Raw genomic sequence first — 72089 nt, forward strand, 5'->3', positions numbered from 1 at the left:
ATTTTACTACAAAATAAAAAATATAGATATTTACTTATGTTTACACCACTGAGTGGTCATCAAATTCTGTATATAAAGTTATAACTTCTAAGGCTGTTCCTAATTTTTTTCACCAACTTAGTAGAGATTTGTGAATTAGGTTTGTCCACGGGCCAGGCCTAAAATTCTTCTCCTATTAGGCTGATAGTTCAGCGGTTGACTGAGACTGGATCCACCCAACCGAGTTTGTAACTGTGTGTTTGGGTCTACTAAATGAACGAAAAGGAGTATTAGAAGGATGTATATTGAGAGAGAAAAATGATGAAGAGAGAATGAAAGATATCTCTTTATTGATTGAAAAACAAGATTACAACTCGGTTATTTATATCAGCGGGAAAATAACAAAACAGTAACAAGTAGTTACAAGTAAGAGAGTGAGCTAACTGTTTTGTAACAAACATCCTAGACAGAATTAACAACTGACTTCAAAGAAGTTGAGCCTTGTACTCCTCCCCTCAAGATGGACCACATATGTTGAGCAAGCCCATCTTGCCAATTAGTTGATGAAACTGAGTTGGAAATAATGCTTTAGCAAACACATCCACTAATTGGTGTTGTGCTGAGATGTGGAATATCTTGATCACTCCTAACTAAACTTTCTCCCTTACCAAATGGCAATCAAATCGTTAATAGAGGTTGTTAGTTAGTTAAAAATTGTTATTTTTACTGTCCCAATTCAGCTTTGTAACAGTTTTCTGTTGTATCAATTTTGGTAAATCTTGGTTGTTATGAAAGCTTATCTCTTGTACTGAATCATCTATAAATAACAAATCCTTTTCTGAGCTTTGCAACTTTTGCAAAGGCTCTCTTTCCTCTCATTTTTGCTCTATTCTACTCCTTTGTATAGATAAGTTCAAACACATTTTCATGGTATCAGGTCCATTGACGTGAGTCGATCATGGATCATGTTGTTGATGATTCCAATCCTACCAATTCTACTACTCGTAACGATCAGACCCCTCCAATCATTCCTCCTCCACCCAATCCGCCATTGGCAACTTCTGCAAGTTCTTCTGCTGTAACGCTTGCTCCCACCAACCCTTTTGCGAATTCGTTAAGCTCATCTCTCACGGTGAAATTAGATCGTCTGAATTTCTTGGTCTGGAAATCGCAAGCCTTGCCCACAGTGACCGGACATGGTTTAGATGATGTTCTTCTCACTATTATTCCTCCTCTGCACTTGAATGTTGATGGTTCAGCAAACCCATAATACAATTCTTGGGTTCGCAAAGATCAGCTCTTGCTCAGCTAGCTTCACTCGTCTATGCCAGAGGCTGTTCTCAATGTTCTTGCACAATACACCACTTCGAATTCTGCCTGGAAAGCTTTGGAGCAGAGATTCTCTAGTCAATCGAAGGCATGAATACTTCAAATCAAATCTCAGCTCTCTATTATTCAGAAGGGTAACCTCTCAATCTCTGACTATTTCGATAAAGTAAAACTCTTACCTAATTCTTTATCGACTGCTGGATATCCATTAGAAGAGCATGATCTTATAATGCATCTCATGAATGGGTTAGGCCCTGAATTTGACCCTATAGTTGTTCATGTCACCAATAGAGTTGATGACCTTTCTTTTGAGTCTATTCAGTCTTTGTTACTGTCTCGTGAAACAAGACTAGGAAGACACTATTATTTGGGTGAACTCAATAACAAAATGGTTGCTAATTTGACTCTTGGACCCCAACGGTATGGAAAATCTTCTGGAGGATACTGTGGTCAAGGTCCCTATGGTCATGGTGCTCCTATGCACTCTAATTCTTGCAGGGGCAATTAGAGATTCTATAGTCGTGGCAACAATATTCCTAGACTTATGTGTCAAGTCTGTCATAAGGTCGACCACACTGGTGCAATTTTCCATTATAGGTTTGACGAAACCTTCATTACCCCAAAGATTTGTGATAGTCCCTCCCGTGCATACTTGACTAAGATTGATGAACATTTTTCTCCTCAAGCATACAACACTACTACCCTTCTTGATTTTGGTGATGACACGGAGTGGTATGCTGATACGAGTGCAACAAACCATGTAGCCCTCAGCATGGAACATCTTGAAACTGAAAGTCCTTATACTGGCTCAGATTCTCTTACTGTAGGCAATGGTAAGCGACTTCTCATAACTCATATTGGTAACACTACCCTGCCCTCTTCTTCAAATTCTTAAAGTTAAATTATGTCTTGAAAGTTCCTCAAATTAAAAAGAACTTAGTTGGTGTTTCAAAGCTTACTAAGGATAATAATGTTTTCATGGAATTTCATTCAACTTATTGCTTTGTTAAGGACAAATTTTCAGGGAAAGTGTTGCTCAAAGGGAGAATTAAGGATGGCTTGTACATGCTCTCGCAAAAGTCTCTCTCCAATTATGAGGTCCCTCTACAGTGCAATCTTGCTACAACTTGCTCTAAATGTTCTTGTGTAGACTCTATCTGTAATGACCCAACTAATTCTAAATTTTGGACCATTAAAACCACTATACATAGACATTATTTTTAAGAAAACATTCATACGAAACATTCATAAATTTATTAAAAACTAAAAAGTAAATGTTGAAATTCATAAATTCGGGGTATGGAATCCCATTATTTGAAAAATAAAACATAACTTTAACTTAATTAAAATTGTTTACAAAACCAAGTGGGAAAATACATAGAAACATAATTAAAAAGACTGAAAATAACGTCGTCCTCGAATCGTTCATGCAATCCACCGAATCCATTCTTCCTCAATACACAACCCCAAGCTGCCAAGAACCCTTCCGCTGCCATAACTATTTTCCTGCATACATAAAAATAAAGGAATGAGCCTAATGCCAAGCAAGAAAAATCTACTAAAAACATAAAACATACACATAAACTATATCATGAACATATACTATAAACATATGTCATATACTACTACAATGGACATTATACTACTTGAGGCTTGTAAACTAAACAAGTCATATGTCCAATAGATTGGTGGGGCTTGCTAGCCAAGCAAGTCATATGCCCATAATTTATTGGGGCTTGTTAGCTATACAAGTCATATGCCCAAGGTCTATAAACATACTATTCATAATGTAACATAAGATAACATAACATAAGATAGCATAACATATCATATAAACGTATAAATTCTATCATATTTTCCTTACCAATACCGAGATATGAGAACAAGGACGGGATTTGGAACACTCCTAAAACCAACAATAAGAATGTGAGTATTTCTAAAGAAAGAGATGATAAAGAAATGAACTAAACCACCAAAATGAAACTTACCGAAAAGAAACTTTAAGTTCAAAGAACTTAAATACCTAACCAAGAATTGAAAACAATGAGTTAGGATCTGAATGAAAACTAAAGAAAACTAAAGGAAACTAAAGAAACATACAGAAATGAACTTAAGATTATGAATACCTTTAGATGTACTAGCACCGAACTATACCTCTATATAGAAAAACACACTATTTATCTTACTTCCCAAGTGTTTATAAAGCTTAAGATGATAAAGCTTAAACCCCAACCCAAGTGTTTAACACTCTATAGTAATCCTAGCAGCTTGAAGGCTCTGAACAAAGCTTGAAGAATGAGATAAATGGCTCGGTACTAGGTCTTATTTATAGAGTTCAAAGTGTGGAAAGATCTTCTTTTAGCTTGAATAAAATAATGAATATTAATTGAAAAATATTTGAATATTCGTTCAACAGAGGCTTAAGACTCGGTCAAAACATTTAGAGGCTAGTCAAGAGGTTAAGTGTTGAATTGAGCTCGGTTTCAAAAACATTTGAAAATATAACCCTAGAGCCAATATATCGCCCATCGTAGGTGATATATCACCTGGGCTTATATCCCGAGGGTTCGTCGATGCATTTGTGCGAAGTTCACATGTTTTTTCGTATTCCCCGTGTGGTGATATATCAGCGCCTAAGCTGCGATATATAGGCATACGTGAATATTTTAAACACGTAATTGCACCTAGGCGCCTAGGCTGCGATATATCGGCATACGTGAATATTTTAAACACGTAATTGCACATTATCAGCTTAATTTGAAATGATAAAACAGGTTTGACTGAGTAATACGAGATTCCAGCAGGTTCTGGAAGGGTCTAGAGCTTCTAGAAACCTCTATTTTTGAATTATCCACTTAAAAATGCTTAATTCCTCACATCAACAAGATTGTGACAAATGTCATGCTCTTAATGGTCTTGGAAGGTTCTATATTTTTCTAGAACTTTCTTTCTATTTAAACAATAGTTAAATCTTTAAATACACCTGCACACGACAAATGTCATGTTCTTATTAACTCTATCTAAATCTTATAGTATAATAAATAACATCTTTATAATCAGCTATATTAATCAAACCTTATGTTATAATTAATATTCTTAAACTATAGGTTAAACTTATAAAATCTATAAGTGTTGCTACGAGTGTTCAACTAAGTCCCGGCTTGAACCAAAATCCACAGTAACTATCATACTATAACTACTACTAGCTGCTGCTGCTGCTGCAGTGTAGCTAAGTATTTCATCAGCTTTTACTTGTAATGATTCTATCAATAACTCTTGTAACAACAATGTTGATTTGTTTCCTACCGATTGTAATAATGCGAACAATAATAAAGGCTTATTTTCATTCCTGTCTATCTTAGCTCTTACTTTCAATTCTTCTTCATCTAGTGTAAATGATTGGCACTACACCAAATACCCATTTCCATAACACATGAATATAATAGAAATGAAAAAGTATTATGGTGAATGTTATGTATGTAGCAAAATAAAAAGGCGATAATATTTTGGCATCCCGCCACTCAGACATTTTTTTTCAGAAAAAATCACACCAATTTCGGACTCACCATTTTCTTCTTCGGCTAAGTAAAGTCCGAACTCTATCTTCGGTTTCACCATTCCTGCTTCAAATCTGAGCTCACATCTCCTCCATCCCTCAAATCTCAGCCTCCATCCCTCATATCTCCTCCATCTCTCTCTCGTCTTTCTCTATCTCTCTGTCAGTAGGGTTCCATTCGTTGGGTTGTTTCAATCCTCTTCGGTCTTGGCAAGCCAGGTAAGGATATATAGTTTTAGGTGTTATTGATCTGGGTCATTGGTTTTTTATGCTAATCGAGCTTAATTTGGGAATAAATCTAATGGGTTGTTTGATTTTCTGTTTCCCTCTACCTCCGGCCTCCCCCGACCTCTGCTCTCACACTCTCTCTCCATATTTCTCGGCAACGGACAGTCCAGTAAATCCTACCAGTACATGGGGTCCACTTATTTTCATTTTTGTTGTCTCTGCAACAAAAGAGGCATGGGATGATTACCACAGATTTCTTTCAGAGAAGAAAGCGAATGAGAAAGAAGTTTGGGTTATGAGGCAGGGCATAAAGAAACATGTATACACATTTCTTTTCTTTACTCCTCTTTGGTTGCATTTCTTTTATTGTGACAAACTGACTGGTCGTATTCACTTGTAGGTTCAAGCACAAGATATTCATGTGGGTAATATAGTATGGCTCCGAGAGAATGATGAAGTGCCATGTGATCTGGTTTTGATTGGGACATCTGATCCGCAAGGAATGTGCTATGTTGAGGTAAATATAAAATCCTTGACAAGTAACTGACCAAGTTTGGTGCAATAAGCAACACTCAGCCTTTATTCGTCATAGATAGTGAGGCTGCTTAAGTGTACCGATAAAATTTGGAATCCAACCAAAGTCTCTAGTAAGCCTAAGAAAGTTATTTTTGCAAAAAGGACCTTAGCTAGGTTATTGGTACCTAAACCTCTGCACTTTCGGGGTTTCTTTTCTCTGACATTGTTTGGTGTTGCTTGCATGCTTAGAAGATTATTCATTTCTAAAGAAGCAAAAACTTTATAGTACATTAAATTTCCATTCATAATCATGCTTATATCGTAGAATTATTGCAATGGCAGTGTTTCTTTTTCTGTAATCCTGTAACTATTTTCCTTTTGACCTTTACAATTTCTTAAACATGTCAAGAACTTGATAATGTAACTTCCTCCAGACTTCTGCTCTAGATGGTGAAACGGATCTAAAGACCAGGTTTATTCCCTCAGCTTGCATGGGGATTGATCTAGAACTCTTGCACAAAATCAAGGTAAGCTTTCCATGAAGATTTCTATCGGGTTTTATTTCACTTTAATAAGTGATGATGCATTTCTCTCTCTCTTCAGGGTGTGATTGAGTGCCCTGTTCCTGACAAGGACATTAGAAGATTTGATGCAAATTTACGGTTGTTTCCTCCTTTTATTGAGAACGATATGTGCCCATTAACCATTAAAAACACAATTCTTCAGTCATGTTACTTGCGGAATACCGAATGGGCATGTGGAGTAGCTGTTTATACAGGCAAGTTTGTTTATTCTAGTTGTCAAGGCCATATTTTAATGCATACCTCTCTGTTCATGCATGCATATATTTGTTTTGTTTTGAAGCAATAAGAAAAGGGAAGTTCTCATAAATGGTAAATGACCTTATGCAGTATATGAAAAAAATTATGAATAAAGTATGAAAATTTGTACTTTAATCATGACATCTGCTGGTGAAGTCGACAACTTTCATATTAATTATCAACATCAATATGCCAAGGGAAATATCTTAGTACCTCCCAAACTTGCTACTGTATCTTAAGAAATAATAATTGATAAAACTTGTATTTCTGATTGATGGGAATAGCACAAATTTAAGTGAATCATGCTTCTTCTTCTTCTCTCTCTCTTTCTCTATCTATATATATATATATATATATATGTCTCTCTTTAAAGGCTGTCATGTGGTTGATGGCTTCAGTGCCTACAAATTTTGTACCTTCTCTGCAATCTGACCAATTTTAGTTATGGAAGTTTCCAGAGGATTGATGTTGTAATGTTAGAATATCATAATATACGTGTATCTTAATGTTATCTCAACGAGTTTTCATAGTGAATTATTCTTATTTTTATCAGGCAATGAAACCAAGTTGGGTATGAGTAGGTGCATACCTAAACCAAAGCTTACAGCTATGGATGCTATGATTGACAAGTTGACTGGAGCTATATTTGTTTTTCAAATTGTCGTTGTTATGGTTCATTTAACCTCTTCCTTGATGCAACATCTGATCGTTGGTAACCTGAAAATTCTATTATAGAGAAGTCAAAGTCAAGGCCATTGTTGGCATTGCAGTTTTATATACTAATAGAAACTATTTTTACTTTTTTTTTTATTACAGCTCATAGTTGCAGCAGGGATGGGTCCGATTCTTGCTATAAAGTTCTTCCGGTACACGTACAGACCAAGTAAAATCAATACGCTTCAGCAGGCTGAACGTTTGGGTGGATTTATCCTGTCACTGGGCAACATCAAGCCCCAAGCAAGATCAATAGAGAAAGATGTTACTCCTTTGTGTTAGGAGTGTGTCCTAAAAGCATGAAAAGACATTTGTTTTTTCTGTGAATAAATAAATATATTGGTTTATTATTATTGTCATATTTAGATTGTCAAATTATTGTTTGAATAATTTTGTAAATATCATAAAAACTCCATATTCATCATTGAGGATGTGATCTTGTATTAGTACGAGAGAATTAAGATCACATGAATGAATAAAAATAGTCAACAACAACAAATTAAAGTTATGGAATTATTTAATTGGAGTTGTAAGTACGGTTTATTGAGTATCATAATGATACAAATAATCTAGATTCGGATTATTGATGTGGAAAGACATCTCAGTAAAGGTGCTTTATATAATATGATTATATATGACATGGACCGACGTGAATTAAAGACTTTATCCAAAAAACCATTTAACAATAAAGACTTGTAATTCATATCATAACTGATGATCATTTATAGATCAACCTAAATCCTGAGTGTTCATGAACTCCTGTTCATATTTATTAAATCTTTTGATTCACTCGTTAAGGTCTCTTCAAAGAATGAGGCTAATGACTTTTGTTTTGGAGATTTAATATCATGGATGGCTGGGAACATGTATCAACAATACGGAATCTAATCTTTCCTAACGGATCGTATATTAGTTCCCTTAAAGGTTAATTCTGGAACTGAATGATTTTGAGCTCAAATCTATAATTAGATTATAGATTAATTATTCACTAGTGAATTAATGGTACTTAAGGAATAAGAAGTAAACTAGAAAGGTTAAATGGTAATTCTTCCATTCTAATTTATGAACTAATTAATTAGAGGGTTGAACTATTGTAAGATGGTTATATCAATGGACGACTTAAGAAAAAGATTTCTGTAAGAGTATATCTATAACATAAAGAGTGCAATTCTGAATTTATAGTGGAGTAATATCATAATTAATAAATTAACTATTATAATTAAAGAGTTTAATTATTTAGTTTCAATTTATTGGAGCTTAATGTTATAGGTTCATGGTCCCCAAAATGGCTCAAACAATCACAGTCAAAGGCAAATACAAAAATGGGCAAAAATGACTTATGTGATAAGTAAAATATTTTTCTATGTATCAAACATAATTATTGTTTAATTATGTGTAATTAATTAATTAAGAATTAATTAATTATTTGATTTAACAAAAATATAATTAATTTTGAATTAATTTATTTTTGGGATTTTTGGTATTTAAATAATAATAAAATTGGGAAAAATCACATGCCTGCACATACATGTGGTACACGTGTGGCACAGTGCACAAACACTATGCTACACGCATAAGAGATAGACTTGGTCTCTTGATTCCACAATTTTAGTTATTTAAATATTAAATAAATAATGAGATATTTTGATTTGATTTAAATATTATTATTTAAACAAAAATCTGATAACTGATCAGTTATTTTGAATTTGTTTAAAATAACAAATATTTTAATATATTGGATATTATTAAATATTGGATATCAGTTTTCACAGAACGTAAGTTTTCAGGGATAGAAAAATATCTAGGATTCTCTCAGAGAAAAAGATCAGTGACAAAAACAAAGGTCATTGTTCTTCACAAAACCTAGGTCCAAACTTTATCAGATCTCATGTGTTGAGAATATCTGATAAATAGTTATTGCCTATTATTTGTATAGCGAGCCCACACTCGTTCTTTGGGTGACTGAGAACATTTTGGAAGATCTTGGTGTGAGATCTCAAGGATTCAGCCATACGAAAAGATAGCAGCAAGGAAGGACCTGAGGTAATGTTTCTATTCTTGTCCTTGATTCAATATATATATGAGTGTGAAGAAGTAGATCTAGAAATCTTATGGGATTAATCTGACAATTTGATTGTTGTTCCGTTGCGCATAATCTCTGATTTGATCAATAAAAACCAACACTTTGTCCATAAGCAGCTTGGGGATTTAAATTTGCGATTTTGTGAGGCCTTAACAGATGCGAGTTTAGTTGAATTAGCTCTTGGTTGTGGGAATTCATTGAAAGCTCTTGGTATTGCTGCTTGTGCTAAGATAACTGATGTCTTACTGGAAGCAGTGGGCGTACATTGCAAGTCTCTTGAGACCCTTTCTTTAGATTCTGAGTTCACACTCGTTTTGCTGTATTGTTTGCTCTTGGCATGGAGAAAGGCAGTCAGAATGTAAGGTTTTTATAATTACAACAATTCTAGTTATTATAATTTGATCTTTTTCTCTTGTTTTGTGAATTTTTTCATTTGATTCATTCTGATTATTTGAATATTTTCTCTTGTTTCATTTATGCCAATGATGCTTTCCCCAACTCAAGGGGTTCCTTCACAAAATCCAGAGTGGAATGGGTATCAGGTACTTTCATACTAAGAAACTTATTTGTTACTTTTTGAAGTACCGAGATTTAATTAACTTTTATTTCTTTGATGCTACTAGTGAGTATTTTAAGGATGAATTTAAAGCATGTACACTCTTATTTTATTTTTATCTCACTTTCTTTTTATTGAATTCTATTACTAAAATCCATGTATTATTGTCATATAGAGATTTCATCTCTTCATCCATGGCTGTAAGCCAATTTTTTCTGTCCTTACAAGCAATAGCACCTTGCTTAGATTTATTCTCATTCACTTTCATTTCTGAATTTAACTGTTTGTTTTGTGGAAAATTCATATGCTTAGATTTGGCACCTTGGGAGAGTCCAAGCTGTCAATTATGGTGACTATTTTGGCCTAATTTAACTCCCAGTAGGATGATCGGCTTGTAATTTTTTCTGTTAAATTCGGTTTTGCAGGCTGTAATTGAGGCCAATATCATTCACCCGCTTGTACATCTTCTCCAACATTCAGAGTTCGATATAAAAAAGGAGGCTGCATGGGCCATCTCTAATGCCACTTCCGGTGGCTCTCATGAACAAATCCAGTATATACTTGTGCTTCCTTTCTTGTTTACACATGCACTTTTGTTACAACAAAAAAGAAAAGAGAAAATATATAAAATTTGAGTTGACTCGTGTAATTTAATATATATATATATATAGATATAAGAACTTCTGGTCCTGATGCACTTCTGTTGTAGAAAGATTCATCTAATATATAGCTATTATAGTTGTAATGCATTTGGCATGAAATTTCACTAACATGGACATTGACTTGGCCTCTGAAGGCATGAAGAACTTGAGGCCTGAAGACCTGAAGAATGCAGCAGAACAGTTGAAGCATACCCGTCCAGAGGAGATGGCTGAGATTGGAGAGAAGATGGCTAACTCAACGCCTAAAGAGATAGTAGCTATGTGTACACGTCTTGATGCCCAGATCACTTATAAATTGAATGGAGCTCAGATGCTAAAGAAACATGTTTGTTTCTTCTTATCTTTTGCTTTTGCATTTTGAGAAATTTTTATTGTTAACATTGAGATTCTTAATTTTTTTGGCTGAGTAAGCATTGCATTAAGTTGGCCACCTACACGATGAAAGATAGTATCCCTAAGCTTAAGTTGAAATGAAGAATGAGTAAACTGACGATTTGATTATCAATCTCTGTTTTTCCACATTAAGACTAATTTATATGTTTCTTAAAAGTTTGACAAACTCAAAGAAACTACATACTGATGAAAGGGCCACATGTTTCATTAAAGGACCCTTAAAATATTATCTTTATTTATACCTTTGCTTGAGAGACATTATATTAAGAAAAAGATGGTGAAAAAGGTGTGCTAAAAAAAGAGCAAAATACTTTTTTTCTTCTTTTTTAAGCTCTAAAATCTTGAAGATTTTTTTTTTAACTAGATCATTTTGTCTACAATGTTTTTAAACAACTGCTGTTAATTTTAGAAATCTTAATTATATCACTTGATCTGCAATGTTCTTGCTAGTAGAGAAATAACTGCTTTTAATCTTAGAAAATATTAACTGTATCACTTGATCTGCAATGTTTATGCTTTTAGAGGGGAAAAAAATCAAATACTGTCTTTAGAAAACTCTTACCCGTAATTCAATTTAATTTATCATTTTTTATTGATTAAGGACTGATTAGAACATCAATGATCAGCCATTCGATTATATAGTGGAACATATATTTCATAAAGTGTTTGTAGATTCCCCTAGTCTATCTTCATTGTTTTCATTCACACTTGTTTTGCATATAATTTGGCAGGAAAATGAGCTTCATAGCCATGGAAAGTACAATGATGCCTTGCAGAAGTACTGTCTTGTGAGTATATTTACTGTTACTTTGGCCTACTTGAAGAGAACTTTCTCTACTTTCAGTGTGAACTTTTGGTTTTTGAGTATGATTAGTAATTTTCATCTTTCAAATCTTAGGCAAAAAAGAACCTAAAAGGCATTCCATCATTGAAAGGTCAATCACTACAGTTGGCATGCTCACTAAACTTGATGTCATGTTACTTGAAAACAAAGCAGTTTGATGAATGCATAAAAGAAGGTTCTGAGGTATTGAGTTGTTTTCCTTTTGCTTTCTATTATACTATATATAAGTTAACTGTGATTAATAATCAAGACATTTATAATAATAACACCAAAGCTAGAGGATTATTTGTCTCTGTATGCCCTGATTTTCCAACGGGCTATTAGCGAGCTGAGGTACGGCCTAAATTATATCAGCCACGTGGATCCCCCATGACCGGAGTTGTTGTCGTCAGATCCTACCTCGTTAGCTCGGGGTATCCAAAGGTTCGCCAAGGTTACTTAAGGATTGAGTCAAGACTATGAAGGCCACAGGTCGAGGAGGCATCCAGCTCGTGGTACGAGCTGGAGTTGGAAGCTATGACCTTTTATAAAGTCAACCACGCAAGGTAAACGTGCATATATCAGACATCACATGTCTGATATATCCCTGACTTCTCGGACACGCAACATGAACGTGCGTATTCAGGCACCCACGACTGGGTTGGGCCGTGCGGCCCATTATCCCCCTTACCTAATAATTAGACCACACTTCATGTGTCAGGTTTTAGGAATTAATCATGAATGTCACAGAAGTGACATGATAGGTAAGAAGGTCACGGGATGACCCCCCCCCCCCCTTACCAACTCCCAGGTGCCCCCTCCTATAAATATGGAGACCCTAGGAGTTGCAAAGGGTTGGATTCTATTGTGCAAGGAAATACCCTGTAAAAGAATACCAAGCATATAGCAATAATATTGGCTGGTGGAGTAGAAGGATTTTAACCTTTGAACCACCTAAAAAACGTATTTGTGTCACCAGTCCATTTAAAAGATCATTCCTCTATTTCGGTTCATTATTAAGCACTAATCCCTTCCTCTTATCTTCTTAATTACTTGCTGGCGAAGAACCGCGTCAACAGTCTCTAATATTGCTTTTGTATTTTCTCATTTTCAATCTATCAGTTCTGATCTTATAATAAAAAAATTGTTTCAGAAAATAATGCTTTTATGTTCAGAAGGTATATGCAGATATTAACAATTCATTAATGCTCTTTTTCTTTTTTAAGGTACTGTATCAACTTGCATATATTATGATTCTTGAACCATTTTTTCCCTACATTAAGTCAATGTTTTAGATTGATGGTCATGGAGATTAATTGTCATTGGAAGCCTACTTTTTTATGTTAAATTTCTAAAAAATTTACTATGAAATGTATTGTTATGAACTTATGGCATATACTATGGTGGAAGTTCAGTACATTTCGAAGAGCTGTAACTAGTAGCCCATAATCTAGCTAAATGGGCAGGAAGAACAGGTGCCATGGAGAGCTGAACAATGAACATATCCCTACATGCCTATTCCAAGACCACAAGGAGTTTGAGCAAGGTCAGTCTATGCCATTATCCATTTACATCTGGTGTGCTAGGGTCTTAAGTCTTTGTATTGTTGTTTATTTCTCTATTCTGTTAGCCTTTATATTATGTTAGTTTACTTTGTTTTTAGTGTAATTCCCAGGTTTAGGTCCTGGTGTAGTTTGTCTATTCTAGTTCTTGTTGGCTGGTTCAGCTATCTCTGTTGTGTTATTAATCTATTTGGTTGCTATGTTTGACACAAGTTATAACAAAAAAAAAAAAAGATATCTAAACTCTACTATTTATCATGTGATTCTATTTTTTTTCTCTTGTATCTCAGATACGAGAATTGTTAATTGAGTTGTGATGAGTAGACTTTGTTTAATTGGGGTTTCTCATTGGCATTGGCTGTTGAAATTTCCATGATGAAATTATATAAATGATACATGAAAAGGGTTTTGAGTGTTACATTTTTATTATTATGTTTTTCTTAAACTTGCTAGTTGAATCTATGTATAGGGCATGATACTAAGGTAAGGACTGAGGTTTATATATGGTATACAATGTTTCTCACTCTATAATAGTATTGCACTAGTTTTATCATTCTAAAAAATGGCTTGAAAAAATAAAAACCACAAGTCACATGACATAAAAACAACATATATGACTGGGCCGTAGTGGTCATGAATTATCCTCTTGCATTTTTTAGATTTTTGTTTGTATGTTGATTAATGAGTTGCTCTGTTTCGAATGGGATCATAAACACAGCACACACAGATATAATTATTATATATATATCTAAAAATATGTATTTTTTTTCATTTTGAGTAATGAATTACTCTATTTCTCGTTCTTGTGAAATGGGTTTCAGTGGTTTTCAAATACTTTTGCACATGTAGTTAGTTAGCTCTAACTATAATATAGGATCAGCTATAGTTAGTAGATTAGTGTGGTTAGTTTCCTGTTAATCACTTCTTGGTTTCCAGCTCCTTTTTCCCTCTCTTTGTATCTTTGTACTATTCAACTATAAATAATAAAGTCCCATATCTCTGGTACATTTACAGAGATCATTTTATCCAATTCATTTTCTATTAAGTACTCTTATGTGTGTGTGATGGCAGCGATCACACAGGGGATATATTGACAGAATTTATTTTTAGTTTTATTGCAGTAATTGGGCTAAACCTTATATTAAAGATGCTAAAGAAGTTTCCAGGTGCATTTTTATTTTATTGTTTTTCTTTATGATTTTGTTGTATAAGAAGTCAAAGTGTGATTCTGTTTTTATTCTTTAACTTTTTTGGGGATATATTGACAGAATTTAGAGTTCTAGAATCAATTCTTCCTCGCATACTTTTGATCATTGAGAATGATATATTTGTTATCTTGATACATTTCACAAGCCTTGTTTTAAGTTGCATGTTTTGTTGCTTCAGTCGTTGTTTTGTATGGTAGTACATCTTGCTATACCCTGCTGTTTCGTCAAGTTTTGGAGTTATTACAAATTTAATTTAAACTTTATATGCTTACAGGTGGAAACTAGCTTAAGTCTTATGTTCTTAATAATAAAAGGGCTTTTTTTTTTACAATGTGCAGGTATATTGAGATGATTTCTTTGGAGCAATTCTTGACAACACTTGTAGTTGAGGCCTTTAGAATGGAAGAATGTATTTCACTAATTTTTGTATACATTTCTTATTTTGTATTTAGTGATAAAGGAATCTAAATTTGGCATAAATTATGTTGTAATATGATTTCTTAAGCCTAGACTAGTAGACTAAATATTGTAATTACATTTGAGTAATTAATAAAAATCTATTTATGTTACCTTATTTGACTTCAACTTTCATATTTGTTTTCCTAGTTTTGTGTAAGTAAAAAAAGATTATGTTTCTCTAAGCTAATATAACACATGTGTTATACTAAAGTGTAGTATAACACAAAAAATGTGTTATACTAAAGTGTAGTATAACACAAAAAAAGTGTTATACTAAAGTGTAGTATAACACAAAAAAAATGTTATACTAAAGTGTAGTATAACACAAAAAAAAGTGTTATATAATCGACTATAAATAACATAATTCAACACTTATCTATATATTAAAATAACACAGAAATTGTATTATTGTTGACAGTACAATAACACATCTGTATAACACTGATAAAGTGTTATGTAAAGTACCCTGACCTACGATAACATAGTCGGTCTTAACACATCAGAAAGTGTTGTCGTATGTTTTGATAACACATTGTCGATGTTATTAAAAGCATTTTTTCTTGTAGTGTGGCATTGTAAATTCGGCCATCCAGCCCCTCGTGTACTTAGTCAACAACTGCACCATGTTAAATACTAAGGGAGCATTAAAGACTTGAGCTTTTGTGAGGCATGTCAAAAAGGGAAAAGCCATAAGCAACCTTATTCTCTCTCAACTACTAGATCATCTAAACCACTTGAATTAGTTCATACAGATTTATGGGGACCATCTCATGTAGCTTCTCATGAGGGTTTTCGATATTATATTCATTTTTTGGATGACCATACCTGATATACCTAGATATTTCCTTTAACACTCAAGTCACAAGCTTTTTCCACCTTCTTATAGTTTAAAAAGCTTGCTGAAAACAGTTTGGATTGCCCATAAAAACTGTTCAGTCAGATTGGGGAGGATAGTTTAGACCATTCTCTCAATTTTTGGCTGCTAAAGGTATTCATTTCCAACATCCATGTCCTCGTGATCATGAACAAAATGGACGGACAGAGAGGAAGCATAGGCATATTACTGAAATGGGACTTACATTGCTTGCTCAATCGGGTCTTGCATTATCTTATTGGTGGCTGGCATTTCAGAGTTCTGTTTTCCTCATTAATAGACTGCCAATGCCAGTTCTTGGCAATATATCACCTTATGAGTGTTTATTTGGAAAACTATATGATTATGAGCATCTCAAGTCGTTTGGTTGTGTGTGTTATCCACATCTCAGGCCTTACCTCTCAAATAAACTCAATTTCATAACTGAAAAATGTATTTTTGTTGGATACTCTCTCAATCACAAGGGGTATTTATGTCAAAACAATGCTGTCAAGATTTATGTGGCTCGAAATGTTAGCTTTGATGAGAAAAAAATTCCTGCTCTTACACCAAAGTCTACATCTCAATAGGTACATTCTTCTCCTCCTATTTCTCTTCCTACTGCTCCATTTCAAACCACACTAGATTTAATAACTTCTACCTCTCACTTACCTGTTCAATATGAGGTACAAATTCAACACTCAACCATGCCACCTACCACTTCTCAGCAGCATAATGGTGCATCTTCTAGTGAGCCCAATACTCATACTCTTGTTGTTCCTACATCAGCTCCATTAAGAGTTAATACTTCAGTTATTCCCAACATATCTACTGGTAATGAAGTGATGTCGCTTGCTATTGACACTGCTCAGCCTACACAAACTGCAGCACCTGCTTCCAATGTCGAGACAACAATTGCTCCAACACACACATCATCTCTTCCCATAATAGAGGTTCCTGTTCTTAACACACACCCGATGCAAACAAGAGGGAAATCGAGAATTCTTAAACCAAAGGCTTATGCTACTACTAGGCATCCATTACTAGAGTCATTACTTCCTAAAGAACCTACATCCGTGAAGAAAGCTACTCAAGATCCTAATTGGTAACAATCTATGAAAGATGAGCACAATGCTCTTCTTCATAATAATACTTGGACATTGGTACCTTATGAACCACACATGAACCTTGTTGGAAATAAATGGGTTTTCAAAGTTAAACTCAACTCAGATGGATCCTTAGACAGATACAAATCGAGATTGGTAGCTTATCTTCAAACTCCGGGTATTGAATTTATAGAGACTTTTAGTCCCGTTGTTAAACCAGCTACTGTTCGGATCTTACTCACTCTTGTTGTCTCTTTTTGATGGGATGTAAGACAACTTGATTTGAGCAATGCATTTTTACATGGGACATTACAAGAAACTATTTTTATGGAACAGGCTCAAGGTTTTGTGGATCCTCAACAACCTACTCATGTGTGTAAACTACACAAGGCACTCTACTGCTTGAAGCAAGCACCTAGAGCTTGGAATGACAAGCTCAAAAACACTTTGTTCAGCAAGGGATTCACTGCCTCTAAATCTGACACATCACTATTCATTCATGGCTCAGGTGATGATCTTATAGTCCTCTTGGTATATGTTGATGACATCTTGGTAACTGGACCTAATAGCAAGTTTATTACCAAGTTTCTCTCTGATCTCAATATGGTGTTTTCTGTCAAAGACCTTGGCTCTCTTCATTATTTTCTAGGTATTGAGATAATCAGGAACTCTACTGGCATGTACCTATCTCAGAGTAAATACATAGCAGACTTACTCTCTAAACTCCATATGGAGGGTGAAAAGCCTAGTCCTAGCCCCACAAGCTCCACTCATGTTCTGTCTCTCACTCATGGAGATCTGTTTGATGACACTACTTTGTATCAAAGCACCTTGGGAGCCTTACAGTACTTGACACTCACTCGACCAGATGTTGCTTTCATTGTGAATAAACTAAGTCAGTTTATTCATGCTCCTACTATGGTCCATTGGGAGGCTTGTAAACAGCTTCTACGATACCTTAAAGGCATAATTCATGATGGCCTTTTACTCAAGCCGGCTCTTCATTTATCCTTTGAAGCATATTCAGATGCAAACTGGGCTAGCTGCATTGATGACCGTAGATCCACTAGAGGTTATGCTGTCTTTTGGGGCGATAATCTCATCTCTTGGTCTGCCAAAGAGCAACAGGTGGTTGCTAGCACTACCGTTGAAGTTCGTTGGATTACTTTTGTTCTGTCTGAGCTATAGGTCAAGCTTCCATCTCCTCCTATTATTTGGGTAGACAATCAGGGAGCAGCTTCACTTGCTGCTAATCCTGTATTTCATGCAAGATCGAAACATATCGAAATAGACCTCCACTTTGTTAGAGACAAAATTTCGGCCAAACAACTTGAGGTTCGGTATGTCCCATCAGTTGATCAGGTGGCTGATGTTCTCACCAAAACACTCACCATTGATCGGTTCTAGTACTTGAAGTCCAAGCTGAAAGTTAGTGCCACTCCCTTTCACTTGAGGGGGGTGATACGCAAGCTAATATAGAGGTTGTTAATTAGTTAAAAATCGTTATTTTTACTATCCCAATTCATCTTTGTAACAGTTTTCTGTAGTATCAGTTTTGGTTAATATCTTGGTTGTTATGACAGCTTTTCTCTTGTACTGAATCATCTATAAATAACAAATCCTTTTCTGAGCTTTGCAACTTTTGCAAAGGCTCTCTTTTTTCTCATTTTTGCTCTATTCCACTCCTTTGTATAGATAAGTTCAAACACCTTTTCAATCGATATACTTTGTTCTGTCATAAAAAAAAAAATAGGGATAGAAGCTATGTGAATTATCACAATACATCGTGGTTGGTTCTTCATGTTTCATTTTAAGTTCTTTTAACAATGATAATAGCTAAGTAACTTCGCATATTGCATTTGTCGTTGCCTTATATTCTGCCTCAACTAATGATCTAGAAACCATGTGTTGTTTCTTAAACTTCCATGAGATAAAAAAAAAATCTCTTGGGAATACACAAAAACCAATGATTGGCCTCCTCGTGTCTTGATAGGTTCCTAATCAGAGTTTATGAATGTCTTCAATCTAATTTCTGACTTATCCTATTAACTAAAAGAGATAAATTCGGCCTAGTGATAGTATAATAAAGCAGCTTTCCAATCATCCTCCTATACACACTTGGGTCTTGGAACAATTAACCATCTTCTTAACTAAATTTCAAGTTAGGTTCCATTGGTGTATTGGTTGGATTTTGTTCCCAAATAACAAGAAGCTTCAAGAATTTTTAAGGCATAAGATCTTTCAAATATAAAAATACATTTCTCAGTCGGAGCTACTGTTAGAAAAACAATTAGAGTGCACAACGAAAAAGTATGGTGGGCCCAATTTATAAACACAAAAAAAATTCCATCTCTTATATAAACAATTTATATGTTCAAAATAACATCCAGACAAAAACCATTAATATGCAATGTCATTAATCATGCAACATATATATAATTATACACATACTTATATATATCATATGCACATATATATACAAATATTCAAGAACATAAATATTAACCTCTTGAAGCCTATCCAGTATTATTGAGTATTTTCGTATATATAACGATATTCTTATCCAACGTTTTGAGTACTCAAACCACGATCTTCCAAAGTGTTCTCTACACCTCAAGATGTGTGTGGGCACATAGAGAACAAAAGTTTGTAATTTAAAAATCACAAGTTTATCTCAACACATGAGAACTTGGATTATGGCTTAAGAAATGTTTGAATAAAAGATGAAGATGACTATTTCTTGTCTGACATATTCTAAAACTTTTTCTAAATCACCACCTTCTTGTTTCTTATTATCATATAATATATATTAGAGATTATATATTACTTTATTATTCATAATCATATTGATTATAGGAATTGATTTAGGTAATATCCAACTTACCAAATTTGAAAAAATCTATTTTTAAATTATTAATTAATTAAATAAATAAAATAAAAACAATACTGATACTTTATCAGTACTGTCATACACGCATGGCACGGTCCCTGGACTGTGTCATGCGTGTTTTAGGGAATACTGCATTTTTCTTTTATTTATTTATTTATTTAAAATCAATCATCCCCACAAAATATGGTATTCTCTTTTTAAGAAAAAGACTACAACCATATTTCAAAATTTAAATTTTAAATTCAAAATTCAAATTGATGATCATCATCATCATCATCTTTTTTAAAAAAATCAATAAATCAAAAACTATTTTGACTTACCAATTTTATTTTCTCCCACTCAAATAAAATAATTAATTTCAAATTTTAATTTATTTATTTATATATATTTCGAAATTCTATATTTAAATTAATAAATATATTTTTTAAAATTTAATAATTAATTAAAAATTAATTATTCAACCTCAATTATCATACAATTGTATATTTGACTCGAAAAATATAATTCTTCTCAAATTTCCAAATTACAGTCTTACCATTGTATCAACTCTTTCATTGATATGGTGTTGATAGAGCCACCTTGGGGACCTATGGACCTATAATATCAAGCTCCAATAAATATTAGATTATTAATCAAATCTCTTTGATTTAATAATTATATTTATTAATCTCATGATTACTCCATTATAAATATGAGATTGAACTCTTAATAATTATAGACATATATTTACAAAGTACTTTACTAAAGAATAAAGTGTCAATTGATATAATCATTACATACAACGTTAATCCTCTATTAATGGTTCATAATTAAAAGGGAATAAAATTACCGTTTTACCGTTTTAACTATATCTTGTTCCTAGAGTACCATTGACTTTACTAGTGAAGGTTGTCTCACATCAAGTTTGCGACGTGAGCGCTCATAACATTTCCAGTTCCAAAAGTCAACCTAATAGGGAACTATGTCCCCAGCCATATATATTATTGAGTCCACAAAACAATTGTTCTTAGCCTGATCATTTTGACAAACCTTAATGCATGAATCAAAAGATCAAATGACATATATAGAAGTTCATAGTAACATCAAGATTAAGATCATCGTGTATATGATCATCGTTTGATGTGTTTGATTAATACTATGAAACAATGTTTAAACAAGTATTAACAAATCACATTTTGTCCAGTTCTATATATCACTATATATAAAGTACATTCACTAAAGTGTCCTACTACACTAGTGACCCGGATCTAGGTCACTTGTATTCACAATACTAGTGAACCGTACTAACAGTATTTAATCTAAAGATTCTATAACTTTATTTTATGAACAAAGAATTGTCTATGGTTGACTGAGAAAAAATTTCTTCCCAAATAGCAACTTGAGAGCCTATAATACCATTGGAAGCTTGTTTCAAACCAAAAAGTGATTTATTTAACTTGCAAACTACTTAAGAGAACTCACAATCGTTGAAATGAACTAGCTAACTTTTTAAAATATAGAGAAGAATGATAAAAATGAGCTTTTGATGGGTGAGCTAAATTTGAGCTATTTTATACATTTTTTACCTTAATGAATAGTATTACTCAACATGCAGAGACAACTATTTATTGAGTTAAAAATATTTTATTATTTTTTTCTTTCTCTTTCTATATTATATTTTATTTTGTTTCTTTTTTTTTTTTCCTATTTTAGTATTTTTAATGAATAAAAAAATAATATTTACATGTAGACTCTCTGTGATGTACATGTAGAGAAAATATAGAGAAGAAATAAAAAATGTGATGTATGGTGTTATGTAAATGTTTGATGTAAAATAGAAAAATTAATGTTTTGGTGATGTATTTGAATAAATAGAGTAGATCCTCCATTGGGGGTGCTCTAGAGTACTCACACTCTACTCTATCCTTCAAAATATATCACCAAAATTGTTTTCTCTTTATTTTATCTAAAACTTTTATATTACAATATACATGAGCTTCTCTATATTTTTTCTTTACAACATTTAAATATTATTTATTTAAATAAAGGAAGATGAGAAGAGAAAGAAGGAAAGAATAATAAAACAAAATAATTAAATAAATTTAAAGGATGAATAGTATATAACTAAATATGGAGAAATATATGTGTTTACTATATCAGAGTTATTACACATCGGTCTCGTTTGGCTAAGTCAGATTGAAAGTATAAGATAAGTAATAGTTGTGGCTTATTTTTTATGTTTGGGTAACTATTACACATGGCCGACCCGTGAGCATTGGGGGCCCAAGGAAAATTTTGGTATTTTTACAATATTGATATATAAAATGGTATTTTTGTAAAATTATAAGGACTTTTTGTATACAAAAAATAGCATTTTTTAAAAATGAGGCCTTTATATTTGGGGGTCCTAGGCACAAGCCTGACCCGCCTATGCCTAGGGTCGGCCCTGCTATTACATAAAGATCTTTTTAATGAAAAGTTCTTTTCAAAGTGTTTGGATATTAATAAAAAAATATTTTATGAGTAAATTAGGAAGAATAAATAGCATTTTTGCCCCTTGAACTTTTAACACTACCAGATTGTGCCCCCTAAAATATACGGTCGATTAAAATTTTTCCATGAACTATTGATACTATCAGATCATGCCCCCTGTTATGATTTGCATAAAATAATTAGCATTTTTACTCCCCAAACTTTGACAACCACCAAATTGTACCCCTTTTAATTATAAAAATTTATTTTTCTATTAGTTCTTAAAAAATATAAGAAAAATTATTAAACAAATTCAATAAAAGACTAAAATGATTTAAGATTCCTTTTAAATACATTTAACTTTAAAAAATATATATATTTGAAAATAAATTGTTACAATTAAAATAAAAAACATATTTCCTTATTCTTCTTTATTCTATTTTATTAATTTTTCTAATTACTTTCTATTCTTTCATTTTTCCCCCTAAAATTATTTTAAAATTTTAATATATATATATAATATTGTAAATTTAAAATGTACTAATTTAAAAAATATATATAAAACTTAATTAATTAAAAACATTGGGAAAAAAATAAAAGAATAGAAAGTGATTTTAAAAATATATATTAAAAAAGAAGAGAATATGTTTTTTTTTATTTGTAACAATTTAATTTTTCTTTTAAAAAATATTTTAAAACTTAAATGTATTTAAATAATTTTACTCTTTTATTGATTTTTTTTAATTTTTTAAGAATTAATTAGAAAAATAGATTTAAAATTTTTATAATTAAAGGGAGCACAATGTTGTAATTGTCAAAGTTTGGGGGGTAAAAATGCTAATTATTTTATGTAAATGGTAACATGGGCACGATTTGATAGTGTCAATAGTTCATGGGGAAATTTTAACAGACCGTATATTTTAGGGGGCACAATCTGGTACTATTAAAAGTTCAAGAGGCAAAAATGATATTTATTCAATTAGGAATTATAAAATTATTTTAATTTAGAAAGCAACTTCTCAAAAGTTCCAAAAGGACTTCTAAATTAAAAAAGAACTTTTGTATTTTTTACTCAAACACCTCCAAAAGGACCTTTCTAATTCTAGAAGCTAAAAAAATGCTTATATAAGCTTAGCCAAATGGAGTCATCATGTGATAGGAGTAGTATTTTAAGGATTTTTTGCTATACTTTACACATGTAGCTATTAGACTACATTTCTTGAAAGTCTAAGATTATAGCACACATTTACTTTACGAGTGAAGATGACAAAGGGTCAGTTTGGTACAACTGTGTTGTGGGAAAAAACAGCTGTAGTTGTGCTGTGGGGAAAAGCAGCTGCAACTATATTGTGGGGAAAAATTATTTAATGTTTGTTAAATTACAGATTTTAAAGTGGTGAGAGTTAGAAAAGTTGTATCAAAGTGCTTGGTAAACTATATATATATATATATATGTATGTATGATTAAAGTGTTGTAAAATATTAAAAGACCAAATAAATGTCATATTTATTTTATTTTATTAAAATAAATTTACAGATACTAAACATACTTGATAGATTTCAATATAAATATTGTATATATTTAAACATGTTAAAATTATAATTATTCTCTTTTTTATTTTTTTTTAAAATACGAAATTGACACGTGTTTGATAAATTATAACTTAAAATTACTATGAGATGCAAAAAATAATATTATAGTATATAATAAACTCTATATTAGTGGTTTGTTCATTTAAAATTACTAAAATAAAAAATATTTAAATATATCTAAAAAATATTTAAGATTTAAATATTATTTATTTTATTATCACATTAATTAATTTTAAATATTTTTATTTTGAGTAATATATAATATATATATATATATTTAGATGAAAAAATACATTTATAGGATTTTTTTTTCAAAAAGCTAAAAAATAAGTTGTGTCAGCTTTAACTTTTAATTGTAGATTCTTCATAAATTCTTCAATAAGTTGTTTTTTGACTGTTTACTAAACACATTTATTGCACAACTTTTTCAAAAGGCAACTTTTAGATTTTCTAAAAGTTGTGCAAACAGGCCCAAAGTGTATATTTCTCACACTCTTGTTTTTAGAGAAAATTACACCAAATATAAGATTTTTTTTTAAACTTTGAAAAATATGACAGTTTTTTTTTTCTCAAGTTTCTTATGGAATTTTTTTTTTTTTTACATTTTTATGGGAATTTTTTCCCATATGTTTGTAATATTTTATTTGTATACCATATTCTAATTTTATACAATTTTAGTAACTAGTTTTAATATATTTTGAGGTTATTTTTATAATTTTAATCTATTTGTAATATTTTTTATTATTCATATTTTATAAAAATGTTATTTTACATTATTTTTTAAAAAACAAAAACTAAGACCTTCTTCACCATGTTTTTTATTCCCATTTCTTCTTATTATTTTCTTCCATTTTTATCTTCTTCAATATTTTCTCCGTAGTAACCTGTTACCACTATCAAAATAATTTCGATTTTTTTTATTTGATGTGGTAGTAATCGTAGACCACTGTCAATTTTTTTTAGTGATGTATGATAACCGGTTACCACTATCAAAAACATTTTTATTATTTAAGTGATGTGGTGGTAACTGGTTACAACTATAAAAATAGTTTTGATTTTTTTTAGTAATGTACCAGTATTAAAATACCAATTGAATTGTAATCGGTTACTTAGTCAGATCTAGAATATATATATATGAACAAAATAAATTAAATTGATTGTGATGGTAACTGGTTACAACTAGATTTGAAAAAAATAAATATGAAAAAAAAGATCTAGTTGCGATGGTAACTGGTTACTTATCCAGACTTGGGAAAAAAATCAAATCCTAACAAAAGATATAAACTAATCATAATCATAACTGGTTACAACTATGTTTTAAAAAAATATCATATCTGAAGAAAAAAAATTAGTCACCATGGTACCTGGTTACTTAGTTATGTGTGAAAAGAAAATCATATCTAAACAAAAAAATATATAAATTGATCGTTATCGTAACTGATTTCAGCTAGGTCTGAAAAAAAAAATCAAATACGAATAAAAAAAATCAATCGCCATGGTACCTGGTTACTTGAACAAGTTTGAAGAAAAAAAATCAGATTTGAACAAGCCTAAACAAATTGTGATGCTAATCGATTACAGTTAGGGCTGGAAGAAGATAAAATCAGATCTAAAGTACAAAATCAGATTTAAAATGCAAAATTGGATGTGAAAAAGAAGAAGAACAATAAAAAGAATAATATTAAAACTAGAAGAAGAAGAAGAACCACAGGGGAGTGGAGCTACACCATTGTCGTGGGGGTGGGGAGCTGTGTCGACGGTGGAGGGCTGAGAAGAATGAACCAAGTAAAGGAGGAGAGAGTGAGAAAGGAGAAAATGAAGAGAGGTGTTGTGAGGGAGTGAGGAGAGGATGAGAGAGTGTGATAGAGTTTTGTGTAATAATATGGTAATTTATTTTTTTATATTTTATGAAATTCCTAGGTTTAAATTTTTTTTTTTTTGCAAAAATTACTATATTTTGTGGCATTAATTTTTTATCCATAAATATAGAAACTAATCTACTTTTACCCATGCTTATGTACTTCTCCTCTTTTTAATCATATCATTATCTATTTAGAATATATAATCTTAGTTTATCAACACTAATATTTTTGTCAGTGTACACAAAAAATGACAGTTAAGTTGTTTTGGATTATACACAAAATGAGACATTTGAGTTCAAAACAAAATAATGCCACTCTCTGTAAACAACAGAGATAAAGAATATCCATCTTCACAATCCCTGTATATGCTCATTTGAAAAACGATAACATGATTAAAAAAATAACATTATGAACAAAAACACATCAATATTTTTCTCAGAAGTTGTTTGACATAACTTTTTTCCGACTTTTAAATTCTGATAGATTCTTTTTTGTTGAAAAAGATTTGATAGTGACATAGGGCCGGACTTAATAGGAAATAATTTTGTCTACAATCAATGATTCGAATAAATCAAGCAACTTAAAAGTAGTTATATAGTAGAGATTGGATAGTGTCTAATTGTTCGTAAATGAAGGACTGTAATTGTACATTAATATATTTTCATTTAGCAATAATGTTAAGGGTGCTTTTATTTACATTTTTTTTTCTCTACACTTCTTTTTATATAAACCATATATAAAATTTTAAAAATTCTTTCCACATTTAAGTGCACATTTATCTATTAGTAAATAATTTAATTTTATATATAGTAAAAAAAAATATATATAATTTATTATTTTAAAAAGTTAAAAAATCTTTGACACTCTTAATTAAAAAATAATAATCTATTAAAATAAAAATCTAAATCACACTTTTTAATTTTATTTTTTAACTCAAAATAAGAATAAAATATAAACATAGATACTTTAAAATTTTAAAAAAATTATATCATTAGAATCAAAGTCCTTAATAAAATCAAATTATTCAATTTTCATGATTCTAAAAATTAAATTATGTTTTAAAAATTATTAAAAATATAAACTAATCTATCTATATATATATATATATATATAAAGTAGTACTTCAAGGAGATTATGTGCACTCTACAATCTCTTCAAAGCACTAATTCTATTTTCTTCATTAATCTAACTTTTTAATTCATTTACAAAATTCATTATCTTTTTTTTTAATTTTTAAATTCATATACATTATCTTTGATTTTAAGACCTAATAAACTTACAAAAATTTAAATAAGATAATAACATTACAAAAATTTTAATAAAATATTTGTATAAGATATTTTTTGACTGCATTACAATTAATATCATTTTTAATAATAATGATTGTACTTGTTGTGCGCTACTGCACGTTATAAAATTACGTACATGAAAGTTGGGAAAGGATAAAATTTTTGCATTAATTATACATATTAATTGTTCATATATACATACACAATTTTATAATGTGTAGTAGAATATTAATTAAATTACCCCTTCTTAAAACTCTCTTTTATATATATATGTATATAAATTAATATGTATAATTAATGCAATTAATGCAACACTTTTATCATTTCCCAACTTTCGTATATATATATTATAGTTTTACTTATTTTTTTGTTAATAATAAATGGGAAATTTGAATTTTAATACAATAAGTGACACTCCATTTGAAAAATACTTTATCACTATATCACTCTTGTTTTGGTGCTACTAATGTCGTTACTACCCAAAATACCCCTGGCATAATTTTCACTCTCTTTTTCTCATAGTCTTCACTCTCTATCTCTTATGTTTTCCCTCTCTATCTCTCAAACTCTCGTACACACAAAAAAAGCTGGCCACCATTAATTTGCATTTCGGATCTAGGGGCAAGTTGTGAGTCCTTTCAAGTCAAGAAACTTTATTTTGGATTTCGGATCTAGGGGAAAAAATCGTATGGGTAAGTATATATTTGTTATATGTAGTGAGGAAACTTGTCTGGTTACATTACTTGTCTTATTTCGAACAGATATGTGTATGCCTTCATGTTTTACTGCAATTTTTCACGGAATGAATTTTGGATACTTCGTGCGTTTTTTTCTGAATTTTTTTCCTGCCTCGATGAGTTTCGATGAAACTCGATAGGTCTCGATGTGTTGCATGCATGCTGGCTCGATGGTCCTCGATGGACCTCGACGTGCCTCGATAGTGTTAGGATGTTAGGACCTCGATGGTACTCGATTGTACTCGATAGGTGTATAAGAGTTTAATTGGATTTAATAACTCGATTGTACTCGATTTTACTCGATAGGCGTATAAGAGTTTAATTGGATTGTTTGCCTCGATTGTACTCGATAAAACTCGATAGGTGTATAAGAGTTTAATTGGATTGTTTGCCTCGATAGTCCTCGACTGTACTCGATAAAACTCGATAGGTGTATAAGAATTTTATTAGATTTTTTTCCTCGATAGTCCTCGACTGTACTCGATAAAACTCGATATGTGTGACCTCGATAGGACTCGACATATATTGATAGAAATCGATATTTTCTGTTTTATGTTGTAGTTTAACTTTTTGACCTTTTTTTTGTTTTTTTTTTTTGCAGATTCGACTGTTTCCGTATTTGTTGCATTCAATGGTGTTTGTGAACTCGAAAATAGGGATTGGATTTTCAGAGATGTTGAAAATCAAGTTCTGCCCGTGGAGAAGGGTGTGACATATGAGCAACTGCTTGACATTCTGTACGATGAGCTTGAAGTGGATAAATGTGTGCATGACTTGAAAATTGAGGTCCCGTACACATGCCTATCACAATCCGTCAAACCTACCATTATAAAAAATGATAGGCATGTGCGTGCATTCATTGGGTTAGCATCGAAATCTGTAGAGAAGCTCATTCCTCTATGTGTCACATTGATTAAGAAGGGAGGTGTAAGAAATGCATCAGCTTCTGCCAGCGTTAATAAAGAAGTTCGATTCGAAGAGAACATTTCTCCTCCATGTCATGGTTTCAAAGGAACTCAAGGTGACGTTGGAACATGTGTTCCCGAGACAAATCCAGATGTCATAGTCCATGATGATATCCCGGTTAGAGATCCTTCATATGTGCATGACACGGCGGAGTACGTTCCCTATGGCTACGAACCTTATGTCAATGACGATCCTGTTGCTGATGCAACAGATCTTGGTGGGCCAGATGTTAGGGCAGATTTTCCAACACAGAGTTCATATGTTATGGTAGATGAGGAGCGCAGAATAGAAGACCGGCAAACACCTGGGACCAGCAGTAGTCGTCCAGGTCCAAGTAGAACCGATGATAGTTTTAGATGGAGTTCTCCATTGGACTTAGGTGAAGATCGTAGAACATGGAGTGCTCCCATGTTCACCAAAGAGGATATAGAGGCCTCACATCAACATCATTCCTCAACCAGGAAAGCTTCAGGAGAATTGCACCTTGGGAAGTTCTTTCAGAACAAGCTTGAATTGAAAACCAAAGCATCCATATTTGTGATGAAGAATAATTTTGAGTTTATGGTGAAGAAATCTGGGACTGATGTGTGGTACATTACCTGCAAGGATCCTGATTATGGTTGGAGATTGAGGGGTAAGAAAAAAATGCGATCTGAAATGTTCGAGATTACTGTATACAACGAAGTACACACTTGCTCACAAGAAATTCGAGATAAGGAACACCATCAAGCATCACCGTGGGTTGTTGGGCACCTAATCAAGAGGAAATTTGCTACCGATGGTACTCGGTACATGGCAAACAACATAAGGGAGGACATGAAGCACCATTTTGGGGTCGAAATGAGCTATGAGAAGGCGTGGAGATGCAGAGAAAAGACTCTTATGTATGTCAGAGGGACACCTGAGGAATCATACTCCAAGTTACCTGGATACCTATGTCAGTTGGAGCATAAGAACCTAGGTACAATTACTGATTTTGTAGCAGAAATGGTCGTTTCTTGTATTGTTTCTTTTCCCTTGGTGTTTCTAGGCGTGGTTTCCAGTACTGTCGTCCTGTAATTTGTGTGGATGGCACATTCTTGAAGAATAAGTATGGTGGTCACATGCTCTGTGTTGTTGCGTTGGATGCAAACAACCAGTTGTTTCCAATTACGTTTGCATTGGTGGACAGTGAGAACAATAACTCTTGGACTTATTTCATGAGAAAATTGAAGGAAGCCATAGGGGACGTTAAGAACCTTGCTTTTGTATCAGACAGGCATAAAAGCATTAATCATGCTTTGGAGCTTGTGTTCCCAGATGCGTATCACGATGCATGTTACCATCATATCTGTATGAATGTTGTGGCAAAATTCAAAACTGACCACGTGTAAGACATCATGGGATGTGCAGCGTACGCATTTCGAAGAACGGAATTTCACAAGTTCTTTGACAAGATTAAGGTAATTGATCCGCCCATTGCTTAATATCTAGAGGGAATTGGCTTTGAAAGGTGAAGTAGTGCTTATTTTCCTGGTAACCGATACAATATCATGATGAGTAACTACGCAGAAAGCTTTAACAATAAGACCAAGGAGGCAAGGAGCTTTCCAGTCGCCACTTTTCTTGAATTCATAAGATTCACTCTTCAGTCTTGGTTTGCAGATAGACGTGAAAGAGCTGCAAAAGCAACAACTGTGTTATCACCTGAGATGGAAAAGGATTTGAAGCAAATAGGTGATAAAGCAATTTTTTTAGATGTCCAAGTCCTTGGTTATCACGAATTTCTTGTGGTCGATGGTAATGGTGATGGTGAGGTGAACTTGGCCACAAAATCATGCTCTTGTGGCATGTTCCAAACCATTGGGATACCCTGTTGTTGACGCGGTTCTTCGCCAACAGGTAATTAATAGAATAAGAGAATGGGATTAGTGCTAAGTAATGAACCGTAACAGATGAATGATCTTAAAATGAAATGGTGATACGAATACTTTTTTTAGGTGGTTCAAAGGTTAAAATCCTTCTACTCCACCAGCCAATATTATTGCTAGTTTTCTGGTATTCTTTATAGGGTATTTCTTTACACCATAGAATCCAACCCCTTGCAACTCCCAGGGTCTCCATATTTATAGGAGAGGGCACCTGGGGGTTGGCAAGGGGGGTCATCCCGTGACCTTCTTACCCATCATGTCACTTCTGTGACATTCATGATTAATTCCTAAAACCTGACAAGTGAAGTGTGGTCTAATCAATAGGTAAGGGGGATAATGGGCCGCACGACCCAACCCAGTCGTGGGTGCCTGAACACGCACGTTTATGCTGCGTGTCCAAGAATTTAGGGATATATGAGACACGTGATGTCTGATATATGCACGTTTACATTGCGTGGTTGAATGTATAAGGGGTCACAGATGCCAACTCAAGCTCGTACCTCGAGCTTATTGTATTCTTAGCCCGTGATGTCCATACTCCTGACTCGACTCCTTAGTAATCTTAACAAGCCTTTGGTTACCTCGAGCTAAAGAGGTAGGACCTGGTAACAGCAGCTCTAGGTACGGGTCATCCACGTGGCTGATATAATTATGCCATATCTCAGCTCGCTAATAGCCCGTGGAGAATTAGGGCGTACACCTGTGTACATGCTTTTGCTGCAGCTAGAAAAAGAAGCATAAACATTTACTCATTGTGTTCCCTTTATTATAGAATCGAGGCATTTAAGGACACTTATAAAGATACTATTTACCCTGTTGGGAATGAGGATGAATGGGTAATCCCTGATCACATCAGAGATACGGTTGTCGGCGTCCCCGCTGAGAAAACCCCTGTAGGAAGGCCCAGGAAACAGAAAGTGGGTAGGCGAAAGACAAATCGCTAGCTTCACACGGGGAAAAGATTGTCAAGCCACGTAAGTGTAGCAGATGTGGTGGTAGTGGGCAAAATAGGAAGTCATGTAAGGCTAGGATTTAAAATATTGTGTTATGTAATTATTTAATTGATTTTGCTGCATTTATCATATGGAATACTTCTTCTAATACTTTGTGTGTTTGAATGTCGGATAGACACATTATGTGAATTTAATATTTTTTTTATTTAATAACTTTTTCAAAAAATATTGTTTGATAAAAAATAATATACAAAACTAACTATATGCTATACTATACAAGATGTGTAAGACAAAAATGTAAAGAGCATCACGAGGCCAAATTCTGATAGAACAGGTCCACACACCACTTGGTCCTGAAATGCTGGATGTTCTCATCGATAACAGTATTGAGTGGTAGCCTGGCAACCAGATGCTCGATATGTTTGATGGCAAACATACCACAATCCCCACTGCATATAATCGATTTTGTGTCAATAGAAGATAAAAATAACTTTAATTTTCAGATTTCAAAATCCACTAATTAAATAGGGGAATACCTTGTCTTAGTCTGAGGACACTCCTCTGGAGGAATACGATAATATGAGAAAGGCTTTGCATTCTGCTCAAGATATACCTGGAGGTCCTCATGGTCGTCAAACATGCCAGAACACCATAACAACGAAGGCAACAATAAGCACCAAGGCTTGATCGCTTCCTCCATCAGAGTGGGATTGAGCACGCTATGGTTGGAATCATAAATGTTGATGCACCACGTTGGAATGGAGACTTCAATGGCGATCCAATGTGCGGCTTTCTCGACGTGCAAGGCAAAATATACTTCACTCACATTTTGCCATGATACAAGGAATTGATTATCATCGCCCTTCAACATTCTCAGCACATCGTCGTCCCATGTATACTTAGTGCCGGTCTCTCTGAAATGATTCCAACGACCTAGGCACACCTGGGGGAAGGTGGTGTTCATGATCGCAGCATCCTGCCGAAATGCAGCATGGTAAAAGTGGCGTCGGCGGCGTAGCATGTGCAAAGCGGCATCAATATACTAAAAAAACATAAAAATTTGTTAGTACCATCAATATATTTTAAGATTGAATTGAAAACATGAATGTAATTTACATACCAAATCCCAAAGCCAAGTCTGGACTGTGTGCAACTGTAAGAACCATGCCACACCGTGCGTCCTAGTATACATGTTGCGGTCTCTCTTATTGTCGATCTTCCCGATGATCCACTTATGGAAGCTCTTCTCTTGTTGTGGGTCACACTTCCTCAGTGGTTCAACAACTAGCCCCTATTTATCTAGTCTGATCTTTTTTGTTGGGTCGGTGAAGTCATCAAAACGCTTGGGCCTACGTTTCTTCCTGACAACTTCAAGGCCAGCTGCCTCCTCGGCCTGCAGTACTCGTACACTAGGACTGTATGCATCACTGGCAGCTACAGATGTCTAGGCCTGTGGAGTGGAGGGTTGATCACCGCGCTCATAATCTGCAGGCAAGATATCAGACTCTGTATCTGATTTTACGTCGGTGGATCGACCTGAGACCAGTGAAAGCAGCTGCGCCAACTGAGCCATGATCCTGGTCTGATTCTGTAGTAAAGTTGCCTGGCCCTCCTCAACCCTCTTGAGCCTTTGCATCAATTGCTCATAATCAGGCTGGGCAACCTGACTAGATGAAGCTGCATAGGCCTGTGAAGTGCCCTCCTCAACCCTCGGGACATCCTCATAAAAAATGGAGGCTTCCTTTGCAACTTCTGCTAGCTCCTCTGCCTCCTTCTCAGGTACCACTACTTCATCCACTGCAGTCCCAGCCTCCAACTCAGGGAATAACCTGGAATCAACTTCTGGGAGGCTATGGTAGTAGACTACCTCACCGGGACGTGGCTTCAACATGGAAAATACCACTAACTACATGGTTGAATAACATGTGTCAGAAAAACTTTAATAAAATAAATTGTTAATCAATTAATTTGCGACATTTAACAAGATAAAATGGAACTTACTCGACGATTGGCGAATATAGGAACCAACAGAGCTGTCGAAATAGTGATATCAGTCTTCGTAGCCCAGCTGAGCATCCTCGGAATCTGATTCCCACTGTTCTCACAGAACTTACTCCCGAGAGAAGGCATGGCCTCAAAAGCCCAGTAAAGAAGCGCGGGTGCATAGCAATTGAAACTATACTTCGCCTCCTTCTGTTTTTTGCTTGACCCCTCTTTCTTCTACTCCTCATAGTGTTTCAATTGCTTCTTCATGTCCTTTTGAAGGCCTTTGCTAACCTTCTTAAATGACAACTTCCCCCAAGGATACTTGAAAAAGTAATCAATATCCTCAACCATCCTCAGGGAATCTCCCCATATCGTTGTTGTCTTCTCTGGGGCATTCAGTACCCCCTCTATCAAATAGCACAAACCCAGCTTAAATGCATCTTCTGGGTTTGTGGAGGCCTTCAATGCATCTTCCAACTGACCAAAACTAACCTTCGAATCACCATTAAAATATTCATGGATGATCCGATCACTTGAAAGATGCTCTTTCAATTCATCTGGGGACAGTGATTTCCCAAGATTTAGCCCGGTAACTAGGGCAAACTCTGCAATACCAAATCTACATAGAGTGTTGCCCAGGTAGAACTGACCCTCTTCAGGCTTCTTACTTTCTACCTTACGCAACATTAGCTGATGCAGCAGAACCCCAGAAAAACTAAACGGTTTTGCCTTAAAGAACTGTCCCAACGGGCATGCCTGTGCTCTTTCAATAAGACCATGCCTCTTAAACTGCTCTATAAGGGTATCCAAGTAGGCACTACCCCTATAAGTGACATGGCCAGGAAAGTGTTTCTCCAACAGCATAATAAGTTCAGGCATCTGGAAAAAAAAAAACAAAAAAAATGTTAAAAATGTAAAACAATCTGGTAAGGCAGTTACTATCGAGGCAGAAACAATCGAGTTCTATCGAGTCTTATCGATGCCTATCGAGGTGGGTTCCAAAATCACAAAGAATAATATCATCGAGTTACTATCGAGTCTTATCGAGGCCTATCGAGGTAAGGCAAAAAAACCAAAGTCTAGTCATATCGAGTCCTATCGAGGCCTATCGATTCCTATCGAGGTGGGTCCTAAAAATCCCAAAGCCGTGTATCATCGAGTCTTATCGAGTCCTATCGATTCATATCGAGGTATGTTCTAAAATTCCCAAAGCCTTGTATCATCGAGTCCTATCGAAGCCTATCGATTCCTATCGAGGTGGGTCCTAAAAATCCCAAAGCCGTGTCTCATCGAGTTTTATCGAGTCCTATCGATTCATATCGAGGTAGGTTCTAAAATTTCCAAAGCCTTGTATCATCGAGTCCCATCGATTCCTATCGAGGCCTATCGAGGCACAGTCTAATCCATTCATCATCCTATACTATCGAGTCCTATCGATTTCTATCGAGTTTCATGAAAATATCGAAAAAAAAACCCAGATTTCTTCATTGCCAGCCTCGATCTATCCTATGAGCAAAAATCAACAAAAAAAACCAGGCACATACACATATTGCAAATTAAAAATGAAATCCCTCACCTTCGCTTTCTTTGAGGTTGTTTCCTAAAAATTTGGTCGGCTTGCTCGACGTTTTCTCCTTCCCCTTCTCTGATCGTCACCCTTTGGGAGCCCTTGTTCGTGGTCATGGAAGACAATGAAGGTTGGGTTCTACGGATTCAATCGAGGCCTATCGATTTCAAAGTTTGCTTGGTTCGGGTATTTTGGGAGAGAATACGGAGAGTTTGAGAAAATTATGCCAGGGGTATTTTGGGTAGTAACGGCATTAGTAGCACCAAAACGAGAGGCTTATAGAGATAGGGTATTTTTCAAACGGAGTGTCACTTATTGCATTAAAACTCAAATTTCCCTAATAAAAACTAACTTTACGTATTAGGTTAGATGTTTTACGTATTACAGTTTATTCTTGAAAGGTTTGTTCATATTTCATATAAAGTACAATTAATGTAAAACTAACTTTCAAATTTTCAATTAAATTGATCCAAAATATATATGATTTTAAATATAGTTTTAAAGTATATAATTAAAGTATAGTTTTGGTGACAATTAAAGTATATAGTTTTAGTACATATATTCTTCATAAATATATAATTATAAAAAATACAAAAAAGAACTAAGCATTATTTATCATAAATATCTCAAATATGAAGTACCTGATATTATTAAGGTGTAACCATGTGTTTATTTTTTTACCATTTAATTATTAATAATTAATAATATTATATATAAATATTTCTTCATGATTTTATATATATTCTAAACCTTCTCTATAACTCTCATATTTTCTTTTACTCTGATTTTTTTCTTTCTCTTCTTCTCTCTCAACTCATTCAATTACAATTTTCATATTCATAATGCAATATTCTTTTCTTTCCGACTTAAACAATGATAGAGATAATTGGATGATAACAATCAGAGTTTGTAGAGTGTGAGAGTCTCTCAATACTAAGAAGAATGGGGAATTAATTAGTATGGATATGATTTTTATAGATGAGAATGTTGAATCAAAATTTCTTTTCTCAACTTTCTTTATATTATCAATTATTTTATATTTAATTAATATATTGTGTGTTTTTGTCATAGGCTAATCTAATGCATGCAACAATTAGGAAAATTTTAGTGTCTAAGTTCAGGCACTTATTGAGTGAGGGTTTTTTATATAGTGTAAATAATTTGAAAGTTGTTGCAAACACATGACAGTATAGACCACTTTCAAATGACCATAAAATTATTTTTTTGGTTTCAACTAAGCTTAAGAGGCTAGAAGAAGGAATGGTGAACATTCCAATCAATGAATTCCAATTCATATCTCCAAATTTGATTGATTTGCGTGTTAATAATAACACAATCCTCTCAAGTTCTTTAATTATTAATGTTTGTTATTTTTTAAAGTTTTAATTTTAAATTATTCATCTTTATATTCTAACATTTTTAACTTATTTCTCTATCATGTTTTAGATGTTGTTAGATGTTTATGTGCTGTGGGTGATATTGAGATTGTTGGAAGTGGTTGGAAAAAAAGAGATATTAGAGTTTTAACAAATTAGTAAGTATAAGTTAATGCATAAAAGTAATATTACAAATATATATATATATGTTTGTTATTGCAGATTTTTTTTTAAATATCATATATATTTTTTAATTTATTGCATCATTAACTTTTGTAAAATTTTATGTATAGTTCAGTCACATCAAATATTATTTTGTGGGGAAACTTGGGGGAGACGTTCAATCCAAATTTGTACAATAAAGATGGTGGTCCATTTATTGTGATAGTAACTTCTACAACCATTAAAAAAGTTCGAAGTAATTATTTATTTAGACCCCAATGTTTAATATTTAAAAATTTAATATATATATGTTAATTTACATTTACCGTAAATAGGTGAAGTTAACTTCTCTACCACAAGTTCAGGTAAAATTTACATAAATCTTCAAATAGATTATGTAACATCATTAATCGAAAGATTTTCCACCATCTCTAATGGTGTGAAAACTATTGCGAGTTCTAATATGAATAAGACTACTCTTGAGGAAGATATGTTCGTGAACATGATGACCATATAAGAACTATTACAAGCTGATTGGAGTGGTGAATTGAAGGTTTTTTCTCCCCTTGCCTTTCTATTGTATTCTTCATTCATTATGTCCTATAGTTTTAATAAATACTAATTGTTTCATTGTAGGAATATATTGTTACTCTAAGAGGCAAAATTATAGAAATAGACAACTCATTTGGATAGTTCTATGTCTCATGCAAAATTTGCTTAAAAAATGTTAAATCTACAAATGGTGCTTATATGTGTCACACTTGCAAAAAAGAATGTGATTACCCTCTTGTGATGTAAGAAAATTATATTAGATTTTCTTCCAATAAAAAAAATAACTATGTTATTTGTTTTTTTTCTAATGTAGGTACAAAATACATATAAAAGTCATCGACAAAACTGCAAACACTACTTTGGTCTTATTTAATGTTGTGGCTGAAAACTTACTAGATACATCAGCGTACAATTTTTTTAATGAATTGTCTTCAAATAATAATGATGTTCTTGCGGAGATTCAAAGCCTTTGTGGGAAAGATTTTGTTTACAAGTTGAGGTTGAATGACTATAATTTAAAAGAGAGACTTGAGAACTTTACTATATCAAATGTTTTCATGTCAGGTGAGAAATTGGAACGACAACATCAATTGAAGAAAGGAAAAAAATAAGGTAATGTTATTTATGCTAAGTTCAATTTGCAAGAAAAATATGTAATGGAAATAAATTAATTATTTGTTTAAGGGTTTATATTTTTTTGGACCCTGTGTTTTGTCCCATTACCTATTTGGACCCTGTGTTTTGACAAATTACTTTTTGGACCCTATGTTTTGTAAAATGGTTAAAATAGAACCCTAAATCTGATTTTGGTCAATGTTTTCTCAACTAAAATCACAAATAATTTACCAAACTAACAATTCAGAACAAAAATAAAATCATTCTGCTTAAAAACTGTGTTGTTATATTCAATTTTTTCTTCATCAAAATTGAGTTTAGGGTTCTATTTTAACCATTTTACAAAACATATGGTCTAAAAAGTAATTTGTCAAAACATAGGGTCCAAACAGGTAATGAGACAAAACACATAGTCCAAAAAAGTATAAACCCTTTGTTTAATAATTTTATACATGATCCTCATAATGTCAATGATTTAGAAGATTCTGATGGAGATTGTCACAAGAAAAAGAAGAGAAGAAATCAAATGGTTGATGATCATGATGACGTTAGTGATGCTGGAAATACTCAATAAAGAAAAAAATATATTGTTTTTTTAGATACATTTTTTAGTTTTTAGTGTTATTTCTATTTTTTATTTTTTTTATTATTCATGGAATTTAAAATACATTTTTATTAATTAGTTTATTATTTAATAAGAAAATAGACTACACTCTTTTCTTGTGTGAAAAAAATAGATATTTTATCATTTACACATAATTTATAATGATATGTTCATGTGCAGTTTTTTTTGGATTGTCAATAGGTTGTTTAAGGCTGACAAGTTAGATGCTTTAGAGCAAGATTTGTCAGGTTTTATCTCTAATTGTCTGTTTAAGACTCCAAAACTACCATTAAAATTTAATCGTTTACCGCATTTCAAACAAAAAAATGGTGCTTTTATTAATTGTTTTCCTTTTGTATATGCTGGTTTGCCTTTCAAGAGTAGGAATCTTGAGGGCAGACTCTTTCTTTCTTCTAGGACATGATGGAATGGGTCATAGGTAGATCTCTTACTTTAATATTATATATATATTAAGTAGTTATCATTTCAATTAGTTAGTTTGCAAGTGAGACTTGTATACTCAGTATACTCAGAATACTTAATAATTGCTGAATTTAAAATATTATAGTGCAATTTTAAATTTTGAGATTCCAATTTTATAATATTATAGTGCAATATTTAACTAATAAAGTATCGACTGTTAATGACAATTATTATTATTAAGTATGAAAATTATTTCCAAACAAAAAGATTATAACAATTATTCTCCATTATTATTATTATTATTATTATTATTATTATTATTATTAAGCAGTGTGAAAATTATTTCCAAACAAAACTATTATAACACTACCAACCTTATATATATATATATATGTATATATATACAATAATATTACTTACCTTAATAATATTAATATTATATATTTAAAAAAAAAGAGGGAGAGAGAGACATACCGGACATCTTATATATGAGATGTTATTTTTTTCTCATTTTTTTATTTTAATTTAAATAAAATATTTATTAATAAATATTTTTTAATAATTATAATAAAAAATCAATCATAACATTTATCTTCAAGATTTTTCATTCTATATTTATTTATTTTGATATTTTAAATTCAAAATATTTTATTTTTTATATATAAGTAAGATATTTAGTCATAACTAATATTCTAATAATTATAATAAAAATTCATCTTATATAAATTGATATTTAATTAATTCATATCTTGAATTAATAAACATATAACCTATTTAATTCATATTGATTTGAATTTAAATAAGATATTTATTATAACTAATTTTTTAAAAATATTATTATCTTTTCTTATTTTGATATTTCCATTTCTTTCTTTGAAATTTAAATTAAATTGCTTTTATACATAGTTTATATATAACCCAAAAAACATTTAATAAAAAAAATAAATATATATAAATATCATTAATCGATCGTAACCATATTTTATATCTATATAAAGGTATCAAGTGGTCAGAATGACAAGATTAAAACTTTTGATATTTAATTTATGTGTTAAACTAGTTTTTTAACACCCTATATTATATAATTCTAAATCTAAGAATATGTAAAATTTTAGCTTTTAATAAGATCTATTAATTATATTTCATTTAATCACGACGTTTTATTTAAATTTATTTATATGTAAATATATATTATTGTTGAGAAATTATTATTATAATATATAATATAATTAATTAAATGAACTTATACTATTATAATATATATAATATTATTAAATTGTTATTATATAAATCTAAATGAAGTTATTATTAATTAAGTTTTTGTAAATTAATTAAACAAATGTTAATTTAAATATATCCATAATATTTATAAAAAATGCATCTCCGATTTAATTATTTTTATTCAATAACTAAACTTATTTTTTAAACCTTATTCAATCTACTGCACATACATATTATATCTTATTATTTTTTAAGCCTTAATCAATTATTCAATAATAAAGCTGGCAAATCATACTTATTCAATTATTAGTTATCTTATATAAACCTTATGAAGATTTGGCTCATTACCCAATCAATCTCTTTTAACACATTATAATTGTCCATAAATATACTTTTGGAATATATATATATATATATATAGATTTGTGCTCCGTGCTCACGACCAGTGTTATCATTTTGCTATGTTTTAAGATATAATCGAGCTATTATAGATAATTATCTATATTCAATATTCTTTTAAAATATACAAAATAAGTATTTTGATCGTCATATACTAAACTCTATTGACCCTCATATACATAATATTATTAATTTATATAATAATTAAATTATAAAAAAAATCAACATATGGTTACACCATAATAATATCATGTACTTCATATTTGAGATATTTATGATAAATAATGCTTAGTTCTTCTTTGTATTTTTTTATCATTATATATTTATGAAGAATATATGTACTAAAACAATATACTTTAATTGTCACCCAACTATACTTTAAAACTATATTTAAAATCATATTTATATTTTTTGGATTAATTTAATTCAAAAATTGAAAGTTAGTTTTTGTCACCGAAACTATACTTTAAAACTATATTTAAATTATCTTATATAAATATCCTATTTGTAATCAACCTTATTTACACATTCAATTATTAACTACATCATGACCGTTGGTGATTGCATATACGTATTATATGTTATTATAATTATAACATAAATAAGATATATTAGGTTTTTAATTATAAAAATATTTTTTAATTCATTTTTATTAATAATTATAATTATTAAATTTAAATTTAAATTTAAACATAAATAAGATATATTAATTTTGTTATTTATAATGCCCAAGTCCTTTTTATACATTATTTACTAGAGTTTACATATATTTATAGCAAAGCAACAAGCCTCAAATCTCAAAACCTCTTTCATTCTTCTGAAAGTGCTTTCAAGGTATTATTTATTGGCTATTGCTTCAAACGGTCTCTTCTTCACTCATTCACTTATTTTTTTTTTAGTCATAATTCTTTTTCAATTATTATTACTACTATTGCTTTTACATATTGTTACTTTTAATTTGCGTAACTAGTTTTCCTAATGAACTATTTTCCTGTTATTTAATTATGATACAATCTACTTAGGATAGTTCCAATTTTAGCAATCAACACAATAGTATGAAGAGACAACAACAAAGTTCGCATTCTTCAGGTACTAATAAGATTTTGTACAAATTACTATTATTGCCAACTTAAATATAATATTTATAATTAGCTAGATTGAGAAAATATTTCATCAAATTTCGTAATATGCATTAAAAAAATTTGTAGCATTTAGTAATTCTCACTTGTATAGTTTCTATGTTGAATGACACTATTTTTTAATTTTTTTTTTCATTTTTCACCAATTTTCTACTCTTTTTTTTTGTGAGGGAACATAGTACATGGAATTGATTTATGCCATTATAAAAGATTGTGGTCACTTAAGCAATATTCTACAACAAATTTCTTTATTGCAATATCAATTTTCATCTTTAGCTCGACACAAAAGGATTCAAAAATTAAAACTCAAGAGATATGCCTTAAATGTCCAGTATCATACAATAAATGATGATTTACCTATCATTCAAAAAACTATATGCAAACATGCAAGGTTGAAGCCAAAAATTCAAATTATCCAAGATAAATACAAACATGATTTAAATAAGAGAATCATCTTGACCCTTCAAGTTGTGAAATTTTTCATAAAATTTATGAAGGTGGACAACATTAGAAGTGACACTGGATTGCTTCAATCAAAATGTAAGTTATTCTCCATAATAATTTTTTTATTCCTACTTACAATTAAAACAAAACATTATCTTTATTATAAATACAAACATTTTTTAAATGTATATTAATACATGTTTATAATATGTTTCAGGTGGGAATCTCCTCCAATCACATGGTACAACAACAAATGAAAATAATAAAGCATTACATAATGATCAAACACAATAAAAAAAATAAAGGAAAACGCATACTTCATACAGGTACATTAATATTTACTTTTGTTGAGTTTTGTTAATTATTGTTAATGCTTCTAAAATTAGAAATTAATAACTTATTCTTTGTTTTTGGAATTATAAAATTATGGAGTTCAACAAGGACCAGTAAAAAGAGTGTGCTTCTCTTTTAACGAAAACATACATGAGTCTACATACTTCTCACTAGATGGTGCAAGCTCAAATAATGGTATCTCTTTACATAAAACTACATATAGAATTAATGATAATATTAGTATATTTAGGAATATTTATGTAACATATGTTTTATTGGTAATATAGTTATAATTCGGTCCAATGATGATGACGCAAACGAAGAAATTAAAAAGCTCAAACAACAAGTTACCGTTCATGGACTTAATCCTGTCCAGTTCGAGGATAAAAGAGGTATTATAATACTGTTCTTACCATATTCAATTGGACGGAATTACATCCTTTATTTGTTAATATATTATTATTTTTTCAATTGACAGCTCATTATACAACACCTTGGAATTTTGGAATCCATTCATACACATGTCAATATTGTGGTGCCAATTTATGGTATGAGGAACGGACAAAGAAAACACAAAAGGTCTCACATCCCAAATTCATATTTGTTGTCTGAAAGGACGTGTGTAGATACCATTATTGAAAGAAGGACCCCCTTTACTTAAATTTCTCTTAGGACCAGAATCTGGACAAAAAGGGTTTAAATTTCGAAAAAAATATAAGAGCTTATAACTCTATGTTTGCATTCACATCAATGGGTGGCCGAGTTGATACGTCTATCAATCAATCAGCAGGTCCTTATATTTTTTGGATGAGTGGTCAGAATTATCATCACATTGGTTCTTTGTTGCCAGAAGTTGGGAAAAAACCACAATTTGCTCAACTATATATATATGATACTGAAAATGAGATAGGAAACCGAATGGATACACTACTAAGACACGGGAGGAAGATAGAGATTAAACATGAAATCTTTCAGGAATTATCTCAAATGTTGGATCAACATAATAATTTGGTCAAATCCTTTAGAATGGCAAGGGATAAATTCAAAGCACAACCAGAATCTATGTTTCGTTTACAACTCCTAAGTAGCAGGACAACAGATGGTCGTCAATACAATATGCCGACATCATTTGAAGTAGCAGGCTTAATAGTTGGTGATTTCAGTGAAGTGAACTTCGAACGTGACGTTATTGTAGAGCACCAAACTAAAGGAATTAAGAGAATCACAGATCTGCATCCAAGTTTCATGTCTATGACGTGCTCATTAATACACCCTTATGGTGAAGATGGATATAGACTTGGCATACCTTTGAGAGACGTAACTAAAAGCTCTTTCAATAGGCAAAAGTTGACAATGAGGCAACATTATTGCTTTAGGTTGCAGCAAAGATTAAATGAGGGTCATACTCTTCTTCGATCCGGTAGACTACTGCAACAATATATAGTTGATTCTTACATGGAAATTGAAGAAGAAATATTTCGTTGGATACGAAATAACCAAAAAAAACTCAGATCAGACCTTTTCTCTGGTTTAATGGACGCTATTCATCGTGGTGATTCATATTGCTCAAAAGTGGGGAAATCAATTATTTTGCCTTCGTCACACACTGGAGGACCACAATATAGAGTACAAAATTATCAAGATGCTATGGCAATTTGTAAATGGGCAAGGTATCCTGATTTATTTCTTACTTTCACTTGCAACCCAAAGTGGCCAGAAATAAATGACATGATCCATTTAATAGGCCAAAAAGACGATAACAATCGGGTCGATATCATATGCAGAGTATTTGAGATAAAGTTATTCCAGCTAATGCACGATTTGAAAAAAGAACAATCGTTTGGAAAGATAATCGCATGTAAGTTTATTTCACATTTGTATCCACAACAAACTCAACTCAATTTTTTATGAAAAATGTTTTTACCGACAAAAATTTCACAATTCCCACCAAAATTTCTAAATTTTAAGTTTTTATCTATGTTGTCGCAGGTATATTGTAATGCCCCGAATTCTCCGATGTGGTTTAATGGTGAGATTAGTAGGCCGGGAGGGCCATACTTGTTTAATTATGTCATTAAATGATATTATGCATGTATATGTGAATTATATTATGATATGATGTTATATGCATGCATGTGGGTCCACATTTGAATAATTATGCTATTTTGATGTTTGGCCCATTGAGGGTGAATATGTGTATTTGGGTGCATAACTTGATTTGTGAATGAGATTCCATTATTATGGAGATATATTCGAGCTATTCGGCATGAGACGGTCATATATAATGGATTAGCGGTTTTGTCATAACAGGGTCAATTTTGGGGTAATAGAAATGTTTATTTGATGATAAATTGGGAATATTTGAGATCAGGGTGAAATTTCGGAGGTTTTGACTATAATGTCCCCGGGGGTGTTTCCGGGACCTCGAGCCTTAGGTTTTATTTGAGGTTACTTAAGTTTGAAGTAGCTGACAGATAGAACGTACAATAAGGAAACCTCTTGTTCTCTCTTTCGATAGTCCGTTTTATCGTTTGAGCATTTTCGAAGTTATCTTGAGTTCTAGGAGTCGGAATCAAGCGAGGGTTGAGGCATAGCGATCCTAGGAAAGATTAGAAGCTTCTTAACCAAAGGATTTGACAGAAAACAACCCAACCGAAGGTAATCGAAGTTTAAGTTTTGAGTTTTTCCGAGTTTCTAAGCTTTGAATTGATTTTGTGAATTGTTGAGTTTTCGATTCGTTTGAACTTTGGGTTTTGAGGGTTTTGATGCATGGGGAGGCTTGGGAACTTTGTTTTGATAATTGGGGAATGTTTAGGTATGATTTTGGAGGCTTTGGAGTGTTTAAAACACGTTTAGGAATGGCCCAGGGTGGAGAGCCGCGACCCTGTTCTTGAGGCGCCGCGACCCTTCTTTGAAGAAGCAGGTGGAGTTTTTGTGCTTGCTGGGCACCGTGGCCCTTGCCTCTGGGAACCCTGGGGGCCGCCCAAGGTGCTAGGTTCACAAGCCTTGCCCTGTTTTCACCCCGTTTGCTCGTTTTGACCCCGGGAACTTAGCAATAGGCCTCGAGAGTGTTCCTACTACTTGGATTAGTTGGGATTGATCTTCCGGAGGCTAGATATTGGTGTGGGAACCTATGTTGGTCATTATTATTAATGATGTCCCGTGTTTGGTTATGATTAGGTGACCGCTAAAGGACTAAAGGTTGATCGTTCTCACGGGTCGTTCTTTTAACCTTCCTAGCTCGAATCTGAGGTAAGAAAACTGCACCCTGTGTATATATGACATGTGTGATTATTATTGAGGCATGTTGATTGATAAATGTGGACTTGGATTGCCTATTAAATGCTAGAAAATGTTGAATTCTTGAATATGTACTGATTAGTCAGGGACATTGACCTAAGAGTCAGAAAAGGCATAGCGTCATGAACGCCGAGCCAAATGAAGATTAGATCTAATCGATATCAGCAAGAATGACTCATATGGGGTATTAACGCTGGACCAACCCTAAGGTCGATGAATTATAAGCGCTTTTCTGGTCTAAGACCAGTTATTCAAAGCCAGGCCATATGGCCCCGGTGACTGTTTGTCACATGGCTAGGGAACGTTGTTCCAGGGTTATGACTCTATGGTCATGAGGAAGGTTATGTTGGTGACTATTCACCATTCACCTATCCTGTTCAAACTTATGAAAGGTTCTCTTATCAGTTTAGCCTGGTGATCCTATCGTCACATGGCTGGAGGGTGCTGTCCCCATATTTGTGACTTTTGTGATTGTCACCTATTTGTTTGGATTGATGGTCCTGAATGATTATTATGATCATTGTTGATATTATATCATGATTTATTGTGTTTTCTTGCTGGGCCTTGGCTCATGGGTGCTATGTGGTGCAGGTAAAGGGAAAGAAAAGCTCACCCAGCCTTGAGTGGAAAGCGTAGGTGGTGATGTGTACATATGCAACCGCTTGACCACCACGGCCAAGGCGTTCTCAGAGGAACTAGGGGGTTTACCCTATTTTTGCCGCTTAGGTCGGTGGGTTTGTAAACTTAAAACTGTAATGACCATTTTGTACTGAGAACAACTTGTAAATGATTTGATTAGCTCTGCAGAGCAGTTTGTAATGAAAATATCCATTTCCTTTTTATTCGTTTTATACCTTAACCTGTTAATTACACTTAGAGCACATTTTTTGACCAAAGGACTCGGGTAGTGAGTCAAATTTTCGGTCCACCGTAACTGTTCTGGGGTAACCAGGGCGTTACATATATACACAATTGAGTTCCAAAAAAGAGGACTGCCTCATGCACACATACTACTTTTCTTGCATTCAACATTGAAAAATCCTTCAGCAGACCATATTGATAATATAATAAGCGCGGAAATCCCAGACTTAAATGTTGATCCTGATTGTTATAATGCCGTCAATAAATTTATGATTCATGGACCTTGTGGAAAACTCAATTCAAACTCTCCATGTATGATGCAAGATAGGTGCACAAAACATTTTCCAAAAAAATTCAATGATCAAACGACCATCGGCACAGATGGCTTTCCAGTCTACAAAAGGAGAAATACAGGTATTCATGTCGAAAAGAAAGGTGTCCTTTTAGATAATCGATATGTAGTCCCTTATCACAGGAATTTGATTGTCAAATTTGATGCACATATTAATGTCGAGGTTTGCAATTGCTCTAGATCAGTCAAATACCTTTTCAAATATGGTCATAAAGGGTCTGACAGAACTACTGCAACAATGGAATCTATTGACACTGCCAAAGAAATAGATGAGATAAAAACATATTTTGATTGTAGATATATCTCGGCAATTGAAGCTTGCTGGAGAATATTCCAATTTGACATACATTACAGACAGCCAGCAGTCGAAAGATTACCATTCCATTTACCCGGAGAGCACACAATAATATTCAAAGAAAACAAATGTGTTGAAAATGTTGTTTGCATACCTGGAATAGAAAAAACAAAGTTCACTCAATGGTTGGAGGCAAACAAGAATTATGATGATGCATGAGAGCTAACTTATTCGGATTTCCCTATAAGTTGGGTTTGGAATTCAAAGGAGAAAACATGGACTAGGAGAAAAAAATGGATTGGCAATTGGAAGAATTTACTTTGTGCATCCTTCGACTGGAGAACGATTCTATTTGAGAATGTTGTTAAATTTTGTCAAAGGAAGCACTTCTTATGAAAGTATTAGAACAATAAATGGGGTGACATATCCTAATTTTAAAGGCACATGCTATGCTTTGGGATTGTTAGATGATGATAAAGTGTGGATAAATTGCTTGACTGAAGCTGCAATATGGGCAACTGGAAAAGAATTAAGACATCTTTTCGTCACGATACTCATTCACTGTCAGGCTTCTGATGCATCACAACTTTGGAAATCTAATTATATTGCATTGTCAGAAGACATAAATTCATTGCAAAGGAAAAGATTTAGAATGAATGATCTTAAGTTGACTGAACAACAAGTTGAAGCATACACATTGTTCGAGATTGAAAGTATCATGCTGAAGATGGGAAAAAGTTTGAAAGATATAGATGGAATGCCCCTGCCTAATCCATCTTTGATAAGAGACTCGGGTAATAGATTGGTTAATGAAGAGCTTGATTATGACTGAGATCAATTAAAGATATTGCATGAGAAATCATTTGCTGCTCTAAATCCTTGCCAAAAATCATCTTATACAACAATAGTACATTCAGTAGAGAATGAACAAGGCAATTTATTTTTTATCAATGGACATGGTGGTATTGGTAAAACATTTTTATGGAATACAATTACTGCAAAGCTTAGATCACAATAAAAAAAAGTCTTGCCTGTAGCAACTTCAGTCATAGCTGCTTTGTTATTGCCTAATGGTAGGACAACTCATTCACGATTTCATATTCCCTTGAATGTTACAGCAGAGTCGACTTGTGAAATTCGACAAGGCACCCTACTAGCTGGACTTCTTGTGAAAACTTCTTTGATCATTTGGGATGAAGCACCTATGGCAAATAAGTTCTGCTTTGAAGCTTTGGATAAGACTTTAAGAGATATTCTAAGAACAAGGTTTGAAAATAACTCTAACAAACCTTTTGGAGGACTTACAATAGTATGTGGTGGTGATTTCCGACAAATATTACCAGTTGTCCCCAAAGGTACAAGAGCTGATATTGTTGATGCTTTTCTTAACTCATCATATTTGTGGCCATTTTTCAAAATATATGAGCTCAACCAAAATATGAGGCTCTATAATGGAAGCTTGACTGGTTTTGAGGTTGAGAAAATAGCTTCTTTTGATAAATGGATATTGCAGATTGGAGATGGTTCATTATATGTTGACATTGATAAACAATTAATTAAGCTTCCTTCTGATATCGCCATAAATCCATCTCAAGATCTAATGAAATCCATAGTTGAAGTTATCTACCCATCACTTTTACAAAAGTACAACGATCATGCATATTTGACAAAAAGACAATATTAACACCAAAAAATGAAACGGTCTATGAACTAAATGAGATGATTATGAATATTATACTAGGTGAAGGGAGAACATATTTGACCTCAGATAGTATATGCAAAGCAAGTGTAAAGACAAATGATGAAGATCTTTTGTATCCAACTGAATTTTTGTATGGTTTGAAATTTAATGGCATCCCTAATCATGAGATGCGACTTAAGGAAGGTGCTCCTGTAATGCTCCTTAGAAATCTAAATCAAACAGAAGGCCTATGCAATGGCACGAGATTGATTATCAAGCATCTTGGTAAATGGTCCATTAGAGGCAACATCATTTCTGGAACAAATATTGGTGAAAATGTCATAATTCCAAGAATTATCATGTCTCCCAATGAATCAAGATGGTCATTCAAGCTTAATAGACGACAACTTCCCTTGGCACCATGTTTTGCCATGACAATCAACAAAAGCCAAGGACTATCTCTTAAACAGGTTGGCTTGTACCTCCCTAAGCAAGTAGTCACCCACGGTCAATTATATGTTGTTGTGTCCCGAGTTACCACAAGAGAAGGATTGATCATACGAAATGCTAATGATAAGGTGGGAGACCCAACCTTAATAAAAAATATTGTTTACAAATAAGTATTTCAAAATACTCACTCATAAAAAAACTATTTATTCTAGAAAATGATATGGTCTCCTTATTCATGTCCCCACTTCAAATTCTTACCTTATAAGGTATAAATTTTACCGTTGTATAATTTAATAAAATAAATTCTCCATTCTTGCTGTTGTACATAGTTCAATTCTATCTTTAGCAATACATATATATTTTGAAGCTACATGTGTTTATATTATTGTAAATTACAATATCAACTTCATTACACAAACATAGTAGTAAAAAAATACGAGTATTAACTAATTTCAATATTATTCCTTACCATATTTGTTTCATAACTCATCTAATCAAAATTGAAATTCCGTTTTTTATGATTACCAACTTAATTATTTAGATTAAATAATTAATTGTTAAACTGTTACAGAAATGTTTAAACAGATACCAAAAATGTTTGAACAGAAACCAGATATGTTTAAACAGTTTGTGACCAGAAGATAAAAACGAACATAAAGTAAAGAACACACGAATTTTTACGTGGTATCAGCAATCTTTGCAGATTGCTACTAGTCCACGAGGCCACGCCTAGAGAATGAAATTTATTAGAAGAATATCTAAATGATTACAAAACCAAATTGACTTATACAAATAAAGACTCCCTCTTGAATTTGTCGCAACTGTTGTAATCTAAACTTCTAATCAAATTTCTGAAGTGCTAAGATCTTGAACTCCCTTCAAATCATAACACTTGCACTTTTCCTCCCGAAAAGTGACTCACGAACAAGACTTCTCCCGAAGCTTGATGACAAAAGTCCAAGTGTGTGCAACCTGCACAATTAACACAAAGAAAACAATACAGAAGTACACTGTAATAAACCACTAAGAACTTGCTGGACTCAAGTTCTTCACATAATAAAAAGTCTCTCTAAAACTTGAAAAATATTTGGAAAATAATATACCAAGAGAGATAATCAAAAACCAACGACCTAAGGATGATTATATACATTTTAGAATCCCTTTAGGTCGTGGAAAACAAATCAGGAATCAAACAGCCAATAAATGGAAAATCTTCCAAAACAGGAAAGTCAGAATCTGTTCAAACAGACTGGCAATCCGTTCAAACAGATTCGTTGAACCTGGACAGATTTTCAACCCAGTTTCCTTAAATAAATAAGGAAACAATATATCCTTTATTATTGCAAGCTGTACACGATTTCTGGGTAACCAATTCAGATAAATAAAAATAAATAATAATTTTCCAATTCAAGAAAAAGATATTCTTTTATAGGAAAATATATATTTATTTAACACATAAATAAAAATCTGAATATTACAAAACAAGTAATTACCCATTTTCGAAATTCACCACAAAATATTACAAAAGAGGAAACTACTAATTTCGAAAATATCCTTTTAATTAATTTTGTCATAATTATCAAAAATGCCAATAAAGGATTTTACAATCTCCCCCTTTGGCAATTTGATAGACAAAATTAATTCAAAAACCTGCAACACAAATGTTAGTGATAAGTAAAGAGAAAGAACTCCCCCTGCAAACATGCATGAACTTATAACAAACATGTAAATAAACTAGACTTAACTCCCCCTCAAAATAAGAAGGTCCAGAGTTAAACAAACAAACAATCAAACAGGTTTTGGAAAACTACTCTCCCCCTTTGTGTCTTTCAAAGTAGCCAAAGAACCAAAAAACTAAAACAAGAGTAGCAATGTTTAATGGACAAAAATGAAAATAAAACTAAACAGTTGGAGCTTTTGACAGAGATTGAACAACCTCCAACACAGAACGTTGCAGTCCTTCAATTGACATTACTCGAGCAGTTAGAGAATCAACAGAGGCTCGAACAGCAGCTATTTCTGATGCAACAAGGCCTGAATCTGTGGCAACAGAGGAGGAGGCATGAGGAATGTCATCCGAGGCGATCTTCAGAGATTGGGGCTTGACTTTCTTGGAGGACGGAGCAGCAGTGGCTTCAGTAGGTGGGGCAGAGGCTTTGTAGGAAGCAGCAGTAGTTGGGCCCACCAAGTCTTCTTGATCACGTTGGAGGTCTTGTTTCTGCATACTCAACACTTTATAAATAACTTGAGGAAAAGGAAGATTCAAGTTTTTCCTGTTACCTTTGCGAAACCCAATGATTTGATCATGAATAACCGAAGCCAAATTTAAACCAAGACCGGTCCCCACTTTGTACAAAAATGATGCCATATCAAAAGAGATAGTGGCCGTGTGAGATGTGGGCTTCCAATTTGTTGTTGCAAACTTATGGAGGACAGCATAAGTGTAGGTGAGATTGGAGACGGAGATGACTGTGTTAGATGGCCATACCATTTTTTGTCCGACCAACTCAGTGATAACCATGTCCTTGTCAAGAGAAGCACCATCAACATCATCCTCGACAGTAAGGGGAAGGCACAAAGCAAGAGCAATGTCTTGAGGAGAAAAAGAGAACCAATGGCCCCTAACAAACACTTTATTATACAGAGGAGATGAAGGTTCAATAATTTCATTAGTAATATTGGCATAGAATTCCTTGACTATTCTATCCACAAAACCAGAAAATTTAACCAAAGAACCTGTCCATTGTCGATCTTGAAGCATTGTTAGCACACCAAAAGGACGATGATCACTCAAGACATAATTTCTTTCAATGATAAATTTTCGTTGAGCATACAGAACCATATCACGTGCATTATCATTATAGCAAAAAATGGAAGAATAAGGTTTGAAATTTACACCTGACTGTTTTGGTGAAGGTGTAGAACCAGAAATAGGTTTCTTCCCTTTAGCTTTGGATGGCAAAGGAGATGCAATGTGGTCTGAGTCAGATTCGGCTTCTTGTTCAGAGGGGATAGTGTCTTCTTTTTCTGACTCATCAGACTCAGCCTCTGATTCGGCAATGTCAGGAACCGTTTCATCAGACAATGTGGTATCATGAGTTGCTTCAGATTCGGACTTATCTTCCTCAGGATCAGATTCGAAGGAGGACAATGAAGGGGGATGAGCCTTCAATTTTTTCTTGGCAGCAGACAAAGGAGAAAGAGACGCGTCCAACCCCAATTTCCTTTTGGGAGTCACATAATTTTTCTTGGACTGACTCGGCTTCAAGGGCAATTTGAGCAACCCAGCAGCAGCAACTTTGGAAGAGGAGGAAACAGATTTCGATTTTGCCCTAGCCTCCAAAGACGAATCAAACGGAAGAGGAGAATGGTCCTTGGCACGAGAGGGCACCACCACTTCAGATGGTGGTGCAACAATGTCAGCAGAGATATCTGGAAACACCATAGGATGTTCACGAGAGAGCGAAAACACCTTCTTGCGAGCCTTGGATTTGCAGGACTTTCCAACAGATGTGGGAGTTGTTGGAACAGAAAGAGGCGCCGTTGACACAGATGGAGGAGGCGAAGGAGATGGCACCTTTCGGGATTGAGAAACAGGAGTCTTCTTGGAGGAAGCACCACGAGTTCTCACCATTTTTTCTGAAAAACAGAAAGCACTTACAAGGAAAAATGAGAGAAACAAAACAATTAGAAGATGATGAAATGACTAAGTGAGATCGTGGGTGAGAAGAAATAGGGTAATGACATGCCTTTTTAAATAACTTACTTACCCAAAATGAATACCCACGGCAAAAGAGGTTTCCCTTTTTTATTAAAAAATTGTTTTAATTAACCAAGAAAAGGAAACAATCTTGAAAACACACGAACTTTCCCTTTTTTTTTATTTAAAAAAATGTTTATAAAGATGTAATATATATATAAACACCCAAACCAAAAAAGGTAACCAGAAATAAATACCCCACATGATCTCCTCAATGACTTTTTCCCTTTTTTTTTTTTTTTTTTTTTTTAAAAAAAAAAATCCTAAACAAAGTACAAGACAATAAAGATACAAATCATGATATTCCAAAATGAGAAAGAAGTCAAAAACAAATTCATTGGAGACAAAGAATATATTAAATCACACAATTAAATGCATAATTTCTCATAATCACCACAATGATTCGGTCCACCAAGAATTTCCTTGTCAAATTATTATAATTATTATTATTTCTTTATTTATTTATTTATTTTATTATCATATATGAACAAAAATAAAAACTCAACCCCAAAAAAAAATCTGCTTTGATCAAAGAGAGTCATCCTGATAAGAATAAAATCAAGCAAATGAAAATAAGTGTTAGTGTAAAACATAGATAAGAACACTTATGAAAATGAAAAATTAGAAAGAATATTCGAAAGAAATAAAGCACAATTCAGTCACAAGCACATATTCTTTTAGTGAATCAATCAACATGTATGAGTCTTACACACATTTTTTTTTTTTTTTTTTTTAAAACTGTGTACAATTTTTACTGCATTGTTTCAAGCATAAGTGTGTGACAGTCTATGCAAGGGAACATTGCCCAATGACAAATAAGTCTTTTTCGAAATTAAAAAATTGTAACCCATGAAGACGCTGTCACACTACACCAGTGGTAGCCCTTTTCTATGGTAGCGTATCCTCTTCATAACTCCGAATTACAAAGTTCCAACTTACTCAAAAGACGGCTTTCACACACTGATGCAGGTAGCTCTATTCTTGCACAGGAGCTTGAAACAATGCTACACAAAAGGAAGCTCAAACATTAAACATTGATTAATTTACTCGAATATACCTAGGAGGAATTGATTAAATTTCTCTCAAGAATATACAACCAAAGATTCATAAACACAAGACAGATTATCCAGCTTGACACACAACAAAATTTTCAAATTGATTGACAATTTTCTTAACAAAAAATAACACACATTAGATCAAGCGGACAACACCATATCAAGAAAATTTAAAGAGAACAAACCCCCAAAGATTTTCGGAGGAAATCAAAGCGAACCGAATCAAGAGCTTTAGTGAAAATATCTGCAATTTGTTTATGTGTTTCAATATATTCCAAGACAAGAACTTTATTTTCAACTAATTCTCTTATGAAATGATGACGAATATCAATATGTTTAGTACGAGAATGTTGCACAGGATTTTTTGAAATATTAATTGCACTTGTATTATCACAAAAGATAGTTAAAGTGTCAAGATCAAACCCATAATCCATCATCATTTGCTTCATCCACAAAAGTTGTGCACAACAACTTCCCGCTGCAATGTATTCGGCCTCAGCTGTTGAGAGAGAAATATAATTCTGTTTCTTGCTGTGCCAAGAAACAAGATTATTTCCCAAGAAGAAACATCCTCCACTAGTGCTTTTTCTGTCATCAGTGTTACCTGCCCAATCAGCATCACTAAAACACACTAGATTAGGGTTAGTTTCTTTTGAATACCAAATACCATAATCAGCAGTTCCATGAACATATCGAATGATTCTTTTGACAGCTGCAACATGAGACTCCATGGGATTTCCTTGGTGCCTGGCACACACACCAACACTATAACTCAAATCAGGTCGACTAGCAGTGAGATAAAGAAGACTACCAATCATGCTCCTTTACAGTGTAGGATCCACTTTGACACCATTTTCATCTTTGGATAGCTTCACAGTCGTTCCCATTGGTGTTTTGGCCATCTTTGAACTTTCAAGTCCAAACTTTTTCACCAAGTTCTTAGCATATTTGCTTTGAGAAATAAATGTGCCTTCATCTAATTGCTTGACTTGCAAACCTAAGAAATAGGTCAATTCTCCCACCATGCTCATTTCAAATTCCTCTTTCATTTGCTTCACAAATACCTGCACCTCATTGTCAGAAGTAGAACCAAACACAATATCATCAACATAAATCTGAGCAATAATTATGTTAGATTTAATATTTTTGATAAACAGAGTTTTATCTACTCCACCCCTTTTGTATCCATGAGAAACAAGAAATTGAGAGAGTCTCTCATACCAAGCCCGAGGGGCTTGCTTCAAACCATATAGAGCTTTCTCCAATTTGTAAACATGATCAGGTGCATGGGGATCTTCAAACCCTTTGGGTTGTTCAACGTATACCTCTTCATTCAAGATCCCATTGAGAAATGCGGATTTGACATCCATTTGGAACAACCTGAAACCAATCAAGCAAGCAATAGACAATAATAATCTAATTGATTCAAGTCTTGCAACAGGTGCAAATGTTTCTTCAAAGTCTATTCCTTCCACTTGTGTGTACCCTTGTGCCACTAATCTTGCTTTATTTCGCACAATTGTACCAAATTCATCAGATTTATTTTTGAAAATCCATTTTGTGCCAATAATATTAGTATGCAACGGTCTTGGCACAAGGATCCACACTTTGTTTCTAAAAAATTGTTCTAATTCCTCCTGCATAGCTTTAATCCAATTTTCATCAGTTAAAGCTTCTTTCACATTTTTAGGCTCAATTAGAGATAAGAAACAAACAAATTGAACAACATTACTAAACCTTCTTCGTGTTACCATACTGTCTTTTGGATTTCCAAGTATTAAATCTGCTGGATGATTTAACTTAACTCTGGTTGATGGCTCCTTTTGGACTTCATCCAAAATAATATCTGGAAATTTCTTTTCTGTCTGTCCAGAATCTGTTTCATCGGATTCGAGATTTGTTGGAACAGATGGACCCGACGTTGCAACAGTAGTATCACTGACACAGGCTTCTTCGTGTTTTTCAGTAGGTTCATCAATAAACCTTTCAATTTCTTCCTCAGTAGAAAACTCAGAAAAATCCCTGGAATCATCAATAACCACGTTAGCCGACTCCATTACAGTTTGGGTTCTCATGTTATACACACGATAGGCCCTACTGTTAGTGGAGTATCCAATAAAAACACCTTCATCACTCTTAGCATCAAATTTACCAAGATTTTCTCTATCTCTCAAAATGTAACAAACACATCCAAAAACATGAAAGTAAGCCACACTTGGTTTCTTACCTTTCCAAATTTCATAAGATGTTTTAAATGTACCTGGACGAAGAAAAACACGATTTATGATATAGCAAGCAGTGTTGATTGCTTCTGCCCATAACCGTTTGGTCAATTTTTTGCTGTTTAGCAACACTCTAGCCATTTCTTGAAGAGTGCGGTTTTTCCTCTCTACAACTCCATTCTGTTGAGGAGTTTTGGGAGCTGAAAACTCATGAGAGATACCTGCAGACTTACAAAAATCATCATAGACAGAATTCTCAAATTCTTTACCATGATCACTTCTTATACGAACAATTTTTCCAATGTTGCAATCTTTTTCAACTTTTAATTTCAAACAAAGAGTTTTAAATGCATCAAAAGTGTCAGATTTTTCTTTCAAGAAATCCACCCAAGTATATCTAGAAAAATCATCCACACAAACAAAAATATACCTTTTCCCATTTAAACTCTCAATTTGAATTGGACCCATAAGATCCATGTGAAGAAATTCTAAAACTTTCGAAGTGTTTATGTCAGAAACACTTTTATGTGTAATTTTCAATTGCTTACCAAGTTGACAACTCTTGCACTTACCATCAGATTCTTTACCTAGCTTAGGTAAACCACGAACACTCCCTGCATGTGACAATTTTTTCAAGGTTTTGAAATTTATGTGACCAAGTTTAGCATGCCACATATCAGTGTTATTACTCACAACAGATTGACACATAATAGATGGCAGAAGAGTGTAGCAATTGTCATTAGATCTATAACCTTCAAGAACATTCTCACCATTCTTGTTTAAAACAAAACAATTATCTTTATCAAAGTTAACAGTATAACCTTGATCACAAATTTGACTTATGCTTAGAAGATTAGCTTTAAGACCTTCCACAAGTAACACTCTTTTGATTCTAGGCAACCCTTCAAAGTTAAGAGTACCCATACCAAGAACATTACCTTCAATTCCATTGCCAAAAGTAACAGACCCACAATGCATAGGTTTTATGTCTGTAAGAATAGACTTGTCACCTGTCATATGTCTTGAACAACCACTGTCAAAATACCAAAAATATGAAGAAGCAGATCTATCATATTCACTAGTAAAACCAGCAAAACAATTATTCTTTTTTATCCATAATTTCTTTGATTGAACATTTTCCTTTTTTACTCTTTTGAAATCATCAAAATAATTGAATTTTTCAAAATATTCATTTTTAGCAAAATTCATAAGAGTAAAACACTTAGGACGAATATGACCCTTCCTACCACAAAAATGGCAGATTGGAATGAATTTTTCGAATTTACCATTGGATTTACCTGCTGACTGTGTCCTTTCTGTTGGAACAAACCGAGAACCGGATACAACAGATTTCACTGAGGATGCAACAGGAACATCAGACGATAACATCCCAGCCGAGATAAAGACAGTTTTCTTTTATTTTTGAGAACTTGAAGCACCCAGTCCCACATGACTTCTTTGACCTGAATTCTGTATATTCTCAAAAATAGTTGAACCGGGGTTAAGCATTCTAACATTTTTCTCAAGAGTATCCAAATCTTTAGACAACTTATTAATTTCAACATTTTTTGAAATTATTTCTTTTTCCAAATTTTCATTCAACTCAGTAAGTTGTTTAATTTCAAGGGATAAATCTTTATTTTTGCTTACCAATGACCGATTTTCAGAACACACTTTCACCCATGAACCATACATCTTTTTGTAAGATTCACTCAAAGACTCATCATTCAATTCAGATTCATCACTATCAGAATTTTCTTCATCTTTTGAAACATTATTCAAGCAAATAATTTTTTCATTTTCAGATTTAGAACCAGGTAAAATAGAAGTGAGAGCGACATTACCTTCCTCATCTTCACTACTTTCAGAGTCATTATCACTCCAAGTAGCAATCATACCTTTTTTGTTCTTTTTCAAAGTATTTGCACATTCAGATTGGATGTGACCAAATCCCTCACATTCCCTGCACTGAATACCCTTTTTATTAGTTTGAAAAGGTTTAAGAGAAGAAGGGTTACCTTTTGACATCTTGCCATTGAATTTTTTGTTTCCTATCTTATTCATATATTTTCGAAAATTCTTTGCAAGCATTGCCATTTCATTATCGCCATCTTCATCATCTGAGACTTCCTTTTCAGTGCTCTTGAAAGCTATGGTTTTCTCCTTTTCTTTGGAAGTACTTGGCTTGTCTTTTTGACGAATCTTTTGATTTAACTCAAAGGTACGAAGTGACCCCATCAGTTCTTCTACCTTCATAGTACTGAAATTTTTTGCCTCTTCCATAGCAGTGAGCTTAACATTGAACCTGTCAGGAAGAATTCGAACGATTTTTCTAACAAGAACAGAATCATCAAGTTTTTCACCAAGTGCAAAATACTCATTAGAAATATCAGATAATCTCTCATAAAATTCAGATAGTGTTTCAGAATCAGACATTCTAAGGTCATCAAACCTGGTTTGTAACATAATAAATCTAGACCTTTTAACATCTACAGTTCCTTCAAACTGAGTTTGAAGAATTGTCCAAGCATCTTTAGCCGAGACACATGTGGAAACAAGTTTTATAAAACTTTCTCCAACACCATTAAATATGGCGTGAAGAGCTTTATTATTATAGCTGGATAATTTTTCTTCTTCTGTGTCCCAAACAAGTTCAGATTTTACAATTGTGCTTCCATCTTCACCTTTTTCAGTAGGAGGTGACCATCCAGACAAAATTGCTCTCCATGCTTTCTCATCTTGAGCTTTTATGAAAGCTCTCATCCTAACTTTCCAATATGGATAGTTTGAGTCATTTAGCAATGGAGGTCGAGACACCGAACTACCTTCTGCAAAGAAAGACATTTCACACAAAACAAATCAAACGGAAAATAACCACAAGATCTCACTAAGAGTTTAGTGAACCGCTCTGATACCAATTGAAATTCCGTTTTTTATGATTACCAACTTAATTATTTAGATTAAATAATTAATTGTTAAACTGTTACAGAAATGTTTAAACAGATACCAAAAATGTTTGAACAGAAACCAGATATGTTTAAACAGTTTGTGACCAGAAGATAAAAACGAACATAAAGTAAAGAACACACGAATTTTTACGTGGTATCAGCAATCTTTGCAGATTGCTACTAGTCCACGAGGCCACGCCTAGAGAATGAAATTTATTAGAAGAATATCTAAATGATTACAAAACCAAATTGACTTATACAAATAAAGACTCCCTCTTGAATTTGTCGCAACTGTTGTAATCTAAACTTCTAATCAAATTTCTGAAGTGCTAAGATCTTGAACTCCCTTCAAATCATAACACTTGCACTTTTCCTCCCGAAAAGTGACTCACGAACAAGACTTCTCCCGAAGCTTGATGACAAAAGTCCAAGTGTGTGCAACCTGCACAATTAACACAAAGAAAACAATACAGAAGTACACTGTAATAAACCACTAAGAACTTGCTGAACTCAAGTTCTTCACATAATAAAAAGTCTCTCTAAAACTTGAAAAATATTTGGAAAATAATATACCAAGAGAGATAATAAAAAACCAACGACCTAAGGATGATTATATACATTTTAGAATCCCTTTAGGTCGTGGAAAACAAATCAGGAATCAAACAGCCAATAAATGGAAAATCTTCCAAAACAGGAAAGTCAGAATCTGTTCAAACAGACTGGCAATCCGTTCAAACAGATTCGTTGAACCTGGACAGATTTTCAACCCAGTTTCCTTAAATAAATAAGGAAACAATATATCCTTTATTATTGCAAGCTGTACACGATTTCTGGGTAACCAATTCAGATAAATAAAAATAAATAATAATTTTCCAATTCAAGAAAAAGATATTCTTTTATAGGAAAATATATATTTATTTAACACATAAATAAAAATCTGAATATTACAAAACAAGTAATTACCCATTTTCGAAATTCACCACAAAATATTACAAAAGAGGAAACTACTAATTTCGAAAATATCCTTTTAATTAATTTTGTCATAATTATCAAAAATGCCAATAAAGAATTTTACAAAAATAATACTACATATGATTTTTTCCCAAATCGTAAATTACATTAAGTTTTTTATTTATTTACTAAATATAATATTCATTGTTAATCTAAAATGAATATATATATATAAATGATTCTCAAACATCAAAATGTCATGATTCATATTATGTTACTCATTTAGTGAAAATGTTAACAACTCATAAATTCTACATCATCTTGACCACTGAAATGGTGAGTGGCCTCTCTTGTTTCAGTCAGAGAACGCCTCCTGCGTTTACTACTCCTTGTCACTCTTCTTTCTATCTGAGTTGTCATATAATTCTCTTAATGTACTCGGTTGCCTGTGATTTTTGTCCTCTTTATTGCCAAAAGTAGTCTCGTGTTGCAACCGCACATTTTCTTCAGAAACACTTCATCTGCCATAAATTTTAGCCCACATTAAACAAGTATCAATAATAAATATCCATAGCATAAACATAACTTTCTTTTTGTGCCACTATGGTATGTCGATATTGTCAAAAACAACAATGGCATGTTTACTAATCGGTAATGAGAATCAATACTTATGGAATATAACAAACTCATGTTTATAATTATAGATATTAGGAAGTCCTAGATTAGTCCTAGGAAAAACAAACTGATGTTTAACTATTTATAAATTTTGTATAAAAAAATCAGTTGTCTTAATTTTGAATATGATACGCCAATATTATGTTATATGAATGCACAAATACTTTCTTCAAATACGAGTGACTTTCTTTATCATATATAATCTGAGATTTGACTGCTACTAATTTAAATACCTATAACCAATGTAACACAGTGTTCAAAAGACCACACTTAAAATGCATCAAGTAATGGTTGAATTAAATCCCATCAAAGGAAAAAACAAAAGGGAAAGTAAATAATTATTGCATAATTACAAGTACAGGGATATTGGCGTACATACCAGATACATAATTCACAAATTTTACTTCTTCATCTTTATTGAGCTCATCCAATTCAGTAAATTTCTTTGTCCGGAAAGAACCAAAATCAAGTTTCAAATTCATAGAAAGTTTACACATTTTATAGCATTATTTGAAAAGTAGGAAATAATTGAAATATGCATTTATTGCACTTTGAAATATGTCAATGCAACTCATGGCAATTTAAAAACTTATATGCTAATTTGAGCCTTATGCAGTTTATGCAACCTACTACAACATCAAATGCTAGTCCACGCATCCCATTGCAACTCAATGTAACTTATGACAACTCAACAATTCATATGCTAATTTTATCCTTATGCAACTCATGCGTTGAATGTTGTTTAACATGTTGAAAATAGAAATTCATTCTTAAGTTACTTTAGTTGCATAACATGTTGCTTCACATAATTTAAGTTTAATTTGTAAAATGAATTTTTTTAAGTTGTTATAGGTTGATTTGGTTTACATGAGGTTGCTTAAGGATGATTAATTTGCAAATAATGAGGACGCTATAGTTGCTATAATTTGCACATGAATTTTTTTTAAGTTGGTTTAAGTTGCAGTAGGTTGCAAATGAGGTTACTTTACATGTTTTCATTTGTATATGATGTTTTTAAGCTGCTTTAGTTGCAAATGAGGTTGCTTAAGATACTTTAGTTACATATTAAGTTGCTTACGTTACTTTAGTTGCATATAATGTTGCTTAAATTGCGTAAAAGATTGATTAAGTTGTTGAAAGTTGCATATGAGGTTGCTTAAGATGTTGTAGGATGCATCTTTACATAAATTAGTGATTGAAGGTACTTGTTGACCTTTAATTTGGTCAATGACACTGAATCAAATAAACGACGTAAAAGCAAGAACTTAACTAGAATAATAAAATGACACAAAAAGTTTATAGTGGTTCAGCCCCGAATATCGGTAACAACCTACGTCCACTTATACTTTTATTATTATAGAAAGTCACAAACTCACGATCAGATAAGCTAGAATCAACTTAGTTTTGTAAGCTTGAAAAAAATATTAGAATTGGTGTATAAAAGTATGACAATTTCTCTCTCTAAAAAAAGATGCATAACAAAGAGAAATCATAGACTTACATGTTGGAAGTTGATGAGGAAACTGGAGTATCGACTGCTAATATTTGTGCAAGGAAATCCTTGGGAACTCCGGAAAGTACAACTAGGAGAGAAAGTACAAGCTCGGGGCTTGGCGTCGAGAGTACATGCGAGCTGGAGTACTCCTCCCCTAGAAGAATTACTTCACAAATTTTACCAATTGGATCGGAATGGCCCCATTTCAACTCCAGTCCATCTCATATTGAGTCCTAGCGACATTGAGGTTGTTATACCACGAAATGTTGTGGGAGGGGCCTTCGGCTTACGAGATCTTATATCTCTTTTTCCTTAAAAGCAATATTACCCGAGCTCAAGGTGGGGATGGATTTTATTACTTGTTAAGCTACCCCAAAGAAAGAAGATTGTTCAAAGATATACTAAATCATCCTCCAAACTTTAAGACACAGTTCTTTTGGACCAACGGGCTCGATCCATCAAAGTTCTACTCCTTTGAAAGACTTTGAAAGTTTTTATCTTGTATTAAATTCGATCTTTTCCTTTTTGAGCTCGAATGATCATCCCAATTGTTTGTGCAGCCAACTTTGACCGCCCAAAGCCCACCAAAGACATGGTGGATCACAAGAAAGTGATCTTGGGGGTTCTGTACGAAATAAGGTCTCTCCACTACCTCCTTCACGAAGAAAAGCTCTATTTGTGTGGTCTTCTTGGCGAGAGCGAGTCTACAGATGATGCTGGGACTCTTAAATATGAAATATGGGAGGATGTCCCAATCCCAACCACCAAAACTCCTTCAAAGAAAAGGAAAGTGGGTTCTAGCTCGAGGGGTATTGCTCCTCCTCCTGCTGAACCCTCGGGCTCGTGGAACAAAGCCCGGGACAAGTCTTCTCTTGGCCCGTATGATGGAGGTAAAGTAGTCCTTGATATGTTTAACTGGTCCCCTACCCTCCTTGAGTAAGAACCCAACATTTTAATTTCCTTTAAAAACCCCAAGTGTAATTTTACGAACCTGGTCAGGGGTAGAATTTAAGGTACATAGGAATGATAGTTGGCTCATAGAATCCCAAACAATTTACAACATTAATGAGGTATGGGAAGGTATAGGGCTACAATATGGCTTGAATGAGTGGAGAGATTTCTCTTAATTGTCCCTCGCTTTCCGAGGTGAGGAACCTAGTTCAAATACTATCAAAATTTCCTTAGAGGACATAGAGATTTCTTGGACCTCAAGTTCTAACCAGGGTGAACACTCCAGTTAGGTTTCTTTTCGAATGTTATACTTAATTTTCAACAAACTGTGAATAAAAACTGATGTTTTTCTTTCCATTTATAGGTGAGATGGATTCATATCTCGACAACATCCTCAGGGTGCCCCCCAAGGCTCGGGGTAGAAAATGAGGCTGAGTATTCTCGAAGAAAGACGCTCCATCTCCTCCTTCTAAGGACAGTAAGATCTCCGAGGGTCCTTCTGTGGCGGTCTCAGAGGTTCCTTCTTATGCTCCAAAGATAAAGAGTCATCCACCTCCTTCGAAGTTGAAGACTCCCCCAGCTCCCCCTTCCCCTAGGCGAACTCATGCTGGGGATAAAGGAAGAAAGGTTGCTGACCTCGCTATAACGAGGCCAACTAGCGCTCGTGTTCTCAACGTGACCCATAAATTCTTAGCCTCGACTCATGATCGGGAATTATTCTTGGACAACGAGGCTGGTGCCTTGGGAGCTGACCTGAGCTCCAAACTCCTTTGTTGGGCAGATCGGTCTTTAAGTAATCTTGAAGCTCATGTTTGGAGGTTTTTGAGGGGTGACGACATCAATGCCCTATTCGACCAAAGCCTTGAGCTCGGGTAAATATACGACTACCTTGCCTTGTTGTCTGTCTAACTATTTGTTTACTTTAGGCATTCCTTGGGTTCGTACACTAAGGCACCTCAGATCAGGGCCGAGGAGGACTTGAAAGAGATTAAAGACAAGCTCGCCTCTTCCAAATCCAAGGGAATTTGTCTGAATACCAACTTAGACGTAGTCAAGGTCAAGCTTGATATGAAGCCTGCTGACTTTGATGCTGCCAAGACCGAGCTCGATATGAAAACTGCCGAGATCGAATGACTTCAGGCTCTGATAGTCAAACTCAAGGAGGAGAAGAAAGCCACATATGATGTCCTTGAAGAAGAAAAGGTCTGTCTTTTGGAGGAGTGCTAGGCAAAGAAGGAGTGGTCTACGGCCATGGCCATGTATCGCATATGGTCCCTGAATCCAGAGATTGACACCTCCTTTTTGATGGACAAAGAGGAGGCCTTCTTGGAAAAATGGCGAGCTCGATTGGAAGAGGAGGAAGCGGGCGAGGTGATCACAATTGAGGATGGGGGTGAAGCGGAGAAGGGCGAGGATGCCGATTCTACCCTTGCATTGAAGGAGTAATTAATTTTATGTCCTTGTTACAAGGGTTGTGTCCCTTATTTTATTTTGACATGTATTTAGCTAAAATCCTTTGGGTTCAAACAATTTATAGCTCTAATTGGTGGGCTATTTCATTATCTTTTACACGTTTAATTATTTTTCTAACTTCTTAAAGTAGTTTGACACTTAGTCTCGAAAATTTTATTTATGTTTTCTACTTTACTTTTGCCATCATGTTACACACCATGTTTATTTGTCGAAGCATTTTACGCATTTATTATGTGGCTTTTGACTTACTTGTTTATTCATACAAATAAATTTCAAGCTTATCTCAAATTTCCATATAATCATACATGGGTTATTCATTTGCACTGGGTCCGATCTCGTTTTAATCAAGGTCGATTTCTACTTGCACCATGTATCTTCTCTTTTACAAAATACTTGATGGTGTGTAGAGTTATTTTCCTAGTTGTGTCTTGTTTAGTAACGACTTCTTATCCTTACCCACGATGATGGTTTTGTAGTTTCAAGGTTGAATTCATATGTTGCAAAAAACAAAAAAAAATTGGACTAGGCAATGATTGAGTTCGTGCTTGGTTTGTTATCCTTGCACTAGTTATTTTTGTTTTATTATATTTTTTTCGAGCATGTGGTATCATCATGGTATACCACTTATGCCCCTTAAAATCCTATGATTGTAAAATCTTAGGTTATTGAATATTCAAGAGCTAGAAAAAAATATAAAATGAAAATAATGAAAATGGATAATATTTTATTAATGAAAGGCCTCGTTAAAACCTTCAAGAGCAAACCATGTGGGAAAATCTCAAGAAGGAAAAAAAGTGTCTATGGGAAAATACAAGCTTGGTTACAACTAAATAAACATAATTTATTGATAATATGGTCGTAGATGTTCAATGTTCCAAGCTCGTGGGGCCAATTCTCCATTTATTCAAGCTAGTTTATAGACTCCAGGTCGAATGATGGATTCAATTTGGTAAGGTCCTTCCCAGTTAGGCCCTAGCATGCCTGCTGATGTATCTTTTGTGGCCAAAAATACTCTTCTGAGTACCGAGTCTCCCAATCCAAAACTTCTGTTTCGAACCCTCTTGTTAAAGTATCTTGTAGCACATTGTTGATACGCAACATTCTTAAGCTAAACTTGGTCTCACTTTTCCTCTATAAGATCTAACGATTCTTCAAGCTGGGATTGGTTTGAGTCTTGTGTATACGCCTCGCGTCTTTGGGTTGGAACCTCAACCTCGATTGGCAACATGGCATCATCGCCGTAAGCTAACGAGAAGAGTGTGTGTTCAGTCAAAGTTCGAGCTGCCGTTTGATAAGCCCATAACACTTGTGGTAATTCTTCTGGCCATATTCCCTTTGCCTCATTGAGTCGTTTCTTTATCAATGACCATTTGCCTGTGGATGAGCTACTGAGGATAAGATTTTTATTATCCCTTTCTTTTCACAGAATTGAGTGGACAGTTCGTTGTCAAATTGGGTCCCGTTATCTAAAACTATCTTCCTTGGTACCCCATATTGACATATTATGTTTCTTACCACAAAATCAAGGAATTTTTTCGAAGTGATAGTGGCTAGAGGTTCGACCTCAATCCATTTGGTGAAATAATTCACTGCCACAACTACGTACTCAACTCCCCATTTTCCCGTTGGTAATGATCCTATGAGGTCTATCCCCCATACTGCAATGGTCATGGGGAGCTCATCATGATGAGCTCGGTTGGTGGAGCTTGTGGTATCAACGTGAACTGTTGACACTTGTCGCAACGTTTTACATACTCGAATGCGTCTAACTTTAGTGTAGGCTAGAAATACCCTTGCCTTATTACTTTTTTGGAGAGGCTATGGCCCCCAGCATGATCCCCGCAAAACCCTTCATGAATTTCTTCAAGGATTTCTTTTGCTTCAGGCAGAGTTACACATCGCAATAAAGACATGGAATAATCCCTTCAATACAACTTTCCTTCAAGGATAGTATATCTTGGTATTTGATACACCTGCTTTCGAGCTTTATTCTGGTCATCTGGGAGATTGCTGGTTTGGAGATAGTCGATTATAGGTATCATCCATGTTGGTTGTGCGTCAATCATGTCTACTTCGTTGTTTTCTAGCTCGGTGATACTTGGTTGTGGTAAAAACTTTATTGGGACCACATTGAGTGTGTCAGCCTCCCTGGTTGTTGCAAGTCGAGCCAAGGAATCTGCATTTGAATTCGGTTCTCTTGGGACTTGTTCGGTTGTATAAAATTCGAATTGGTCAAATGCTGTTTTTACCTTGTCCAGGTATGCCGCCATTTTTGTTCCTTGAGCTTGGTATTCTCCTGGAACTTGGTTTACCACAAGTTGTGAATCACTATAACAATGTATCACTTTAGCTTTTAACTCGGTAGCCACCCGGAATCTAGCTAGTAGTGCTTCATATTCAGCCTCGTTATTGGATGCATCGAATCCAAATCTCATCGCCTAATGAAATCTATGTCCCGATGGGGTGATGAGTATAATACCTGCACCTAATCCAGTCTCATTGGAGGATTCATCGATGTAAAGTCTCCACATCTCCCGAGTTGGGGTTATGACTTCCTCGTTTGTTAATCCTAGTCATTCTACTATGAAATCGGCCAGTGCTTATCCTTTTATAGCTGTCATCGGATTGTATGTAATTTCTGATTGCCCAAGCTTGATTTCCTACTACAATAGTCAACCAGATGCCTCGAGTTTTGACAATATTTTCCCCAATGGCTTATCAGTTAGCACATGTATCAGGTGTGCTTGGAAGTAAGGTCGCAGTTTTCGAGAAGAGTGCACTAGGCATAGCGTGAGTTTCTCCATAAGGGGGTATCGAGATTCAACTCCCAATAGTCATTTACTGATATAGTCAACCGACATTTGTACCTTTTTGTCCTCTTGAGCTAACGTCGCACTGATGGCACGCTCGGTTGCAGGGAGGTATAATTACATATTTCTCCCAACACTAGTATATACAAGATAGGTGGTTCAGCGAGGTGCTTTTTTAAAGCTTGAAAAGCCAGCTCACACTCCTCTGTCTTCTCAAATTTCTTTCCCCCTCTCAAAAGGTTAAAAAAGGTAAACACTTATCAGTGAACTTTGAGATGAAAACTCTAAACATCTTTATGCTTTCAAAGTGAGGGCATTTAAATTAAAGTTTTAATCTTGTCTAGATTTTCTTCAATGCCCCGGGCATTCACTAGGAACCCTAAAAAAATTTCCGACGATACCCCGAATGAGCATTTTTGTGGGTTAAATTTCATGTTATACTTTCGAAGTATAGTAAAACACTCGGTGAGGTCATCAACATGGTTACTAATGTGTTTGGATTTTACCAGGATATCATCCACGTGTACTTCTATGTTATTTCCAATTTGCTCAGTGAACATCTAGTTTACCAACCTCTGATATGTAGCTCCCTCATTTTTGAGCTCGAATGACATTACATTGTAGTAATAGAGCCCTTTATCTGTCATAAAGCTCGTAAGTTCCTAATCAAGAGCATGCATTGCTATCTGGTTATATCCAAAATAAACATCCATGAATGACATGACGTCGTGTCTCGCCAGTTGCATCTACAAGCTGGTCGATCCGAGGAAGTGGAAAACAATCTTTCGAGCACGCGCTATATAGATCTGAATAATTTATACATGTTCACCATTTGCCATTCAGTTTAGGAACTAAGACTGGATTCACAATCCAATCGGGGTAGAAGGCGTTTCTTATAAAACGTTTTTCTTTTAATCTATCGACCTCCTCCTTCAGGGCTTTTTTTCTCTCATCATCTAGGAGCCTTCTTTTCTGTTGTTTTGGGGGAAGGGGGAGTTTTTGTCTATGTTTAATGCATGACTTATTATGTTTGGATCAATCACGACCATATCCGAATGAGACCCGAATGAGACCATGCAAAAACATCTTTATTCTCCCACAGGAAGCGTATTAGTTGCTATTTCGCTTCTTTTGTGAGATTTTTCCCTGTCTTTACCACTTTGGTGGCATCCTTATTATCGAGCTGGATGTCTATGAGCTCCTCTATTGGGTCAAGATCTGCCCAATCTTTCCCCACTATAGGATCGATCTTTTCTTCTACTTCAAAAATTATTTCTTCAATTTCCCATATTATTACAAGTGTTTGGGCACTAGATTGACTTTTTCCCCTTATAGAAATACTATAGCATTCTCAGGTTGCCAATTGATCCCGCTTTAGTGTCCCAATTCTGCTATATGTTGGGAATTTTAATGCCAAGTCCCTTATCGATGTCGCTGCCCCCAGCCCAATCAAGGTTGGTCTCCCGAGCAAGACATTGTAGGCAGAGGGGGTGTCTAATATTATGAATTTGAAAATTCTTGTAACTAAGATTGGGTATTCTCCCAAGGTTACAAGAAGTTCGATTGCTCCTGTGCTGGCTATCCCTTCTCCCAAAAATTCATAAAGAGTTATCGCACATGCCTTTAGGTCTCGTACTGAAAGGCCACTTTTTTCTAATGTCGCTTTGTAAAGGATATTCACCGAACTCTCGTAATCGATCAATACTCGTTGAAATATTTTGTTAGCGAGCTACATGGTTATGACCAATGGGTCATTGTGGGGAAAGTGTACATGTGAAGAATCTTCTTCTGTAAATGTTATAGGTTGGGATTCGACTCTATTATTTTGGAGCTTGAGATTCTGGAACATAGGGAGATTTTTCATCAATCTTCAGCTCCCAAACATATCTCTTTTGGGTGTTTCTAGTTGTCCTAGCAATGTGAGGTCCCCAGATATGGTTATCACATCTTCTCCATCTATTGGAGGGGTTCGACTATCTTCCCTGGCAGGGGGATGCCTAGCTTGAGCTCGCTGTGCCGGAAAGACCGGGGCTACCCTCTGATCTCGCTGGGCTTACCCTTGGTTGTTTTTATTTCGGACGTACTGTCTAGGGAAACCCCTTAGTTAGGTGACCAATGTCCATGCAGAATCAGCAATATTTGTTTTGATCTCACTTAGCACGTTGGTTGCACATCACAAGTCATCGAAATGGGACCTGTGTTTCATTGGCTACGTATATGTTTTCCCGAGTATCATTTAACTCGGTGTATATAGTGTAGACAGGGACGTATTAACCCCCCCCCCCCCCTTTTTCTTCCCACTCCCTTTGATCTCACTACCTTCATTCTTCTTCCTCTTGGAAGAGTAATCGTTTGAAGGATAATTCGTGGCCAGTGCTGCCGAGGTCATCGTAGAGTTGATGTTTGTCATTATAGTTATCGGGTCAAGAGCCGCTAACATTAGCACCGACCTGGCCTCCTCTACATTGATAAACCTCTGAGCTCAGAGAGTAAAATCATTGATAGTCTGCGCTAGTTTTCTTTGTAAGTTATCCCAAAGGGGTCTTGCTAGTAATATTCCGGCTCGAACAACCATTAAGTAGTTGCTGCCATCGACATCTTGAGCCCTTGCTTCCTCGATGATGAATTAAGCCGGATACTTTTCAGTTATTCACCCGACTGTTGATTTATGTTCGCTAGATAGGATGCTTCAGGTTTAATGATTTTTTGCAGCCAAAACTGCTTCTTGAAATCTTGAGATTGAGTGTCGTCGAAACTTATCGAACTGGCTCTTTGCCACCCATGACAATGTTGTTAGGAAAAGCATGCACCTAAGCTCAGGCCAATATTACTGGTTCTCATGATGATGTTAAATGTGCTCAAATGACTGGTCAGGTCAGTATTTCCGTCATATGGCGCTACGTGTAGTATCTTAAACCAATGGGGAAAAAGTGTGCTCAAAATGTGAGGGATGAAAGGCTCGAGTTCCTCATTCAAATCGTACGCCCTTTCTTTATCTTTTTCCATCTCGGAGGAGCCTAAATTGTTCCTCAAGCTGTCTTATCTTGTCTTGGACCAGATCTACCACATGCAGAACCTATAATACTAGGGGTTGGTTATTTTTCATTGCAACTCCAGCTCCTTGTTGTAGTATCGGGTTATAGTTATTCCTGTACACAGGTTGTAAAAGCTCCTTTTGTGCATTTAAGTGTGCCCTTAGATCTTGGTTCAGGGGGTTGTATTGCCCCCAGTTCTGGTTCAAATGATCTCAGAGATCTGGATTATGATTAGGATAGTCCTCATAATACCTAGACTCGGTGTTGTAGATACTCACCGCCCTACTATAATCTTGACTATCACTATCACAGACCTTTATTGTTGTAGGGCTTGGTTTCTAGGTGGATTTCCCACATGTGCCCTAATCCCTATAGCATGTGACATCGAAACATAAATTCTAGATGGTTGAGGTTGTCTTTGGCTTGCCCCTACAGGGGCTTTGCGACCATCTCTACGCTCGGCCCCAGGTCAATGGTTTCTGTCTCGTCTACAACTCCTAACATTCTGGGCTGGCCTTTGCGGAGCTCCCCCATCAATTCATGGTCCATTAGGGGCATGTGGCGGTACAATTCGAATGGGTGATGAATGTTTGATAGGAGAAGGAAGATGCCTAATTGGAGATGGTGGTGGTCTCTCGTTGTTTGTGGTTGGCCTTGCTGGTTATGGGTTATCATTTCAGGCTACCTGTGGTGTAGCTCAGTTATTCCCAATGGCGACCGGAACCTCTCTTGGCTGGTTGGTTCACGAGGGGTTTCAAGATCATACCCCAGACTGGTTGATTCCAGTACTCACTCCATCTCTTGTTACTTGACTTTGGTGGGCTCTTTGTTCGACTATGAATGATGTGGCGCCTTAACGCGACTTACTATTAGCGTAAGTTGTCATGCTGACTACTCTTTACATATTTAATCTTCACAACTGTGAGCCTACATTTCGAGGATGCTTTTCATGTCTCCAAAATTTGGGTGTAACAAGACCGATAGACAACGACCTGCTCGCTCTACTTTACGAAGATACCGAGCAGCCTACTCTTCATCCTTCTACTCCAGAGTCCACTACCGATCCCCTTCCTCCAAATCCTCTGACCAGGATGGCTAGAGTCAAACAAGTAGCTCATAGAAAAAAGAGAGATCCACATGTACTCGTAAGGTGACCAATGCGGTAGCATCGAGAGCTGAAGAGGAAGATGTTCCCGAGATTATTCTTTCTCATGCTAATGTGAAGCTCGGTACCAAGAAGGATCAAATACCTTGGTATGTTGCCCCACCACCCAGCTATCAAGTAGGGTGGTTTTGAGTCTCCCCAAGAAGAATGAAATTCATGGGGTCACCTTATTCAAGCCCACACCCGACTAGGGCGCCAATGTCCCTGGAGGTGCCTTCAGTGCCTGGTCTAGATATAACATCGAGGCTGGTGCCACTTTTCCTCTACACGATTACTTTCGAGGGGTGGCT

At 34.1% G+C, this 72089-nt stretch overlaps 3 protein-coding genes across 3 annotated transcripts; 2 read left to right on the forward strand and 1 right to left on the reverse strand.

The window, feature by feature from the left end:
• Nucleotides 1-1303: 1303 nt before the first annotated feature.
• Nucleotides 1304-7502, forward strand: LOC133818061 (uncharacterized). Its single transcript, XM_062250748.1, has 11 exons — nucleotides 1304-1396; nucleotides 1439-1728; nucleotides 1906-2141; nucleotides 2225-2467; nucleotides 4945-5083; nucleotides 5258-5411; nucleotides 5493-5609; nucleotides 6043-6135; nucleotides 6212-6386; nucleotides 6983-7141; nucleotides 7246-7502. Exons 1-11 carry the CDS (start codon nucleotides 1304-1306, stop codon nucleotides 7314-7316), a joined length of 1770 nt encoding a protein of 589 aa, XP_062106732.1. The 3' UTR covers nucleotides 7317-7502.
• A 35568-nt stretch (nucleotides 7503-43070) lies between these two features.
• Nucleotides 43071-47347, forward strand: LOC133818070 (uncharacterized). The gene is made up of 2 exons (XM_062250759.1): nucleotides 43071-44178; nucleotides 46668-47347. The coding sequence occupies exons 1-2, from the start codon at nucleotides 43071-43073 to the stop codon at nucleotides 47345-47347; spliced, it is 1788 nt and encodes a 595-aa protein (XP_062106743.1).
• Nucleotides 47348-51159: 3812 nt separating this feature from the next.
• Nucleotides 51160-52893, reverse strand: LOC133818076 (uncharacterized). The gene has a single exon (XM_062250773.1). It carries the CDS (start codon nucleotides 52891-52893, stop codon nucleotides 51160-51162), a length of 1734 nt encoding a protein of 577 aa, XP_062106757.1.
• Nucleotides 52894-72089: the final 19196 nt, after the last annotated feature.

Source organism: Humulus lupulus, chromosome 1 (assembly GCF_963169125.1).
Source record: "Humulus lupulus chromosome 1, drHumLupu1.1, whole genome shotgun sequence".
Lineage (NCBI taxonomy): Eukaryota > Viridiplantae > Streptophyta > Magnoliopsida > Rosales > Cannabaceae > Humulus > Humulus lupulus.

Excerpts from the sequence above, each read along its gene's own strand:
- LOC133818070 (XM_062250759.1), top strand. The coding sequence starts at position 43,071 with ATGGGTGGCCGAGTTGATACGTCTATCAATCAATCAGCAGGTCCTTAT. Across the intron at positions 44,179-46,667 it reads GTTTGGAAAGATAATCGCAT|CAGACCATATTGATAATATA; the intron begins GTAAGTTTATTT and ends AAAATCCTTCAG.
- LOC133818076 (XM_062250773.1), bottom strand. The coding sequence starts at position 52,893 with ATGGTGAGAACTCGTGGTGCTTCCTCCAAGAAGACTCCTGTTTCTCAA.
- LOC133818061 (XM_062250748.1), top strand. The coding sequence starts at position 1,304 with ATGCCAGAGGCTGTTCTCAATGTTCTTGCACAATACACCACTTCGAAT. Across the intron at positions 2,142-2,224 it reads TTCTCTTACTGTAGGCAATG|TTCCTCAAATTAAAAAGAAC; the intron begins GTAAGCGACTTC and ends ATGTCTTGAAAG. Across the intron at positions 5,412-5,492 it reads GGCAGGGCATAAAGAAACAT|GTTCAAGCACAAGATATTCA; the intron begins GTATACACATTT and ends ATTCACTTGTAG.